This window comes from Haliotis cracherodii, unplaced genomic scaffold (assembly GCF_022045235.1).
Source record: "Haliotis cracherodii isolate W230 unplaced genomic scaffold, xgHalCrac1.p SCAF_3, whole genome shotgun sequence".
Lineage (NCBI taxonomy): Eukaryota > Metazoa > Mollusca > Gastropoda > Lepetellida > Haliotidae > Haliotis > Haliotis cracherodii.
The window spans coordinates 9994374-10066462 of NW_027266286.1; the positions used below are offsets into that span (position 1 = coordinate 9994374).

Sequence of the window (72089 nt, forward strand, 5' to 3'; positions counted from 1 at the left end):
ATACTCTGCCCACATTTGGGAGCAGCTCATTAATTAGTAGGTAAGACCAGGCAGTTACACTGGTCACACTTGACTGGTCTGTCTGACGATTGGGTCGTCTGACAAATGAGATGTCTGACAATTGAGAGTGAACCTCTTCATCGGGTGAAAGCTTCGTACGTGGATAGAGTACTATATATACACTCATGGCTGCAATCCCGTCATATGTGGGAGTACACTAGATATTCGCTGATCTATTTGGCCGTCTCTTACAACCAGCATGGGTTTCTGGAGACTAGTCAATGTACACACAACGCCATTTAGAAAGTGGTCAAATGTAACAAATGTCATATCTGGGATAACACTTTCTTAGTAAAGGACAGATTCTTGTACTTCTTGTAAGTCGAGTCCCATCCGGGATTCGAACCCACACTGCAAGAGTGAGGCACCTAATCGCCAGCACAGAAAGTCAGCGATCTAACCCACTCAGCCACCATAGCTTCCCCAAAAATGAAAGTCTGACAACTGGTAGTCTAGATCACATACTTTGTGTTCCCCTCTGACAAGTGTAAACTGGCACGGCTCCCATGGTCGAAAGCTATGAACACACAATGCCATTAGGAAAGTGGTCAAATGTAACAAATGTTAGTCTATATCACCCAGAATCGCCAGCGGGGCGCAAATACAAATAAAGTCTCACTTCCAGACACATAGACACGCACATGGAAGACTTGTTGGTCCGTTTCATGTGCAAGACATTCTTATCTCCTCAAGTTGACGTTCTGTTACAGGATAAAATGTAAAACAAAGTTTGGACAATATTTATAGTTTTATTCCAATCTGTGTAAGAGATAAATAAAAATGTTCATTGCACAACCAATCAGGGTCAAACATGTTCGATGAGGTACAAACCTATTGGCATGTCCTGTATAGAACTCCAGTGCCCCATTCCACGAAGCAGTCTCAGCGCCAGTCTTCTTTAACATTGACTTACGCCAGCGCTAGCATCACCTCGTGGAACAAGTATCAGGTTATAATTTGCACAGCATACATGTGGTGAGTGAGTTGGGTTTAACGTCGCTTTCAACAGCTTAATGTAGGAGGAAAGCCCGAAGTGATGCAGGTCTCAGACGTTTATCACTTTGGCGAAACCCACGAGCACGGGTATGGTGCTGACAAACCTAGAAACATAATCAGGGCGAACCGGGATTTGAACCCACAATCATAGGTTTCTGGCATGCCCAAGGGACGCAACTCTGCACTGTGACTCGTGGTGCCTAAGACAATTGGGCCACCCGTGCCCCTACAGCATACATGTAGGCTATGTATGAGACGTATACTCCATAAGTTGAATTCTTGTTATAAATGAGCTCAGCTCAAAGTAAAATATTGCAAAACATCAGATCATCAAAATAAAACAATCCTTTCCCCTGCCTCAACCATTCATGCAGCAGTTGTTCCTTTAAACAAATCATTTTGATTTAAGAATTGACTTCAATACATTTTGCAGTTATGGAGGAATAAACATCAGAATGCCTGTGAACACATTAAATAAATCTGCTAATGAACAAATATTGAAGTCAATTCTTAAAATTATAATCAGAAACAACACAAAAACAATACAAAATCAATGACATCATTCAATATTGCAACACAAGCACACACAAACTGCTCAGTTAGCCAATCAAATGCCACAGAATTTATATGAAATTATCTGCAGGGGGATAGTATCCTGTTTGTCAACACAATAAACTTATATCATGATCATAATTATTAGCGGTATATAATAGGGGTGAAACGATACATCGGTGCACCGATGTCAGTCAAATATTGCAAAATGTGTTGTTATTTGCGTTTCAAGTTCACTAATACAAATATCCACTACAAACACGTGTCTACAGCTAGCTTTTCCTTTTGAACCTGCTCTGAAATATTAAAAGTCAAGAAGTTACCACGTAATTTGAAGTAAATATGGGTATTGCAATACATATCGTATCGTGACAGGTTACAAATCATGACCTTCTCGTTACCTTTTCACCCCAAGTACATAACACCAGACACCTCACCAGCATGCTCAGAGGACACATTACCTGGTTAACAGATGAATGAGCATTCAGACTGTATTCTCATCTCCCTCGGGAATATACTTCAATACAAACATGTAACACTTCAGAGGGACTTTGGACTTTGAGAGCCTCAAAATGTGGGGAGATGACAGTAGTAAACATACTTCTTTTGGTTGATTTTTTTTTGTGTTTTTTTTTGTTTAACGCCGCACTCAGCAATATTCCAGCTATATGATGGTAGTCTGTAAATAATCATGTCTGGACCCGACAATCCAGTGATTGACATCCTGAACATCGATCCACGCAACTGGGATACGATATGCATCTGCCAAGTCAGCGAGCCTTACCACCCCTGATCCCGTTAGTCACCTTTAACGGCAAGCATGGGTTGCTGAAGACCTATTCTACCCTGCATAATCATGGGTCACATGCTTCTATGCTAAAGTTCGGGCACCTCATGTGATATCAGTACAATGCAATTACATTTATAAAAGTTACTACTTATTCAGCAGACGGCAGACCATGAGCTTGGTAGCACCCCAAGGCATTCCTACTGAGAAGGGTCAGTGAATGTTTTTAATGGATGGTTTGCATATGGACTTGAAGCCTTGCAAGAGTAACTGCTGTATAGATGTTATGGATCCTTATTTCATTCTTCATACAAACTTCATCCATGATGATGCTCTCACATATATTTCAATTCACAATGTACTAAGAAGTCTCGGATAGATGACACTATTTATAGACAGCAACTTCTTGGCCAATATTTCAAAGCTACCTCTTGCGCCTTCATCAGGTGACATTAATACATGACACTTTTTATGGATAGCAACTTCTTTTATTCTTTGGCAAGATGTTTCAGAGCAACTTTTGCTCCTTCATCAATATCTTTCTTGAAGTCTGTCTGCCTTCATACTGTTGTACTGTACATTACCATACTCCCCTCCTCCTTCACGCAGTGGATGGAACATGTTGGAGCATAGACATGAGTTTCATGTGACCTTCTTTCACAGTCAAGACAGCAGCCCGTTCGTCCTTCTGAAGATAAGGTGACACCGTGTCTACAAAGCAGCCTATTCCTGCTTCTGGAGATAAGGTGACACCGTGTCTACACAGCAGTCTGTTCCTGCTTCTGAAGATAAGGTGACACCGTGTCTACACAGCAGCCTGTTCCTGCTTCTGAAGATAAGGTGACACCGTGTCTACACAGCAGCTTGTTCCTGCTTCTGAAGATAAGGTGACACCGTGTCTACACAGCAGCCTGTTCCTCCTTCTGAAGATAAGGTGACACCGTGTCTACACAGCAGCTTGTTCCCACTTCTGAAGATAAGGTGACACCAAGTCTACACAGCAGCCTGTTCGTCCTTCTGAAGATAAGGTGACACCGTGTCTACACAGCAGCCTGTTCCTCCTTCTGAAGATCCTGCTTGAACTGTTCCTGGATCTGTGGGATCATGTCCGGGTTCTGGAACAGGTCAATGACGGTCATGGCCAGGGCCTTCCCCACAGACAGCGTGTAGCCCTGCGCCTCCTCTCTACCTTCAGGAACAAAACATCAGGACTATTATGTTGAACAGCAAGTATGAACCAAAACATCATTTGAATTAACCTCATGTTGGGAAGAGCACGACCTGTAATGGTGGTGAGGAGATGCATGTGAAACAATGGGAGCAGATGTTGAAACGTGGCGGGCATGTTTTGGCTTATGTGGTCCAACGCTGAGACAAAGGATCAAAGTATTAGGGGGATTTTGTTCCCGACAATTGAACATTTTGCTTATTATTGGACTTTGACTTCAGCTACTGAGGAAATGTCCCGCAACTCTCTGTGGCTGTGTGATGTCCTATTCAAGTCCTAACAAGTGCTCAAAAACACTTACTTAATATAAATAAGTTCAATGAAAACTGAGGTGACCAGTAACCAACTTGACATAGCATCACAGACCTCCAAGAATCATAATGACATATTTAGGCTACATTGGACTCGCAATGCATATTACTGACCCCCATTTCCATTGTTTATATTTATGGCTGCAATAACTTGCATCAGCTAAAACCCTAATAGACCGTGGTCTAGTGGTAGAGCATCCGCCTGGAGGGCGGAAGGTCCGGGATTCGATCCACGGCCGCGTCATACCAAAAGACGTTAAAAGATGGTACTTGTTGTTACCCTGTCTGGCACTCGGCATTAGGGGCTAAAACAAGGACTGGTCGGCTTGGAGTCAGTATACTGTGTCTGGGTAGGGTATTCATGTTAAACTGCGGCATGCTATCTCAGTGAGCTAGCACTATAAATCGGCATCAGTCCAGACTAGTACAAGCAGCAACACACACGACACACACGTCGCTATATAAGTGCAATAATCTTAGACGCGATGTTAAACCCCATTTCACCCCACCTCAACTAAAATCCTGATTGTTACATGATATTTACTATTCACCATACCTGCGGCCTTGGCGAAGTCTACTGAGTGTCCACTGGCTGTTGTCCCGAAGTGGAACTTGGGGTGTATACTGGGTACGACATGCGACACGTTGCCCATGTCCGTCGAGCCTCCCTGCTTGGCGATCTTGGCCGGGTCTTGCTCAAACTGGATTCCAACTTGACTGCCGTTTGTTTCGTACAGCGCTGCCAGGATATTGTTGCTCATCAGAGCTGAGTACGGCTTGTCATCAAACCGACACTCCACCTGGTAGAGGGAGGGAAAGAGGTTGAATGAAGTTCTCAAACTGCTTACCAAACACTGACTAATCAGGATCTCTGTCAATACGGACAAGCTGACAGATGGATAACTGACAACACATTCAAATTTAACAAAACATTAAAGCATTGATGCAGGTGAGCTAAGTATTGAAGCATTTTCTTCAAATATCTGATTATTACCCACATTATAAGGAATCATGTTTTATTTTCCTGAAACTATTTTTTTAAGGTACAGTGATCCCTCGCTTCAAAGCTACCTTCGGGTCCAAATAATTGTTGAGCATTGAAGATGATCAGCGGCTTAACAAAGGTCGAGTCGTAGGTGGTAGATGACCAACAAAACAGTATACATGCTCTGCCTACCTAACACAATCTACGTTGTAGGTTTCTGAGTTTCAAAAAAGATTAAAAAAGAAGTTACTTATGATTCATAGTGTTAAAAAAGATTTCTTCAGGTGAATAAGCAGGTAGATCTATAAAAAACTTGGTCAATAAAAGTATGAAATTTTATATAAATCATCAACAGACATTAGGATTTACCATTTAAAATGTATTTCCTGCTCCCAAAGGTCTCGTTTATATGCAGAGATTAAGATTACCGTGTGTATTTTCTCGTAACTAAAGCCGGAAATAGCAATCAGCTGTGCACACGTTTCCTCCCAATCTACCGGTGATTCAGTTAAAACGTACCTAGTGATACCACTTTAAAGACATTTGATGCAATGGTCGGAAGAAATTGTATCTGAAATTATTATTTTATTTGGAATAATATATTCCAATATCGTGTCATTTTAGTTGCAGCTTCCACCATATATACTTAAAATTCGTAAGAATTATGAGTTTATTGAAAATGTTAGTAAATTTTGGGAGCCATGCTTTACTGTGCGCTATAACCAACGTAGCGCTATATTGATGGGCGCAATAACGACGGAACACTGTATTGTATGTTAAATCAAACTCACCCTATCTTTACCAGCTCAAACAAGAACTTGTTAGAATTGACATATTGTTTCAGAAGAAAGTATCAGTTCTAAAGCTGCATCTTGTTGATGGTACTCATTAATCTTGACTCAATCTTACATTGTTTAAGTTTGTCTTGTGAGATGACATTCTGTAAAAGATGAGGTACATAGCCCAGGGGAGATAACTCATTGTTTGCTTTAATAGCTGTTACACCAAACAAACAGTAATAAGAAGTGAAAACATAAAATAATTTCATTCATTGTGCCATCATCGCAACTGGCAGTCTCCAATCACAACAAACTTTAGTCTGTCTGTTTTGCAGGGAGGGGGACGAGAACAAGATGGTCGGGCTAAAAAACATGCTAACTGTAAATAATCCTGTGTGTGAAAAAGACGACATACGCACCACAAAAAAGAACACATGCAAGTATCATGAGACTATAGGATTGTGAGCATGGTATCATGATACACAACAGATTGCACAGATGATGTATCGTCCCAGCCCCAATATGAACTATATAATAAATTGTTATTAAACCCACGTAACCTATATTTTCGTTATTGTTGTTTTCCTTTAATGACTAACATGTCAGTCAAGACTGGTTAAAGCCAAGTACCAAAATTTAGTAGCCATCACAGACATTTTCAACTATCACCAATAATTTTATGTACTTTTTTGGCGACTACCAAGACCAAGCTGATTGATTGAGAGCAGCAGGAAGTCAACAGTGAATCCAAGCTCTTACTGGAGCTCTGACTGTTTTGTTATCCAATGAAATTACATAACAGAAAGGAATGCTTTAAGGTTATCCAAGCAAATTCAGTTTGCGTATATATATTTTGTCAAAATATTCAGCTAAATACCATGTTAATTTTGAGTGACTATTTCTCCAACAATGACTCAGACAGAACAACCATGAATGCCTAACTAAAGTTGTGTAACAAGACATAAATTTGTCTGTTGTTTAACCCCGAAATCAGCAATATTCAAGCTATATCACAGCAGTCTGTAAATAATCGAGTCTGGACCAGACAATCCAGCGACTGACGTCATCAAGCATCAATCTACCAATTTGGATATGATGACATGCATCAACGAAGTCAGTGAGCCTGACCACCTGATCCCTTAGTCGCCTATCAGGACAAGCATGGGTTGCTGAAGACCAATTCTAACCCGATTAAACAAGACATGAACATCACATTTGCTGGTTTATATTACGGGAGCTTTTGTGACAATATTAAGTCTCACCGTGCAGATGTGTCATTCTAAATTCATGAACATTACATTTGCTGGTTTATATTGTGTGAGCATTTGTGACAATATTAAGTCTCATTGTGCAGAAGTGTCATTGTAAATTCATGAACTTCACATTTGCTGGTTTATATTGTGTGAGCATTTGTGACAATATTAAGTCTCATTGTGCAGAAGTGTCATTGTAAATTCGTGAACTTCATACTTGCTGGTTTATATTGCGTGATCATTTGTGACAATATCAAGTCTCATCGTGCAGATGTGTTTTTGAAAATTCATTGTGACATAGTAAAACTGAGTATTACCTGATACCTGATTTCATTACCTGAAACACATGTGGTTAAATGTATCATATCAACTGGCCATGTCGGCACAGGACTACAATACAGTGAAGACAAGCAGAGTGATCTCCCCTTACCGAGTACTTGAGTCCTCAGTAACCATGATAACAAACTCTGTAACCAACTTGGCCTAGAGTACTCAAGTTCGAAATTCACACTAGTCCTAAAGTCTGAAAATATAATATTGTGCTGTGGACAAATAAAATTCTAGTGATGGTAGTCCTCATTCAGAACTTGAAGTCTTATATTCTGAACGACTTCTCAGTGTTTTCATTTCGCTACAATTGTAACTGAAAAAAACTGACAGAAATTGTAAGCTAAGTAAACATGTAAGTGAAATTAGGTTAACACTTTGCCTCTGCACTAGTTTTAAAAAAGACAAATTCTGAACGCTGACATCAGGCATCAAGCTTTCGTAATATCAGCACAAAATTGTGTGCACACTAACAAATACCTTGTGACTCACATTTTGTAACTTTCTAGTTGTGACTCTAAGACACTCACAGTACAGCCGGTGGCTTGAGCCGCTCCGTGTACACAGGCCTCGAACTTTGCCTTCAGGACTACTAGTTCCTGGTCCGTGGGAGCCCTGATCATGTATTGCAGCTCCGTGAACTCAGGGATGATGTTTGGCTTGGCTCCCCCATTAGATATCACACCTAACATTGAAAACAGCACGTAGTTATCTGCAGCAAACTGCATTAAAAAAAGTTAAAGAATTATTTGAAACAACATTTGATTAGATATAACAAAATTTTGAATTACATTATCATAATAACATAGGCAAAGGATTGTTGTCTGAGATAAATTGATGACGTAGGCAGTATTTTGATTGCATATGAACAATTTTAACTGATTTTCTTCAGCGAGTGAATGTTTCTTTCATATTCCATCCATATTTCAGCTCTGTAAATGATCAACTCTGGGTCAGGCAAGCCAGTGATTGACCACAGATCCCCCCAGTAATGGTCCACAGTAAGATTGTTGTTACCCTGCCTGCCGTTAGGCATTAAGGAGCTAAAACAAGGACTGGTCGGCTCAGAGTCAGTATACTGTGTCTGAGTGGGGTATTCATGTTAAACTGCGACATGGTATCTCAGTAAGCTAGCACTATAAAACTGCATCAGTCCGGACTAGTACAAGCAGTCACACACACACACAACATAACACACACACATCCATATATATCATTTGATTTTTCTATCCTGCTCTTGACTATCAATCATTCTAAAATATTCTTGCATGTGTTTGCTGTATAACACCTCACCTCACCTCACCTCACCTCACCTCACCTCACCACAACCAGATCTTACAACCAGGACAGGACACTGTCAACCTCTCTGCTATGGAATCTCCACAGGGTATTGTCTTGGTAAATAAATATTCTCTGAAACAGATCATCACTTTTATTTTTTGTGTGTGTTGTCCTCACCATGGATCCTCCAGGAGGGCTTGATCTGCTGCCTCAGACAGGAGATGTTCTGGTAGCAGAGAACGGCAGCATCAAGGGCGTTCACCCCATTCCACGGGAAGCTTGCAGCGTGAGAAGCTCGGCCTTGGAACTGAATGGTAGCTCTAAATGTGCAACACGAGCGAAACTGAATAATTGTTTTGATTATTTTATGTTTACATAACACCAGTGATAAGGGTAGGAGGTGATTAAGAAGTTGTTTATGCAACGTTTCTTTGTTCATCACACCAACTTCAAAATGCGACTCAGAGAAGTTAATTGATATGGGTAGAAAGACTGAGTTGGTGAACGTCAGGGATTTATCTGGGATTCTAAATTAAGTTCCCTTGGCAGGTAAATTGAGAAAAAAATGTGATATTGTTTAAAATTGGATATTTTGACTGTTCTTTTTTTTGTCATTTGCTGTCGACTTGGGGCCAAATATCGGCTTCTCAATAAATCTCAATCTGAGCTGGTCTCAATAAATTCCTGCAGGTCTTAGAAGTTTACCACTACCATGAGACAATGAGCACTGACAAACATAGAAACATTATCAAAGCAAATCTGTGATTTCAAACCCAGAATCAAAGGTTTCAGGTATACACTAATGAAAACAAACTTAATGAACTTATAACTGTGATAACAAATATAAACTTGTATCAACCATGTGATAGAGATTCTAAACAATACTGTTTCTGCTGACTAGTGTATTGAGAAAGTGACAAGAGCTGTTCTGGTGTACATTTGTGTACAATACCCATATCCTCAGTTGGGCTGTAACAATTCCCCGATACCTACAATATCATCGATACATAGGTACACACGATACTTGAATTGTCAGTTTGTGAGAATGCAATACACTATAAATAGAACAGGAACTAATAGAGTTACTTCCCTTTGTGGCAGAAGTAGAATAGCGCCACCTGTAAGCATGGCAGAACACAACGACGTGGTAGCTGAGGGCGCGCCGACTAACTGTTACATATAATAACCATCCCTTCATTTAAAATTGTTTTGTTCTTGTGGTTTTCTTTGTTAAAGTTTCTCATAAAACAGTAAATAAATGTACAAAGAAAGGTGTTTTGGAGCTGTAATTCAGCGATTTCGGAATTTCTCACTACAGTATTTGATGTGTATCGTGATACTGGTAGTATCGTCAGTTGGTATCATGATACTAATCGTATTGCAAGATACCAGGGATACTCTAATCCGTAGTGTACTTACTGGTTCATGGCTACCATGACAGGCCTGGGAAGATTGCACTGGGAGGGGTGCGCCATCATGGCCACATCAACACCACTGAAGGCCCCTGCTCGGATCAGGTCCACCTTGCCTCCCCCTCCCTCCTCCGCCGGGGTGCCAAGCACGGTCAGCTGTGTAACACGTACCACACTTGAGTCACTCACATCGTCAACAGAGAGTTGCCTCCCCTATACCAGAAACATCATTTCTGCAATTGCGGTCAAGTGTACCAGAAGTATTGGTTTCATTAATGCATTTTGGGCCTGAAGTCAAATATTTGATTACATTTAAGCTGATAGTGCCTTAATTTAATATCCTAATTTATATTCAATTTCCTTGTATTCCTTGCCTTGCCAAGAGTTTTTCCAGAAGCCTCCATCGCTGCCTTGGCTCCTAAAGCCGTTGCCACGCCGACCTCTGCTATCAGGTTGTGTCCACAAGCATGGCCCATCCCAGGCAGGGCATCATACTCACACAGCACTGCAATATTAGGCCCTCCATTGTCAGTACTCCCATGGGTTGCCTTGAAGGCTGTAGCAACCTTGAAACTCCTCTCTACAGCAAACCCATACTTCTCAAGCAGATTTGTGAGCACCTCATGAGCATGGAATTCTTCAAAGTTTAATTCTGGATTGTCATAGATTTCTTTGCTGAGGGCTTTGAGATCTGGATATGCAGCATCAATGGCTTTGCATGCAGTGGACTTAAGATCCTCCATGACGGCAACCACTCCAGGCTATTGCAGAAAGATGTGCTGAAATAGTACACTGAAATAACAGACAATTGCGGGCAAAATATTCCTGAATGCATATCAGTATGTGACACCAATGCCATCCTATTGGTGATAGTTAAACATCATAAGGACTAGGCCTGGGACGGGTAACTCGGGTACCCGGGTTGGGTGGGTACTGAGTAGGACCCGGGTACCCACAGGACTACCCGGACCTGTGGTTAGTCACGTGATTATATTGTTTAATGGCAAAAATCATCTAGAACTCTATGGTTACACTATAAGTGATAAATATTTTCATTTCTTTCTGACTTTGCACACATTCAATCTGACTTTATATGTTTGCATAATGATAAAACATCAGTCATCGTCAGTGTATGCATGACCAGATCGGATTATATGTGTATCTAAATTATATGATGAAAATTCAATATAAGTGTATGGTTACACTACAAGTCACTAATGTTCCCATTTCTTTCTAACTATACATGCATTAGTTCTGACTTTCATGTTTGAAAGAAGATAAAGCTTCTGTGTTTGCATGAGCAGCTTGTTGCGTACATGTATCTAAATCCTTTTGGCCAGAGCTCCTGTAAAACAATTCCTAACTGGACTTTTTTAACCCAACTTTGAGATTTTCTGTTGGAACCCGGGTAGGGTCATGTAATTGGGGGTAGGGTACGCGGGTAGTAAATCTGGACTCGTCCCAGCCCAAGTATCAAAATGGCTTGAAAGTTTGTTTGTTTGTTGTTTAACGCCACACTCAGCAACATTCCACTTATATGATGGTGATCTATAAATAATCGGGTCTGGGTCAGACAATCCAGTGATTGACATCATGAGCATCGATCTATACAACTGGGACACAATGACATGAATCAAACAAGTCCATGAGCCTGACCAACAGATTCCATTAGTCGCCTCTTACTACAAGCAGAGTCACCTCTTTTGGCAAGCATGATGGGTTGCTGAAGATCTATTCTATCCTGCATCTTCACGGGTATCCAGTACGGCACAAGACAAGTCCAATTCCACAAACCCAGCTCCAATGCAAGACATGCATAGATGATAAGACTTGAGTTTGTTGACTTGTTGACGAGAGAAGCGTACAACTCCCTTTTCCTAGGGTACATTTGTGTATTCTGATTTTGGTCAGTGTATATTTCAGTATCAGCTTATATATACAGAAAGGTAGGTTGGCCTACCTGAGCAGCTCCTGGGCAACCCTGTACGACCCATTTTAGGAGGTACGACAAACACTGAGTATTTGAAAAATACTACTTCCCAGAGACAGAACAGGATGGTGAATCAACCAGTTTGGCCAATGATGAAATTTTCAAATGAATACGCACCTTGATGTTACTTGTTAGATTTAGCTCCAACTTTTAATGCGACTTAAGTTCTGAGTTAACAAGGTTACGGCCTGTAAGGTAACCTAGACGAGAACTTCCTGTAAGTCACGTTTGGCCGTGACAATCCAACACGAAGTTAAAACCTTGACTGAACGTCGTCTGCAAATGTTCAGATGTCCATGTGTTTTGAATATGACGCGTGATGTTCCTTGTGAGTAACTTGTGTTGGAGGTAATACGTATGACAATAGCAGATCCATGTATCAAATCTGATTTCAATTAAATACAGCACCAAATTTCAATTCTATGTCATGATTAACTGGACCTGCCTTTACATCTGTGGGACTAAACCGCTGTAAAATCTTACCCAGCTGTCGCTCAGGCTCCTCACAGCGATGGCCCGTTCGCGGAGCTCTCTATATTTTACCGAGAGTGTAACGAAGGTGTCACGCGCTGGGAAGGAGCTTGGCTGTCGCTGTTCAAAGGGGAGTAACTCTCAATATTATGCTATCTTGTTATCAGAACAAAATGTGTGCCAGAAGTCGGATCGAGCCCCATCAGGAAAATGGTTTGATCAGGGTGATGAATTTTTATTTAAGTTTCCATTGTAATTGATGTAAAAAATCACTTTTAGAAAAGGTACTCGTAAAATTAGAGGTAAAATTATAACAAAAACGTGGCATAAATGCAATTCGCATTTCTTTTCAAATACTCAATAAAACTCGCAAATATGAACAGGCGTGTATTGCACCCATTAGAATGTATACGCAGTTGTACTCAGTATATCATAAAAAGGGTGCAAACATTCGTGAACAACTCGTGTAATTCATGAATAAGACAAGTGATGTGACGGGGACTGGACAATCCGCACCTACGAAGATCCGTACCCAGTGTTCTTTGGCCATCTTCCCGAGGCAAGAGAGTTAACTGACTTTAAAAGTCCAGTTTCCACCCTTGCCGAACTAGGCTGCAATTCCCCGGCTCGATCGTAGCGCCACCAGTGGTTATTACCAGTTATGTCCCTTCTAAGCCTCTCATATGGACCAATCAGATTCCATTACTTGCATTTGTTTCAATCAAAATGGCGGCGCCCAGTCAAGACGATCTGATCGATAATCAAGATCTATATTGTCATAAAATTGGTCTTACATCGCGAAGTGCATCAAATCACGCGAGCACCTTGATTAAAAACATTAAAATGTTTGAAAAATATCTGTTGACAACGAGTTGGCGGTGCACATGCTTTGCAAATCCTGCAATCGACCGACACCTGCACAACAGTTTACGAACCGGATTTCGATTTCGTTGCGCGATTTTGATTGGACTATGCATAGACTCGTTAGCCCAGCCAAAATGTAACTCGGTAATACAAGCCAAGTTCGGCAAGGGTGGAAACTGGACTATTATAGTCAGTTAACTCTCTTGCCTCGGGAAGATGGAGGACACAAGCTGAACAGATTTCTTTGGGTAATATACGCACAGTATTCTGATACTTTTTTGGCCTTTTCAACAAATTCACATGCATTTGTAAGCAAATAAATCACAATGAATTGCGTTATGGTGATTCAGTTGGCGCATTTTACGTAAATGTGCAGTGAAGCTCTGGACAAAACAATATTGCAACAATGTTTGAAAGAGTCGATTCAAGAGCTCATAAAATCATCAGACCAAGGGCTATCGTCGTCATTTGAGACGCGTGGAAACGACGCTGATATTCTCTTTCGTGTACTACTCAACATTTGATAAGGATATTGTGATATCATACTGTCACGAAACTAGAGGACACCAACTGATTTAGAATGAAGCTGAGCATGTTTCATTTCCTTGAAAAAATAAAATATAGAATTATGTGCGCATGCAAATATATCTATCATCATCATCATCATCATCATAATCATCACATGGAAACTCAGCATACCCCTTGTATGATTGAATAGTATACATTTCTTACCAAATACGTCAATCGTCTTTGATAGATGTGGTTTTCAATTATAACGACAAATGTATACACAGTGAAATGGTCAAGAAAACCTCGCACAAACGTTTTAAAATAGCCAGGTGAATATGATATTAAAGACTGAAAGATGCGCTGAAGATAATCACTTATTCACACTTTTTCTTGCGTATTATTTCTTAAGTGTTATTACACCCAGTCTTCTATATTTTTGGGGTAAAATTAAGGAAACTTTGGACTAGTTCGTTAAAGGTGTACTGTATTTGCGGGATCAGCCCGGGAGGGTTGGGTTAGCGTGTAAAGGAGCGAGGTACGTTTGTTGTGCCCTTGAACCTACAATGGTCTTAAGTCTACAATATTCATGAGCGGGCGTGGCTTATGTATGCACGTGACACTATCTTCCGCAAAGCTAGTTGACGTCTAACGAACGCATCGCTGTCTCGGCTGTCATTGCGTGATACGATGTTTTACTCACAATCTGCACATCAGGTATATAAGATGTAGTTTATGTGTCTTTGAACATTGTGCTGTACCGTATTTGCGAGCCTCGACTTCGGGCAGATCGAAAGTTACGCGAATTACAGAGTCAACCCAACTCGCCTATCTCCAAAACATTCAGTGATGCACAGTAGCCTTGATCGAAACATTGACATGTCTTTGCTATTACTTTCATACCCAACACAGTAAAAACCTCTTGTCACCAAGCTCCGTCCTTATACACTACATCTTTCTCCACTTGTTATATGCAAGAGAAAAGCAATCTCTGAGTATGGCAAAAGTTGGTCAACCACAAGATACAACTATATGTTTTAATTTCAGAAACCCTGATAAGTGAGTGAGTGAGTAAGTATGGTTTTACGCCGCTTTTAGCAATATTCCAGCAATATCACGGCGGGGGACACCAGAAATGGGCTTCACACATTGTATCCATGTCGGGAATCGAACCCGGGTCTTCGGCGTGACTAGCGAACGCTTTAACCACTAGGCTACCCGACCGCCCCCTGATAAGATTCCAGGAAGTAGATTAATATGTTGTCCCAGAAAAAGAGTTATCATGCGTGTAATATAAATATATAAAATCAAATCCAAATGGCGACTAGAATAATGTTTATTAATATTATTAGAACTTGCCAAATCATTTTTTTTTATTTTTAGACTGGAGTTGGCTTTCTTTCTCCATTTATTCTTATGTTTTCTGAGAGGTTCAGGAAAGTGCAATCCTCTTTCTGGATACAAAATAACCATATGAACAGAGACTCTGAGACACTGTCATTTCTGTACTGCTTAACTATTGTCCTCATACATGTAGAATATATAACAAAAATAAAGTAAAGCGTATTACATACAATTCCAGGTATTAAAGTGACACAACTTTATCTCCAATCAATATATGATAAGATGCCCTATCTGTATAAAATCTGTCCCATGATAATCAGATCTGTCCTTCTGTCAGACAATGTTTTAATCCCGGACTCAAACTATTTTAAACGTATTCATGAACGCTGCACAAATATCCACCATCGATGTTTTTTCGAATTGTTGATGTGTGTTTTTCTTCAGTATTAGTGTATATTTCTTTGAGAACATACGTTCACTTATATTCAAGAAAGACCATTGTATCCAGAATATGACTTTTGTTTTTGGTTTTCTGGTTTAACGCCGCATTCAGCAATATTCCAACTATATGACGGCGGTCTGTAAATAATAGAGTCTGGACCAGACATTCCAGTGATTGAACTCATGAGCATCGATCTACGCAATTGGGAAACGATGACATACATCAACCAAGTCAGCGATGACATACATCAACTAATCCCGTTTGTCGCCTCTTAAAATTACGACAAGCAAAGTCGCCTCTTATGTATGATAAGCATGGGTTGGTGAAAACCTATTCTACCCCGGATCTTCACGGGACCCGACTATGATGAAACCATGTACTCACATTACCTAAGGTTTGAAATAATACCTTACGCTCTGTATTTGCTTCATAAATCATACATGTTTGACATTTCCATTGAAACGAGATTAAATGCACTGTGCTTTTTAACTGCTATAACTATGAATTGCTCAGTAGAAGTATAACGCTAAACAACTGATAGTTATATCAGTGATAATGCACGCTGCATCTGAGCTCGTATTCCGTTACGCTGTATATTGTACATATTTGATATTGATATTAGAAATTCAGGCATGTATAGTGTTGACGTCGTTGCTGTCAATGTACACGTTCCTATCAGGAGAGGATCTCGTATATTTAGCCAGTCCTATTGTGTACTGTCAATAACATATGTTGAAACTAACTGAATGTACTGATGTGCCAGCAAGATGGTACTCCATGATATAATTAAAATATTGTTCAAAGCGGCGTTAAACAAAAGTCACTATCAATTGCAAATTCCATGACATCATCAACAGAAGGCAAATGGTCATATCTCGTAGACTGTTGCTTGTAGATTTACACATAGGTTCATCCATCAAGTCCCTTTGATCTTCAAAACAACCGGTAAGTGTTAACTTAAAATGTCCACAATCACGTAACCTATTGTATCGCCCTTGTCACAATTGTCCGCTACGTATGGAGCGTCGATGGATCTACACTCAACATGTTGCTGATGGCGTTGGGATAACGACATCTGTCACAAATAACGCACAACTATCAGAAGAACAGCTCGCACGTGTAAACAAATCCGTAGAAATCGGCACCTTTTTTGTGCAAACTGAAATCCCCCAAAGATCGTGGGCGTTGTTCGAACAAAGCGCCCGCGCCTCCCGGTGTGATAATTCCACGTTTCTCGTGGTTCGCTTCAGCGCTCAAAGAGATAATCATGGGTAAGTAACCGGCGCCATTCCAGAATGGGCTTATTTACACATTAACTTGCGGTAGGTGTGTTTTGAGAGGAAATACTTAGGGATATTCTCACATATTCCCAGTCTGCCTGCTCCCCATTATTCAATACTAAATTAATGTGGTTTGAAATTGATTTACAAGAGTATAAAATCTTGTTACATATACACATTTGAACAGCTGTATGTATTTAGTGTGATTTGATGTATCTGCGTATCTTATGGATGGTTCAGAACTTAAGTCCAATCTATTTTGTTTTTTTGACAAAATATTATAAAAATAGAAGACAGCTATTTATTTTAATTGATATGGCACAGTAATATTATTCGATATAATACAGTAAAGTACGAGTTTTGAGTGTAATAATCTGATTCCGTTTCATTCTTGAATAAATTAATGTTAAAGTAGTGTTTTTTAAGTGTTTTTTACTTCGTGTTTTTGACCACGACACACCACCCCCACCCCCATCCCACCCTCCCTTGGCTTTCAATGGTTAAACAGACCATGGTGATGTATGCATTCTGTGCGACCCAACTGACTGAAGGATGGATCTTTATAACTCATTATATTTACACCATGAGCACCCGATCTGTGCTTCAGCATAATTGAAAACGTCCCGGTGGCATTAAAGTGGATTAGCGTGACTGGAACGCGTAATGAATACACGTGTAAATCAACATAATGTTTGATAATTTCATGGTTATATTATTAATATTTTGTGAATTCTACTCGATATGTCAACTAATTATGCGTTAAAATACCATTGTCTGGTTTTGCACCGTGCATAGTTTTCCTATCTCTAATATGAAACTGTATTTAAATGTCTAGACCACGTGGAATTACTAGGTATGAGTTAGTTCACCAAGTGTCGATTATGTCATGTTACTCTGTTAGACTCTGCCTGTAATAATCTCCCGATTAGACAAGCACATTGCGCCGCTTGAAATGTACATAAGCATGATTGGATAAACCTTTGAAGTGGCCGGCTTATCGGACCCCCCGCGAAGCTTGAAATTGCCAATGATAATTCTCATGTTCCTGGTTAAATGAGTACAAATAGACACGGCCATTAATTTACCGAGTCCACACTTTTCCACGTTACACGTACTTATTATCGTTATCACTCGCGCGAGGGGGAGGGGGAGTGGGGTCATTATCGCTGCCATAAAAAGATCTGAAAACAAATACTGCTGGTATAGACATAAAGCTATCTTTGAAGAAATTAAGTAAACGCGATCCTCGAGATCAACAGGAGAAAAATAAATCTCGATGATCCTACAGAATGCAAAATATGTGACTGAAAGCGTTATGTCAAACAGTGTCTGTTTGACACATGCAGGCAATCGGGCACTCTTAGCTTACAGGGCATTGGTACAACATTTTGTATGTAATTAGTTGTACGAGTTTGTATAAAACTGGTAGTTCCGTGTGAAATCCCCTTGAATAACGTAACAAATTGAAATATCTGTGACCTAGCAAAGATATCCTTTACAATGTCAATCTCACATTGTTTCGTTATGATTTTGTTTGGAGTAAATATTTAACAGTATATTTCTGAAATCCCTATTTGACGACAAACACGTGTATCTTTTAGTTCTGTTGTATTTGTATCAGTACTGCCTCACGAGATGCAATATCGTTTCTATGCATCAAGGATCCTAACAAAATTTCTTTTGTAAAACCCGATGCAAAAATATTTTCCCAGTACTTTTTTTAACATTTATATACTCCAATGACAAATACGGCCCAGACTGATACCCCATATAGGTACAATGTATGAGGCCCATTTCTTGTGTCCCCTGCCATGATTTTGCGCGAATGTCGGTAAAAACGGCGTAAAACCACACTCACTCGCTCCAAAGAAAACCATTAAATTGTCTAAAGCACCACTTCATAGGGAAACAATTTCTCAATCCAAGAAACGAATTACATTTGCCAAACCATTCTTCAAAATTGTTTTTTTAACAAGACTAATTTCAAAGAAGAGTTCAGATACGCTTGTCTGATATCTTAGCAGGAGGAAAGTTTTTACCTAATTCTATCTCTTTACGAGATACATAAGTTACTGCAGTGCAATTATTTGGTGACGAATGATGAAGTCGGTCCTTTTCGTTTAGCCATGAACACCTTTAAAATGGCTATTTTGTTAAATAATACCCCGTTCACATTCACAACATTTACTAACGTAAGTAATTTTACACATGTGAACATGTAACTATACATACGTGTGTATATGTAAATTTACTATGAGTTCACATGAAAAGTATCTTAGGTGTTTAAAATAAAGTATGTACATTGTTTAGGCACATATATTCGTCAGTCTGTTCACGACTTTGAACACAGAACAGGTTGTTTTCCAATTAAATGCGAAGAGCGTTACTTCACCGAAAGTTTTCGCATGAAGCAACATGTGTTTGATTTATTTTGTACACAAAGTTTTGACTCCTTGAAACCAAAAGAAGACACCGTCAGCTCAACTCTGTATATACGCCTAAAAGTTGGCAGCTGTTGACAATTTGTTTGGTGTTGGCTAAAGAACAGATATTAATCAGATCATCCTCTTACGTTGACATAAACCTTCACATTGCAACATATACACACAGTACAAATTTACATTTACATTTGCACCTGCTCCAGACATGATGCAAATTTGCTCCTGGTGTAAATATGCACACATGAGTAAACGCGTTCACATGACACGTATGTATTTCTACACACGTAGGCACATACATATACGCACATGTGTATTGAGGCGCATGTGAACGGGGTATTAGACAACCAGGCTCGTTATAACTAAAAAGTGACTGTTGTCTGTGATATAATAATTGTAGGATAAATCTACAATTTCCGCAAGTCTAAAAATTGGCAGTATTCATTTTTTTGTGGGTTTCCTTTCTCTGTTTCTACGATCAGTTCAGCCTGTTAACTTTTCTGCAGTATTTAAAATTCGTAGAATTTATTTAGAATATATATATTTTATGAAAACAAAACCAGATATAAATACAAAAGCAAGTCTAGCCAGCTCTAGCTGCTCTATTATCAGCACCAGGGAAATTATTTGTTTTTTATTTCAGAGGAGAGAAGTGTATTGTGGAATATAAGATTTCATAGACATTATGTTAGTATAAGGTGGGTTGGAAGAAGACCTTTACTTTCAACATGTTACAAACCCGTCTTAACGGAGGACAAACATAAAGCATTTGAATTTTTTTTTTAAACATAGGCATACCAACAACAAAATATTGTCTGTTATGTGGTATTCAACCCTTCAGTCCTCTTTGTTCGAATTTACAGCAACATTCATTCCTTAACATTGTTTTTAAAGCTTCCGGAGAAACTGCATACAAGTAGATCTACTCGTATCTGTTATATTGTGGACGTTAAACTGTTTTTCTGCCTCTGAACCATTCGTGACCAACTCGTGTTATTCATCTTGCAGGTTACGGAAAGATGCGAGCGGTGGCGAATGGATCCGCACCTACATTGTATTAGGCTGTTTAACTGTTCTTGCACAACAGCCGACGGATGACAGTTTAATTACTGTGGACGCGTGGAGATACACTCGAAGTGATGACTAGGTTACTAGGTTGACCGTGTGGAACTCTGGGTAAGAGAGTGGCGTGGTGACTCACGCTGATTGGCTGTTTCTCATGACGTCACACTATTGTCCCGGCGAGTTGCAGAAGCGGGACGTTCGATTACATCGACTCTGATTGCAACGCTGTCAAATATATTTGAGACAATGGCGAGTAAGATCCACATTCCCCAGTCGTACTTCCGGAGACTCAGGAAGTGGTGTTCTCGACAGGTCCGGAGATTCTGCTGCACATCTCGAGTAGCGGTAGGTTTAATTATTTTGTTCGTGAACAAATTTTGGAAAGTCCTTGATTTTACTCATCTCAGTACAGTACGCATGCTACGACGACTTTACGAATTTGTGACGTGTTATTGCTGTCTGAGCGTAGCCTCTGATGAGTTTGGCCTCTCGAGTAACAGTGACTTTGACAGCTTCCGTATTGCTTTCCGTTGGTCTTTGTATTAAATCGAGTTGAATGTTTCTCGAAATTCGACAATGAAAGTCCAGAGTGCGATGCACCAATGTCTTACATTTGTATACAAATGATTTAATAGTATCAATTGCTTTGTGATCTGTGATGGGGAAAATGGTGATGCATTATGGTGTTTGCAACATACAGATGGCTTTCAAACCGTGAGGCGGTGGGGTAGCCTAGTGGTAAAGCGTTCGCTCGTTGCGCCAAGGACCCGGGTTCGATTCCCCATTTGGGTGCAATGTGTGAAGCCTGGCGTGATGTTGCTGGAATATTGCTAAAGGCGTGAAATCATGCTGACACTTATCTTCTTTTGTTTCAACCCACTTGTCGTTTTTATATGATCAAAATATAATGAATATGGGCGTAACACCACAATTTTGAATCAGTTAAAATATAACCTTCGCCTTTATTTTGCACTGGTTGAAACGGGTAAGAATACTGCTAATGAATGCTTGTCGTAAGAGGCGACTTACGAGATCAGGTGGTTAGGCTCGCTGACTTGGTTGATGCATGTTATCGTATCCCAATTACGGGGATCGATGCTCATGTCAGTCACTGCATTGTCTGGTCCAGACTCGATTATTTACAGACTGCCGTCATATATAGCTGGAATATTGCTGAGTGCGGCGTTAAACAACAACCAAACAACACTAATATTGACTTTCAAAAGCCGAACATTGTTTTGTTTCCATTGGTAGTTGGGACAGTTTCAGTTGTATAAGCAACGCAATTCGTAGTTGTAGTAGCAAGAGCAACCGCAAGAAGAAGCCGGAGATGATGCAAACATTTGATTTTTTTACGATGTATAAGAATTTACTTAGAATTGTTAATTGATCTTTCTGGAAACTTCCTTCAATTGCATTTTAAATATATAAATATATATATATATGACAGTTGTGTTATTTTCTTTAAAGATTTGATAGCAAATACTTTCTTGTCGCATGACATTTTTTGAAAAAATCGTCTTATCGTTTGACCTGAATTCACATTGATGAACAAAGTAGAAAAAAACAAAAGAATGAAATCAAATACTAGAATAGAATATGCCGTGTAAGAAACTAAATGTTTTAGCCTGAATTAACATGGATGAACAAAGTAGAAAATTAAACAAAGAATGAAATCAAATACAAGAATAGAATATGCAGTGTTAGAAACTAACAGTTTTAGTCCACTGGTCCTTATAATGATAATATATAGCAAAACTAGCCCTTATGATGCCTTTACTATTGGGCAGTTTGGCAAGGACCATAGGACTAGTGCCAATTTCTAACGCTGATATGTATATGTTATGATTTCTGAAATGGTCAGATTTGTGATAAGTGCTTCTGGCACCGTTAACTACTGCATTGTCGCTGCATGGAGTATGTACGCCTCTCGGTGACAAACTCTGATTGGCTGTTTCTCATGACGTCACACGATTGTTGCCTTGGGTTGTAAGAGCGGGACGTTCGATTGCAAAGCAGCTCGAGTTGATACCGACGCTGGCAAACTTGTCTCAGGACAATGGCGTGTAAGATCCACATTCCCCAGTCGTACTTTCGAAGACTCAGGAAGTGGTGTTCTCGGCAGGTCCGGAGATTCTGCTGTACATCTCGAGTAGCGGTAGGTTTCAGAGTAATGTTCAGGAACAAAATTTATTTGGCACGCATGCTACTACAACTTTGCGACAGGGGACTGTGACGTGTTTTGTGAACGTCATAGTGCTAAAGGTAGACCAATTTCTGAATAAAGTAACAGCCATACAAGGAGCATCATTTTGTAAAAGGCTTAATAGCTGAATTAGATGTAGCAGTAGCAACGTAAGGCTCCGACCGTGCACAAACTTCGATAGCCTCGAAGCATTCAAGGATGATAACCTTGTCTAGTAGCAGCGGTGGTTGAAACTGTAGCAGCAGAGGGAGTTGTTACGAGGGCGGCTGAACAAAAAACAACATTCGATCGTAAGAGGCGACTAATGGGATCGGGTGGTCAGGCTCGCTGGCTTGGTTGATGCATGTCGTCGTATCCCAATTACGGTGATCGATGCTCATGATGTCAGTCACTGGACTGTCTGGTCCAGACTCGATTATTTACAGACCCCTAGCTGGACTATTGCTGAGTGCGGCATTAAACAAAAGCCAAACATTGTTTTGTTTTGTTTCCATTGGTATTTGGAACATTTTCAGTTGTATAAGCAACACATCAAACAAACAAACAAAACACCCCAATGGGTGAGCGAGTGTGGCGCGCCACTGTTTTCAGCAAAAGAACAATAAGGTTATACTGCGAACATCACAATATTGATCACAATTGTTTCCATGTGGAGAATCGACACCGGGTATTCAGCCACATTTTCTGTGTGACTAGCGAAGGCATCTACTTGGCTACCATCCATACATCAACAATAAGAAGTGGTAGTTTCAGCAGTATAAGTACTTGTAGGCCTATTACAAGTACAAGTAGTGGTACAGATAGCGGTAGCACTAACAGCAAGCAGTAGAAATATAGTAATAACAGTAGTACTACAAATGGTAAGACAAGCAACGGAAGTAATAGTAATAGTAGAAGTAATGGTATTAGCAGTAGATCTAGTACGTAGTATTTTAGGAGTAGTAGTAGTAGAAGTGAAAGATGTAGTACTACAAGTAGTAAGACAAGCACAGTAACTGTATTATTATTATAAAAGTACTAGTTGAAATTGTAGCAGTAGTATAATTGTAGTAGCTGGAGACATAGTAGCAGTAGTAGTTTAGTAGTAGTAGAAGTAGAAGTGAAAGTTGCAGTACTACAAGTAGTAAAACAAGCACATAAATAGTAGTAGTAGTAGAAGTAGGAGCAGTGGTTCAAGTAGCAGCAGCAGCAGTCGTACTTACACAGTGGGAAAGGAGGTTGTTGTCGTCATTTCCTGAAAACTGATACTATGATATTTGCATTACAGGATCATAAGGACTACCTTTACAAGGAGACACAGGAGGCAGATCTTCCTGCAAGCTCACAGAATGGGTAAGCCGTTTAAATATGTTGTCCTCCCAACTCCCAACTGGCTCAGCATTCGTGCTGTCATTCCCTTGGTATATCAGAGTAAGGGCGTCTTCCTCAAGTCCGTAGTTAACTTTTTTTGGACAGGAGGGGCGGGGGGGGGGGGGGGGGGGGGGGGAAGATTCAAATAAAACTGTTTCTATATAAAAAAAACCTAGGCTGGCTACGACACTGTTCCTTCCAGTACGTGTAAAACTTCTTTTTGTTTTGATGTTAAGTCACATTACAGTGACACAGGAACATGTTTTTACTCCACGCCTCGTACGTGACATGTTGATGTTTCAACATAACTAAACTGTAGTTCTTGAACTTAAGCTGTGCCTCATATTTAAGTTCTTAGTGTGGACCTTCATATTTCTCTCTTTATTTTGAAGGTCACAGAAGCCTATCCTTGACTTAAAGGGCTTCCTTACCCCCACCCAAGGGGATTACAGCTCACACCCTCGGGCTACTCTTTGTGGGTGTGGTACCCCGACCGGGGAACACCCTCTCCTCCCATCAAGATCTGCGCACACAGCCCAGACCGCCAGGGAACTCCCACCCACGTCCAGCCAGTCAGCTACAGAGGTCAAGGACACGGTGGAAGTGTCCGGTCAGCCTGAATGCAGACACACCATCCTCGGACACTTCCACCAAGGCCACATTCCAGAAGTGTGGAGCCCGTAAGTGAAGTGTATAAACTAAATATTTGTAATTTTGGAGAATTATGTACTACTCAAACATTGCAGTCAACCATTTAGGCATATTTCGATGAAGGAATTTAAACAATCCTTTTTTTATTTGAGAACAACTTCGAAATTCCACTTTTTAAAAGTTACTTCTGTGAGTAAAAGTTCTTGTTTCTTTTCTTTCAGATCTCGACATCCAGGAACCCAGTGCACCTCGGTGGCATTCACCGCCATTGTTGCCAGTGCAGTTGTTCCTGCTGGTCTGTGGACTCCAGCTACACTGGACGGGGTCCTCGTCATGGGGGACCGTCTTCATGACGCCATCCTCGACACCATGGGAAGCTGGGCTCCTCTCAGCAAACATCTGGCAGCAGACGAAATGTTGGAGGAGCCTGAAGACTCCCAGTCGAGATGGCCTGTCCGGTGCGGCCGAGTCTGCGAGATGCAGGGACTTCTGTACCCTGGCAGCATGGACTCGAACTCCCTAACAAGTCAGTTGACCTGGGAGTGGATGCCAGGCCAGCCCCTCAGGGAGTTTGGGGATGCTGTGGGGAGGGTGTTTAAGGCCCAGGACTGTCAGGGAGCCATTATCACCTTTGATGGCAGAAGCTCGGCCTTGCTGCAGAACCCAGCTGGTGGCTGGATGGTTGTTGACAGCCATGCCAAGGATGTTTTAGGCGCCACTGACATTGATGGGAAGTCGAGCCTTCTGAGGTTTCCTTCCCTGAGTCAAGTGGTGGCTTATTACAGTGGCATGGCAGTAGGACCCACTCAGTATTCGCTGACAGGGTTCAAGGTTGAGTCGATGTCAGAAGGGGGATAACTTCCCTGGCAGTACCCTTCCCCAGCTTTCGGTATGACTGCCACCTTGAGGTGCATCTGTCCCTGTGAGGAAAGGGCCGTCTGATGGCGCACGTTCTGAACACTGTTGGGGTAGTGATAGCATGCATGGTATTGTCAGGCTACACTAACAGGATGACAGCGTTCCAACAAGACAAGAGGGCACGAGTGACAGCCCTGAACGCTCCTACAATATTGACATCATGCACAGATCACTCATTCTTCCCTCTTTATCGGACTGAAAAGAGAGACAAAAATGATCCGACCAAGAGGAAATATATACTGGCACTGTTTGAACACTGTTGTGAGAGTGACATCATGCAAGGATACAAGCTGTCAGACTCAGTGTTCACGCTGTAGTGATGGGATGAGAAACACAAAGTACTGTCTGAACACTGATGTCAAGTTGACAGTATGCAAGGTCTAGTGGGGATGAGGAGACCGTCACTGTAACCTCCAATTACACCGATCTAAAAAGAATTTAAAAAAGAAATTAAGTTTTGCATTTATTCCAAGGTTCAAGTTAGTGGCATCATTTGTTATTATTAAGATTTAAAGTTAACACGTTAATATTTATCATATAACAAAAAATATTGTATGTTCATTGATGGTATACAAGTAAAATATCTGCTTGTTAGTTTGATACACAATGTATGCAGATATATGAAGCTGTGTGATTAAAATATTATTACAGATTATACATAAATGACTCTTTGTGGTTTTTTTTATGTATTGTAGGATTGTTGGTCCCCAGTAACCTATGCTGGTCTGCCTGTGGAGATTCCGGGTTAAAGTTGGTCCCAGCAACCTATGCAGGCCTCCCTGTGGAGATTCCGGGTTAGAGTTGGTCCCAGCAACCTATGCTGGTCTGCCTGTGGGGATTCCGGGTTAGATTTGTCCCAGCAACTATGCTGCCTGCCTGTGGAGATTCCGGGTTGGAGTTGGTCCCAGCAACCTATGCTGGTCTGCATGTGGAGATTTCGGGTTGGAGTTGGTCCCCAGTAACCTATACTGGTCTGCCTGTGGAGATTCCAGGTTAGAGTTGGTCCCAGCAACCTGTGCTGGTCTCCCTGTGGACATTCTGAGTTCGAGTTGGTCCCAGCAACCTTTGTTGATCTGCCTGTGGCGATTCAGGATTAGAGTTGGTCCCAGCAACCTATGCTGGTTTGCCTGTGGAAATTCTATAAGAGTTGGTGCCAGCAACGTATGCAGGACTGCCTGTGGGGATTCCGGGTTGGAGTTGGTCCCAGCAACCTATGCTGGTCTCCATGTGGAGATACTGGGATAGAGTTAGTTCCCAGCACCCTATGCTGGCCTGTCTGTGGAGATTCCATTAGAGTTGGTCCCAGCAACCTATGCTGGTCTGCCTGCGTCGAAACCGGGTTAGAGTTGGTCCCAGCAACCTATGCTGGTCTGCCTGTAGAGATTCCGGGTTAAAGTTGGTCCCAGCAACCTATGCAGGCCTCCCTGTGGAGATTCCGGGTTAGAGTTGGTCCCAGCAACCTATGCTGGTCTGCCTGTGGGGATTCCGGGTTAGATTTGTCCCAGCAACTATGCTGGCCTGCCTGTGGAGATTCCGGGTTAGAGTTGGTCCCAGCAACCTATGCTGGCCTGCCTGTAGAGATTCCGGGTTAGAGTTGGTCCCAGCAACCTATGCTGGCCTGCTTGTGGAGATTCCGGGTTAAAGTTGGTCCCAGCAACCTACGCTGGTCTGCCTGCGTCGAAATCGGGTTAGAGTTGGTCCCAACAACCTATGCTGGTCTGCCTGTGGAGATTCCGTGTTAGAGTTAGTCCCAGCAACCTATGCTGGTCTGCCTGTAGAGATTCCGGGTTAGAGTTGGTCCCAGCAACCTATGCTGGCCTGCCTGTGGAGATTCCGGGTTAGAATTGGTCCCAGCAACCTATGCTGGCCTGCCTGTGGAGATTCCGGGTTAGAGTTGGCCCCAGCAACCTATGCTGGCCTGCCTGTAGAGATTCCGGGTTAGAGTTGGTCCCAGCAACCTATGCTGGCCTGCCTGTGGAGATTCCGGGTTAGAGTTGGTCCCAGCAACCTATGCTGGCCTGCCTGTGGAGATTCCGGGTTAGAGTTGGTCCCAGCAACCTATGCTGGTCTGCCTGTGGAGATTCCGGGTTAGAATTGGTCCCAGCAACCTATGCTGGCCTGCCTGTAGAGATTCCGGGTTAGAGTTGGTCCCAGCAACCTATGCTGGCCGTAAGTGGAAACAAATGACCATACCCCAAAGGTGTGCATCGTTACGCATGATAAGCCTCACTCACTTACTCACAATATCAATCACTGGATCGTTTGCTTAGGATTATTATTTACAGGCGTGTATAACTGGAGTGTGCGTTAAAAGTCAAACTTGAATAAACAGGCTCTCCCCATAAGCTCCAAGTGCATGTAATCAAGCAAACTTGTGCGTTGACATATCTTTCACGCGTGCGCGCGCAAGAGAGGTGGTGGGGTGGGGTGGGGTGGGGTTATGTGTTAGTGAAAGATGAGTGTGACAATATCCGATTTTTACTGTATTGAAAGTATGATATTGACATGAATATGTTATGCTATATAACAAGAAATAGCACGGATGACAATAGAAAAACTGTCGAGGAAACTCTAGCCGACTCGGTCAGTTCCCAGTGACGTCAACTGGTAGTACCTTACTTATTCAATATATGTGTGCTTGATGTGGCCCTGTACACCCATTAGCCATATTTACACATGCTGTTGTGACATTTCATTTTTTTAAAATCATTATCTGAACATTTTTCCACGTGAGTTAGACTTAACAAACTTGTCTCGTCCATTGGTTTAACCTCACAGTGTTGTTATATGGATTTAAGAGCTACAGTTCACTGCATATTTGGTTATAGTCAGTCTGACTAAAGTGGACATGTGCAGGTGAGCTCTTCACAGAGTGAACACTGCTCAGTGAATGCCTTAAATGCGCATATACGTGGATTGCAGCCAACGACCCAAGAGTAAATCCACGTGCGTCTGCCTTTCCCCTTCATCCTAATCCGTGACCCTGGAGTTGGCAAAGTCCTGAAAGTCGGTGACTCTGCTGCTGAACAGTGGATAGAATCTGATTGGCGTATTGCGTGGAACCACTTTGGCACCGTGGGTTCAGCGACCACCAACCACCGGGAAGAGTGGCTCCCCAAGCCTACTGGAACCTATTGTATCCACGTCTATTTTGGCGAAGACATATAGGTTTTGCATCTGCGAAACATAACAAAACGGTGCTTCTTGATATTATTCTTCCTTATATTCCCTGGTCGGAATCCGGAAACCAATTTAAAAACTGTTCCGCCCAAGATGAGGAAATTCCGAAAACTAATTAATCTGTTTATGGCCTTAATGAACAATATTTCAACGTTAAATGTTGCAGAGGAGGTCGCTTGTTATCTAGATAAAGGTTTATAAGCTGCATGCAAATAGTTGACGTTTTCCGTCAATCCCGACGTACATGTTCTGCACCAGTATGTATATACGGCAAACTAGCCTTGAACCTTCCCCAGAGCATTAACTATGATCAAATATGTGCTAAAACAAACAATATACACAGAGTAATGAACGCACTATATGTCATATGCGTGTCAGATAACATTGTAATAAAAGTGTCAATGTCATGCACTATTGTCATATTTATTGCACTTTAACCTGGTATTGAAATACCCCTAGGCGTCCCTGTGATCAAGATGATCTATCATTGACGGAGCTGAGCACATGCAAAGAAAGGCGCAATGAAAGTTCCTAGGCCGAGTGTTTTATTGTGTGTTTGAAGCCAAGGGCGGTGTTGTAAGGTACAAGTGTTGGGGTTTGTGTATCATGCCCAAATTATGCATTTATTTAATATGGAATTTATATGAAATTAATTTACAAGTTACCTTTTTTTAACTTTAAAACCTCGACTTATGTCATGTTAATCAAGTAATGTATAAAATTGGCTCCATTAATGACGTAGCAATGAAACTGTATAAACCCTTTGGGAGAGTCAAACCATTCACCGTTTGAGCACTTTCTATAATCCAAACAAATGATGATATTGTTTTCTATTTTATCTATAACAGTTAATTTATCTTAATTATGTTTGTAATTATTATATTAAATAAAAGATATAATTTGTTTAATGAAGACATTTTATGGGACTGAGCGATTTTTCTGCAGATTGTATAAATCTAAACTTATGTAGATGTGTGTGGTCTTTATACTCTCGCTGGTTCTATTCAACGTGTTAAATAATGTGCTAGTTTCGTTACGAACTTTATATTGGAGTTGGGGGGGGGGGGGGGGGGGGGGGGGCTAATATGTATTTAACATATCTCCATGATTCATTCATCCATGCCCAACACTTCTTTCAAACCCCCAACCAAGAAGGTTCAGTCGCTGTCTGTGTCTCGCTGGAGAGGTCAATTTACAATATGCATCATGGAATGTTAAGCCTGAAAATGGCATGTAATAGTGCATTTAAGTTCTCTTTTGAAAGATGAAACGCTTTAACGTTCAAAGTCGAATGTCAAACCTCGTTATTTGCAAGAAAGATTCGTTTCTTATTTTATAATGTTGAAAATCTAGAAAAATAAAAGCATTTTCAAAATGTCATCGCCCGGAGTCGAGTTCTGTTACTGCCATTCCTACGACATTCATTCACATTGTGGCATGAAGGAATATGTCATCCTAGATTATAGTATAAGTATAGATTTCAGATTAACATCTGAGCCAAACAAAGGGTGAGGTGGATACCCTTCATCCAATGCGTGGGCTTTCGAGCTCATCATTATTGGTGATTAAGATGGAACGCTAAGTCAAAAACACATGGACCGCGTTTATTGTTTAACGCCGCACTCGGCAATATTCCAGCTATATGACGGCGGTCTGTAAATAATCGGGTCTGGACCAGATAATCCAGTGATTAATATTATGAGCATCGATCCACGCAAGGTGAATGTATTATGTTCCATTTTGAAATGAAGTATACTGAGTAGTTTAAAATCAGTTAAATAAGAATGGCCACAATGGTTCTGTAAACGTAACTAAAAATACGAAAAATGAGAAAGAATGTAATCTCATGTGTATGGAAATATTCCTTAGACCACAGAAACCACAGCAAAGTTCAGTATGGCATAAATATCAAAGTAATTGCACAAAATGCCGACCCACTAAAGCATTAAATTAATTTAAAAAGTGAATGAGTATGGTTTCACACCGCTTTCATGCAGCAATATTCCAGCAATATCACGGACACAAGTAATGGGCTTCACACACTGTATAAAAGAAAGAAAACCATTCACTACTAGTATGATCAAGCACATTGTATGTATATTAGAGTGCATTGTATTGGACAATTGAAAACGGACCATATCTCAAAATGACTTCATTGTGGCTTGATTTGGCGTGAAGTCAAGGTATTCAAATATAAAAATGCACTTATTGTGACAATTCTCAATTCAAACATTATCCAATTATACATATTAACACGACAGAACCAATACGCTATCACAAAAGAACTTTTTCCATACCTATTTAACATGATGTTGCCTTGTCCATTGTCCAAATGTATAAGATACACGACCTTAAGGTGGCAAAAATTCAATTTCGTAAAGACCTGCAGATTACAACTTTAATCCAGATTTAAAATACAATACCACAGTGGTTGCTCTTTAATTCCGTTAAAGTATCCCGCCTCTACTCATCCCTCTAACTTTAGATTAGTAATGAACTCGCATGGAAGGGGTCGTAATCTGCTCCAATGCATGGGTATCACATTCGGCCAGCCCCGCCAACAATGGGCTACCGTATTGAGTCTCTGACAGTCTCCTGGTGATAAAAAGGCCACAAATTGCAGTCATGGTGATACAAGTGTTTAAATATTGACAGCTGAGTGACATTTGCATGCTTAAAATTACTGAAGGGCAGTCAAAATCCAAATTGTTTTACTATTCGAACCCTTTTCTAGTTCTCCTTTAGAGCCGAAAGGATTTTGTGGCCGAAGGGCTGACGCTTGCTGACATTCGTTCTTCAACACGCCTTTTTCAGAAACTGATGTGGAGCGTTTGTTGTAACTCAGTATCCAAGGAACCCTCGTTAACTCAAACTCCAATTATTCGATACCTCGTTTAAGACGATGTTACTTTATAGTTCAAGAAAGGTAGGTACCCCGCTTGTCTCGAACTCCAATTACTCGATACATCGTTTAAGACGATGTTACTTTAGTCAAGGCATTTTGGTGTAAGATAATCTAAAAACGGGTTAACTCTTTATAGCGCCGGTCACGTGACTTCGAGATAGCGCGGTTATCTGCTTGTGTTTGTAGATATTTCTGAAATGAATAAATAAAATAAAAACACAATGTAAAGTATTTATTGATTCCATTCTCATGGATTATTTTACGCGTAATACTGCTACCTTTATTAACTAAAGTAGTCTCGACACTTCTTTTACCTGTTAATTTTCTCATATAATTCGGCCGTCTATATAGAATATTAGGATTATTTCCAGTACCTGTTTGCGGTACTGAGAATAGCATTAGCCTTTTGTCCGGCACAGCCCCAGTCAGGAGGACTCTTTTGTAGAGCCATAACCTTGGTTTCTTTCTGCCTCTAAAGAAAGTCGCCGGCTTTTCAGAAAGTTAAAATGGACCCCACGCTAGTGCAATGGCCAACAGTATCCGACCACCTGTGTCTCTCACAACAAAGCACTTCGGTACAAGCTGTGGTCACTGTGGGAATTTATGGCCACTTCGAAAGAGGCTGTTAAAAAAGCGAATTGTTAACTTCTAGGACAAACCTGAGCAACATATGGCGCCATGTTTCACCTACTCAACACATTTCAAACTTGGAACAAACCTCAAAGTAAATTTGTTATGAATATTGCCTTCAACGTCTTGTCTATTAAGTCAGTATTCCTGCCGAAAAACTATCTTCAGAGTCCAGAGAGTAGAATTAGGCCATCCTTAAATGAACGCATGTTCTTTTATGCCATTTTATTCTGAGAAAACACGAGAGGAAAATAATTCATATTATTTATTCGAAATGTAACATATATGACGTCATTAAGGCAGTACATGACATATCGCACGAAGGGTAGTTTACAGATTGTTTCCACACTGAGAATCATTCGTTCTTAAGACTTCGAGTCTTACTGCAGTAGTCCCGTGACGCTCTTCAAAACTAAAACTTTAATCACTGAGTGCCAATAAGTCCTTGACAAATGGTACACGACTCATGGATCAAATGATTTAGTGCTTCCATTAAACAATCGCGATTATTCAACCTTTTAGTAAATCTAAATCCCACAATTATTCCAGCCCTTAGAGAATGTTTAAACGCACTTCAAAACAGCCTCTTGTTCATCCGTTTAACATTGCATAATGACAAAACAATAACTGTAAATCCGAAAAAACTGTTAAAGCTTTATTCCCACCTTTTTTCAACAGAGGCGGTAAACCTCTCAAGTAAATCCGATTTACAAGTCCACTCAGCAATAACGGAGTTCATTCCGTAAGCAACAGTCCATCTGTCTTTTCATACAATAGAGGTATTCCATCACCTGCTGAACCTTCGCGTCCTCATCGTCACTGTTGTTCAATTAGCATGATCACAGAGAGAACCCAGCGTTCTATGTGTACCCCCAAGGCAGACTTTGAGTAAGCCGATAGCCGCTGGCGGTCGTAACCTTTGTAAGATGCTGATATATGATTACTGGTCAGTTTGGTCCGTTGTCCGAGAACGAGTCCGGCTTGTTATAGATGATATCACACAGAACATGGTCAACATTTGATGGTCACATACTGTTGAAATGAGCGCCTGTCGTCTGGTGTTACGTCACGTGCACCACGCGCCACTCTGCACGAGCGGGATGCAACAATACTATGATATAATAAACAGACTGTCGCGTGGTCAGCTTGTCCATCAATGGGTAGTTAAGTTTTCGTGAAATTAATTATAGGGGTTGACGTGAAAAGACTGGTAAACAGGTGGAGTATTTGATAAATCGTTATGAGCAACCGTGTGATTGGAGCAAATAAATCCTAGTTCTCTAACAAAAAGTCAGATTTGACATTATAACAAATTCAAACTTTAAAATTCAAAATATTTCCAAGTTTCCAACTTTTAATACCAAATGAATGGGATATGCTGAAATGTGTTGGAAAGTTTTATTTTTCAGTTTTTTTCAGGAAGCTTTCTTCAAATATTTGAAAATACTAAGTCCTTGACCCAAGCTTAGATGTTGATAAAAGCAGAAAAAAATATGGTAATATATTCACCTTGAGTGACAAAATTGCTTATAATTGGATTTTCTCTTGAAAAATGTCATTTTCACATGTCAGCTATATATTTGATTTTGGTAAATCCAAAACTTGTCAAATGTAAGAAAGTGGTTGGTTGTCAGCCATTTGAATGTCTCATAAATTTCGACCCAGTATTTAAAAAGTTTTCCTGAGCATTTAAGTTTGATATTTCCAGTGGATCAAAAGCGTCATTATTCTATCTCGTCCTTTCAGTAATTGCTACAAGTCCAATAACACACTAATCATTGAGGATATATTTTTCAGACTGCAAGAAAAGTGCCAGTTTCTAAGTTATGAATGATGCATTAAAATGACTTTTTAAAAATAATATCCAGTTAAAAATAACAATCGTATAGTCAATGAAGTCATCTATATCCCCCGCCCATTTTAACATGTTATGTTGCCAAACCAGGTAACTGACCCAACATTTCTCTAAGCCCATGTCAAAAAAGCTGCAGTGGAAATTTAAAAATAAAAATATCTAAAAGTGCTAAATATCAAAAGGCTCCAGTTCAGTTTGTGTCTGGTAAACATGCAAAGTTTTGTTAGGGTTTTGAATGGGTTTTGAGTTATGCTCCGGAAACAAACTCTACCCTGTAGAACCTAAGTCCAACTTGTTACCATGGAAACAAAAAATAAAAATTTATAAAATTCCTAAATAGCAAAAGGCACCAGTTCAATATGTGCCTGGTAGACATGCAAAGTTTTGTAAGAAAGTATTTAACAGTTTTTGAGTTACGCTCCGAAAATGAACACCACACTTATAGAACCTAAGTCCAACTTGTTGCCATGGAAATGTAAAAACTATGAATTTCTAGAATTCCTAAATAGTGAGTGAGTGAGTGAGTGAGTGAGTTTGGTTTTACGCCGCTTTTAGCAATATTCCAGCAATATCATGGCCGGGGACACCAGAAATGGGCTTCACACATTGTACCCATGTAGGGATTCGAACCCGGGTCTTCGGCGTGACGAGCAAACGCTTTAACCACTAGGCTACCCGACCGCCCCAATTCCTAAATAGAAAAGGCACCAGTTCAGCATGAGTCTGATAGACATGCAAAGTTTTGTAGAGAAATATTTAACGGTTTCTGAGTTTTGCTCAAGAAACGATTTCGGGACACACGCACACACAGATTGACAGAACCCATTCAATATCCCCCGCCAACTTTGTTGGAGCGGGGGATAATTATTCTGATAACATCTTCTGGTATCAACAGTTTACCAGCATGTGTCTATCAGAACATACTGAAGCATGGCTATTCAATGCCTGGTTGTGAAGGTGCTTCTGAAAATGGCATTAAATGGGTTCCTCCTCACAATCCTAATGTTAAAAGTTATATAGTAAGCAGTCCCCAGATTAAAATACCACAGGTCTCAAGCAAACGTCACCCCACCAAAATATTAACCCAGTAAAACAAGCTGGTTTCTGAATATTGTTTACATGGAATCTGATATTGTTGATTCAATATTACTCCAATCCAAAGAATATCACCATTACCTTACTGGAACCATCCTGATAGTCTTTGATAGGCATTTAGAAGTCACCAGGATGAAGTTGCAAGAAGTAGCCTTGAAACGTTACAAACAATAAAGTTGTTATCCATAAAACCTTCATACATGTCCTCACATCCTGAAATACACAACCGTTGACCAAAATGACAGACCAGCTTATGAACCCCCAATCTCTAATACAGGTATAGTCCTAAAAAAATTTTTGAAGGCAAGGATCTACTTAAGTCATATTTTTACAAAACACCAAAGAAAACTGACATCAGAAAAATAAAATAAAATGGCTATTGACAAAGAATTGGTGTCAACACTGTTTCCCAATTAGGTATTGTCCCAGGAATGTATCAGTGTTATGATTAATAGCTGATAATGGTGACCAGTAAAGAATATTTGAAGTCCAGGTTTCTTTGTGTATGATATCCCATTCTCAGCGTTTTAGAAACTAGTCCTTATAATGAATAACATATACCAAAACCCTTAAAAAGGGCTCATCTCTACTAGTCATGATACCTTATCTATTGGGCGGATTGGCAAGGACTACAGGACCAGTGCCAATTTCTAATGCCGCATGATCCTGATGTATAAATAACAAAATCACTTCATTGCATATTTGATTATTGTATTTTATTATACAATCCGTCTTGTAGTATATATACAATTGACTCTATACACAACAAACTCTCGTTACAACCAAGTTCCATGTGGCACACAACGGAGAAAAATAAAATTTAACAATTGGTAACAACAGTACGCCATGTACTATTATGACAATGTCACAATGAAGAGTATTGTTGTATATGAAATTGACACATTGAGCAAGCCATGTTTGCCTTAGCAAAAGGCATTGCAATGAACATAAATATGAAATGGACATGAAAATATTTCACCAATATATTATAATCTGGAAATGGCACGACTAGCATAATGTAACACTGACTTGCTTGGGGCCAAGCACAAAGCTTGGAATAACGACCATGGATAAAGCAGAAAAAAGAGTTTATGGTTCATATTAAACTACCCAATTTTCTTTGTGCCAGCCTGAATAATATTATTGATCTTAAAAAATGAATAAATAAATAAAATAAATATTTTTTTTAAGTCTATGGTTTAGTAAGAGTAGAGTTTGAAATTGCCATATATCATCTCTTATATCTATGAATAAACCAATAATATTTGTCATGAAAACCACAACACTTGCCAAATTGCCATTTCACACTACTGTGAGGTGTGAAGTCAAGGTGACAGTAGCTTGAGAACTCTGATATGCTGCACTAGGTTCATTTTCTCATAAAAATATATTCGGGTTGATTCATCTACAATGTGCTGCCCATTTGGTGGTTACATGTTGATATCAATGTTAAATGAGTCCTGAATAACTACATTATTATGTAAAATAACAATAAAATCAGCTGTCTCTAATACCTGATAGAAGTAAGAAAACCCTAAAAAAACCATTTGTTTCAAAATCCCCTACACAAATTATGCAGTTGCCCTTGTCGATTCATTCAAAATTCATACTACTAAACACATTGCAATGTTTACTTTCTTTTCTTTTATGATCTGCAAAAGAATGTTCATTGCATTATGTATTGCAAATATGGAATTATTTGCTTGCCTTCTCCATTAATTGTCCGTTAGCACACTTGTAAGCAGAATCTCAGCTATTTTACTAACAGCGGAATGGCTTGGTAATGTACATGAGATCAAAGTAACAGTAACCATGGCAACAAAACAACTGTAAACACACAAGTACAGGTATCCCAAACAACATACATTTTATGTCATTCATTCTGATAACAAAACTGGGTAATGGATTGACAACGCAACGAACACATGTTAAAGATTAATGTCAAATGAAATTAACCAAAGAAATGAGATGATTAAGAAATGGAAACTAAAATAAACTTATGATTGATTAAAAAAAAATAAAGTATGAAATTAAAAAAATAAATCACATCTTTGGAATACTGCAGGATGGATTAAAAGAAAATTCAATACTTAGAAAATTGGTAAAAGTAAGGTGTAACTTAACAATGTGGAATGATATGTAAAACATTGATTTGTAATGTAGGAAAACTACAAATACTGTAATGCATTTACACACTGACATGTTTTGCTGTGCACCCAGGTTTGAACAATATATGTGCCCACTGATTTATCACAGTACAATCTAGCGACTAAATGATCAGCATTTGATTAAATAACTGGAATAATTTACTAAACTACATTTCATCTAAAAATAAATGCATCTATATCTGCACCAGATTAATATCAAAGCATCTTCCATGCCAAAACTAGAACTACAGCTTGCACTTTCACTGTCTAAAATACTATAGGGATAAATACTATTTCATCAATACAAATTCCAAGAAGTAAATACTTCATGTCTGTACAAATTCATTCACAAAATTCCATTGACAATTTGTTAGCACAAATCAGACAGAGACAGCTTTCGTACTGCAGTTTTAGTGTCCTGAGCAAATGCTATTGGGGTAAAAAGAGATCCGTCTTTGTGGATGAAAGTTCCTGCTGAGGTGGTTATTGGTTGTTCTGGGGGTATGATCATACGGACTTGTGGTGACTGAATGGATGAAAATGTTTGTAGTGGCGAGGATATTACAGAAGATGGAATGGAAGCCGATGTGACCTTGACCTGAGGTTGCATAACATGTACAGAGGTGAAGGTCATATTCTGTTGAGCTTGTGGGGTGGGCATGGTGAACATTGTGGGACTAGATGGGGTCAAGGGCGGGCTAAAGGTCACGGGTACCATGAAACCCATTGGCTGACCATTTGGTGTTACTGGTATCCCTCCAACAATCTGCAATGGTTGGGTTGGAGCAAAGCCCTGAAGGGGTGGGGATTGTGGCAAGGATTTGGGGGAGACTTTGGGCATCTTGTCCTGACCGTTCACGGGGACATGAAACACGGACATTGGTTGCTGATTGGGTAGTTGGATTGTTACACGTTGCATTGTGGGTAAAACAGTCTGAGCGGGTATATGACATTTACTGTTTTCCCTTGGGGATAGCTTTCCACACGGAGAATCTTCATCATCAGCTAAAGGAGCAGCCAGCTCCAGTTCTGATGCTGTGATTCGATTGAATGTATCTGGCGTTGGTTTCCTCTGAACATTGCACATGGGAGGTGAGTTACGGAATTCAGGAGCAAGATGAAGCGCCCTCCTATCTGTTGCGACCTTGCGTTTGGCACATCTTTGATTTATTGCATCCACTTCTCCATCAGGAGTATGGGAGAAGCTGTCCGATGAACTGGCTCCGGACTCCTCCTCTGTTGATGGTGGTGTTGGAATGGCTAATCGAATCCTTTTATCAACAGTATTAACGTTCCTTACGGCCACATATGTCCGCTTGATGCCACGGCGATCCGGTTGAGCCTGAGGGGTAGTTTCATTCATGGCTGCAAGGGTGCAATCTGGAGACGATGACCGTTGCTCTAAGATTGTCGTCTGTTGAGATTTACCTGTAGATGGTGTATTAGGGGATGACTGAGTTGAAGCATCTTTAAGACTAGAAGTATCCTTCTCCATGGGCACTGGAACTTTGAGAGAGCGTAACACAGCATCAATCTGATCTCTTGTCAGTGGAATCATTGTTGGCTGTTTCATATTCTCTGACGGATTCAAAGGCTTTGTCCTGAATATAAAAGCATTAGCCTTGCCGGAACTTTTGGCTAGGCTTATTGTTTGTGAAGTGAGTGGAGTCCCTGGATTGGATTTATTCTTTTCTGAAGAATCCTGGACAATGGTCAGCTGTCCATCTTTCATTATGAGCAATGGTTTCTTTACCGTTAATGGCATGCTCTGACTCTTTTTCAACTCTGGTTTAGGCAATGGATCTTCAAATGTTTCTGAAAATGGGTTACAAAAATACATTATCATCCTCACAAATGCATATATGATATGTGCTACATCATCATTAAACTATTGTTAGTTAAAAATAAAAGGAATTTCAGGTCCTATTTTCTTAAAGCTATTGAAAAAAAAACACCCAAAAATCTCTATTGATTTAAAAAATGACTATTTCAAAGTTAAAGCTTCCACTGTTCTGAATCAAAATATGTGACCAACCATGAGAAAAGGGACCTTATGGGAGAAAAATCACATTTTGACTTCTTACTTCTTAAAAGTACAGTATCTTTGGACAACAAAAATAATGTTCATCAACTATAATTCTTACTTATTACAGAGATTACTACCAAATATTTGGATTCATTTTCTGCAAAGTCCCATTTTCAGACTTATAACTGTTTATGTAATGATTGCAGTGTATGTAATGATGTCTGATTAATTGAAAGTAGACATGTATGCCGAAATGCTTTGAAATAATGTTTATATAACATGACAAACCAATGACAGAAAAAATAAGATATTCTTGTACAGTCAGCCCACATGGTGATTAAATGGAAGTAAGTTGATGTCAAACATCTTTCTTTATGACATAACAGTACAATTGTATCCTAGCACCCACAAGGTCCCTTTTTTCCCTGGTGGGTCACACAGTGGTTGTCCATAAGGATTATCTCCCCTTGACCAGATACCATTATTCAGACTGTATGAGTAAACAAATTGGTTCTAAGACACTCTTGCAGGATAATTATTCTGCACAAAACAAAAGATGCCTAAGAACCAGGAAGCAAGCAGTTACACACTAAAATGATTTATTTTTGGACAAGTCATTGACAGCTTTTTCTCAGCCTCATAAAAAAGAAATCTGAAATACCTACCATCAAAGTTGAGTTTTTTAACAGGACTAGAGGGTTCAGAGGAACATCCATATAATTTGGATCTTTCCTTCTCAGCAACTTGGCAGATTTGTTCGAAAGATGCATGGCGAGAAAAGCGACGGGGAGCATTGTCAGCCTCCTGCTTCAATTTGCTGACTTTGGTTTTAGCTTCTGGAAATAAAATAACACACATAATGCAATTTTCTGACATTGGTTTGTGCACAATAGGTTTCTTAAAAATGTGTTTATTTGTTGTTGTTTTTTTAAAAATTGTTGTTTAATGCCGCACTCAGCAATATTCCAGCTATATGATGGCGGTCTGTAAATAATCAAGTCTGGACCAGACATTCCAGTGATTGACATCATGAGCATCGATCCATGCAATTGGGATACGATGACATGCATCAACCAAGTCAGAGAACCTGACTGGCGGATCCTGTTTGTCGCCTCTTACAAGCATAATAGTTCATATTCATCCGGCTGTAGAGAGGGCTAGATCAGGCATCTAGAGAATTTTTTTGCCTGAGACTGGCTGTAGAGTTTTATTTCAATTATGTGTTCCTCTAATGAACATCTTCATCTCAATAGTTACTGTTTAACACATATTTTTAAGGACCCGTGAAGATCCGGGATTTAGGTCTTCAGCAACCCATGCTTGCCATAACAGGCAATTTTTTAAGTGGTAGTGATACTTTTACGGTTTTCATTTAAAAAATGTGTCCAACCACTTTATGGGATGACTAAATGAAGTTCAGATATATATTGAACAGATAGTAATATCATCAATATCTAACATATTTGAAAATTATATCCTCGTGTTATGAGTTTTTGAGCTCCTGAGAAGTACTTCTGATTATGTGTCTTGTATTGTTCTGTATATGAACTCTTTAATTTATACATTGATGTTTCTGATTGTTTTAGAATTAAAATGTAGAATTATACAACATATCATGATATGTATTGCAATTATAGTAATATTGTGATACACTAAACCTCCAATACCCATCCTAATCCTATTGCACTGTCCAAATAAAGCATAAATGTCTGCTGGGACCCTTGTCATAACCCTAATGTTGAATATCTGAGATAGAGGGGTCCCAACATTCAAATATTACAGGAGCAAACCTCAAGCACAACCCAACCCCCCCTCCCTCTAATATTTTCATGCACTGCATCAAAATGTGACTACCCACAGGCCATCAGGGGCAAGTGTCTACTGTTGTGGCAATTCCTACCTGCTAATGTTGCAACCACAGATGGATTCTGTACAGGAACACATGGATGAATGGGTCTGTACATATTTACAAGGTTGGCAACTGTAAAACAGAAAGGAGTTAAGATAAGAAAACATGTCCAACTCAAAACATTATAATGCAACATTATTGTTTTTATGTTCATTAAAAAAATTCTTTTAAAAATCTTTTAATCAGGAAAAAATCCAAACATTTTAGCATTGCACAAATATTAACATACATGAATTTTAAAACTGTAATATCTGGCATGAAGGAAGAAAGCACTTTGATTTTAGTCAAAATTCAACTCATAGACATCTGTGTGTACTTACCATTGGCATTTTTAACACAGTCAAGCATTGAGTGGCGAGAACTGGGCCGATGACATCCATCAGTGCAGCAAACTGAAAGTATGAAATTGACAAGCGTCAAGTACAATGCCAAGTTTTCATGGTTTTTTAAAATGAAGACACAAGAATTCACATTGTTTTTAGTTTGTAGTAAATATGTAACTGTGATTTCTAAATGCAATACAAAATAATACTTACAACCAACATCATTGACGTTATCAACATCGGGGCCGATGTATTTGAATGCTGGTTTACGACCTCTGATCTCCGTGACATGGACCTTACGAATAAGGTCAAGACTAGTGAGGATATTGGCAATGTCATACAGACGCCGGATCTTAGCTGGAAACAAGAAACAATGTTCAAATAAATGCATTGTATAAAAATCTACTCACAGATAATCTTGAAAGAAAAACAAAAGAAAGTTAATGTGACAAACATATATGCTAATGTAGCTGTTTGACTTAATACTTGATATTTAAAACATACTAAGATCTTCCCTGTACATATATAGCCGCGAATAGCTGGAATATTGCTGATGCGGCTTAAAGCAACACTTACTCATCACTCACTCCCTGTACATATAAGTTCCAAAACATTGACATGATAAATATCATAGTTGTGTTTTCAGTGATGCTTGAGTGCCCATACATACATCAGTGTTAATCCTGTGCCTTCAAAACACTACAGGGTATTTTTACCAGAACAGGTAAAACACAAATTCTATTTTAGGCCACAATAAAGTTTAAGATTTTCATCCACTTCCTTTTCAATATTGTGAGGCGAGAGGCATTGTATTTTATGCATACTCTTCAAAGCATCTGTGTGCATTAACTGATGACTGATGAGATTAATATGAATCATAAATGGTTGGACTCTGTATATTTTTCATCAAGGAAAGAAAGAAGGGTATACACATAGCAATGTTTTCATCGGTAGATACTTGAAAACAATAAAATGATGTGAGGCGACTGGGGATCAAATCTAATAATTATTTACAATGGCCTAACAGATGACGACCCACAATAACCTCAAAGTCTGAACAGACCCAAAACTTAACAGGTCCAGAATGAAACACTATATTCCTAAGCACTCGTTTGATGAACCTCAGGAGATTTCTTACTTTTGAATTTGGCACTCTCAGTCCTGTCAATGAGAGGGTCACCAATGAGTATTTTAGCCGAGAGATCCAGGTTGACGGTCTTTGGTTTGGAGACGAGGAACAGCATGAGAAACTTCTGACTCATGATGCCAAGGGATTTGTCTTTCCGGACTGCTGAAACAGGCATGATATATGACACTACAGATTTATCACTTACAGCAGGAATAGATCTCCACACAGACACATTCTCTTTCAGGTAATCTTTTGGCAAGTCGTGGAGTTCCAATTAAGGGAAATAATCGAAGATCTGTCAAGGAGTTGGATCATGCAATCAGAAACAATTTTGCACATCACATCCAAATACAGCAGATTGAAAAGATCAATTAAGTTTTCATATTTGGAACTTCATCATATAAAATAATTTGTGAGTGATAAAATTGAAGGGACCCGTGTTTAAGTTTCCAATCTTTGGTGTTTCAGTATTAAGGAACCTTGAGGTTACTTTGAAATAAGCATAATTTCCAGATGATCATGTTGAAATTATAGATAACCAGTTTCAAAACAAATACATCGCTCACTTGGAGTTGACTAAACTATTGTGTTATTTGGTGCAAAACTTTGTAAATCTGTTGATATATATCAGATCTTTTAAACAGACAAAAATGATTGCTGGGAATAGATATTTAAAATTAAACTAGCAATGATTCCAACCTACCCTTGTCACCCATTTCAACTGGCAGTTTTACTGTGCAAGTCTCCCCATCTTGAAGTTCTCGGTTTAATTCAAGTTCCTTCAGTTTGTCCATCTGTTCTGCAAAACCTTCAGTCTCAGCCAGAGCCTAAAGAAATATGAAAATATAATGTACATTATTGTGATGTCAAGCTTTTTTTCACGCTCTGATTATATTGAATCATGTAAGTAGACATTTTTTGTTTGAACTACACCCGTAGCCATTTTCACAATAACACTTACCCTAAGTTTTGCAAGTGTCGTGACAAGGTTGGTCTTTCCATGCCATGCATATCTATTCTTTGCCACTCTGCTGACAATTTCGACACTCTCCAGCACATTGACGATGTCATAGATTCTCCTTCTCTCGACGCCTGAAATACACATAACATGGACATTGATAAATATTTTATTGACTGAAAGTTCAAAAGGAGAGTCAAGATGACTTTGGCATTATCCAAATGTCAATTCAAATTAAAAATAACATAATTCTGTACACTTGACACATTTTGATTGTCAACTAAGAATATATAAAAATAATCATATTCCTTGTCCTTGTTTTTTTCAGCACCTACGAAGATAGTACTTACTGAGTTCTTTGGCAACTTCATCGAGGCAGATTTCAAAGTTCTGTGATGGATCTGGATATTCCGGATACTTTTGTAAAAACCTGAAAATTCAGAAAGCATTGTAAAAATAACACAGATACAAGTCTAAGACAAGTGATTATTTTTGTTTGTTGGTCAAACACTTGACTCAGCAATATTCCAGCCATGTGACAGGGTTCTAGGATGGGTGAAAAAGCTATAAGAATTTGCAGTTTTCTTTAAATATCTGATGTTCCATTCTCAGATCTATGATCTGGATGGACTCATGTCTACACTTGTAATCCTATAGGCTATTTGCCATGACATGAAATCTGAAACTTATCAAGCATCATTTAAGTTTGGTTAATGTACTTTCTCCATAGTAAGTAAACCGTTTTATCTCTTCATATTGATTTGTATAAATATTTATCATCACAAAACTCCAACCATAAATGACAATTCGAATCCACAAATTAAGGCTTCTTTGTCGAATGTTATAGTGTTAATTTATACATAATGAAAGACGTATCGCAATAAAATATTTCTTGTTTATCTATCAGTTAAAAGGCATGACATCTTACTTTTGACACAAAAGTCCAAGAGATTTTTCTTTTCTTGATCCTGTAGTTGGTTTGCCTGAGTCACTCTCTTGAGACGAACATAATATTTCATTGTCAAAGTCATTTGCATCTTGATTTGATTCTTCGGCTACTTGTTGAGCATTAGCCTCTTCTTTCAATTTACTCTGCATTTTTCTAATCTCTGGACTAACAGCACTAAAAAGCATCTTTAGATTTGCTGTTGGGGTCAAGGGAGCCTCAGCGTCTTCTTTGGGTTTGGTAGGTGTCACTGGCTGACTGTTATTGTTTTGATCAGTGTCAATATTGTCCATGGCATTATCCACAGTGACATCGGAATCTTCGAGTGGAATACGAATCTTTGATCTTGGGGAAGATACTCTCTTGGGACTGTTTTCATTTTCTTTGTTAATGATAGATGTTCGACTTTTATTGTGATCACAATACTTGATATCACTGCTGTGTGATTTCTGACTAAAAGGCACGTTGGATGATGCCATTTCTTCGTCACTTTCATCTTCTTCTGTTATTGATGCCCTTAATTTTGCGGACAGCAACTGTTTGGTTAATCCTGCCATTCCTGAAACAGAAACATACAATGTTTAATTTCATAGTTCTTTTACGAAAACTTTCACAGTTGTATAATTTTTGGTCATTGATCATATGATATGGGATGTTTGAATGAACTGAAAAGTATAGGAAAGAGTTCTTTAAGGTACGGTAATGAAGTTTATATTTATAATAAGAAACTCATTAGATTATTAAGGTGATTAGTGTGGGCTATATGGATTTAGTGTTCAAAGTTAATGGGGTTCTGGATGTTTCTCAGTATTTGAATCATGGGACTCACTTAAATTTAACTTTGAACATTAGAGCTATGATAATGACCCCTTGATTTTCATACTCAATTTTGAACAGTGTTAAAAAACAGTGTTTTGAGTATTTTCCTTTAGCTATTACAGCAGCCATCTTTTTACAAATATTGAAATTCCCATGTTATAAACAATATGACAATCTTCTAGATTCAATCTCTAACAAAACATTAAATTGCATTTTGTATTTTTCTTCAAAGACATGTTCCAAAGACTCAATATTTTCAGGTGATTTTATTTACAAATAAAATTCATGAAAATCGTCAGACTGCTCTGACATCGGAAGAGCTGTAGAAGAAAAATGCCATGACGAGTGCAACAGAGTGTGAAATCCGTGATTAATTATTGTGGGTCGTCTACACTTGGACTGAGGTCATAAATCTAATTATGCAATCTGTGCCAGTCATTTGCTATCAAGAATACATATTGATAGGACTGTGACTTGAAAATTAATGTAAGAATGTTTGAACAAAGCAGGTTGTCAACAGGTGGTGAAGTGATCAAGCCGATGTTGACAACTGAACTGGCGCGCCCATTCTCCCGCTAAAATTCAAGGGGTTAAAATATTCGAAATAATTTTTCCACCTGATTTTAATTAAATCAAACAGACACTCACGAGTGCTATTAAACATCTGAATAGCAAAATATGATTTGGCAAACCGTTATAATATCTAATTTACATAGGAAGCTGGGACCAAGAGAAATCGGAGATCAAAACATTGCCCCAGTTACCGGCGTCCTCGTCTAACTGTAAATAAATCCTGAAATCGACAACCGTTTGAGAATTTCCAAAGTTAACATAGATATTAGACCTACCCGGACACTCAATATGCACCTAAACGTCAAAATCTAACCTAACTTACCGAGTGAAACCCCATACGACACCGGTGAGTGCACCCAGACTCCGCGTTATTTTGGCTCGTCTGTACGATTTCTGCACGTTCGAAATTGGCGCGTGATAGTAACCCACGACGGGCCCTATCGGCCCGGAACGTGGATACGTAAAATGGCGGGGGTGTGCCCGGTTACATTTTGGAGTAAAAATTATTTGAAAATAGTTGTAAATCATCGCGACACGGGATAATTTCGAAAGATATAGATTATATATGCATTGAAACGATAAAAAAATGATATAGCAGTCCTGAATTTCCTAAAATTAGGTCACACGGTGTTTGAACATGTCAATACCGGTCGCGAGCCAACTGGTGCAATATGAACTGTGGCTATTTTTGTACAAGTGTCAAAATTTGAAATCATAACAATTAACTAATTACAAATACGTATCGTTGCACATAAGGCATATCGATTGGTAATAACTTATATTACATAAAATACAAGTACGCTTCTCTGTATGATCACTCTAAAAAATGGTTTTGTACATTGACAGTTATGACATCAGCCATGTCTAAACATAATGATTACTCGATCTAAAACGATTGAAAGGACATGGTTGCATATGACGGTGCTAATAATACATGTTTGTCAATTTTGAGAAATTATGAAAACAACATGGAAAACTGAAAATGAATCACCAACACACCTTTGTTTTTGCAGTGAAATATCTCACTTGCCTGTACACGAACTCGAACTAAACTGTCATATGCATTTGCAATTGTTGACAACAGTTACTGTGTAGGATGGAATAGGATAATCCCGGTGTGTAGATCCGTTCCAAATTATTTCCTGCTTTGCTGAGGTATCCTTGGGTGGAGGGGCTCGATGTGTCTTGTCACCCTCCGTGGATAAATAATTTTTGTGCGAAATCGATTCGAGCCACTACAAATATTTGGCGCGAGATAGTGCGTTTTTAGAAACTATAAACCCGCCTACTTTTCATTAACCAATCAGAGAATGGCACCCTACTTTGATTGACAGCTAGCGATACAGTTATCCAATCACACAGTCTGACACGGTAGGTCATAGGTCAAGTTATGAAAACATGTCCATGCGGAACATGTGAGTGAATAGCGTTATGTGTGTCGCGAGGGAAAACATGTCTACACTAGCATTGTCACATGATCGTATGTATTTACGACTGTCAATAAGCGGCTGATTAGCATCTAAGACGTAGCATACGCTCAGGCAAGTGTTTCGCGCACAAAATATTGCGGGAAAAGCATTGTCGTGAAGAAAACACCCGCCAAATTGTGCAGTGGCCAAATATAAACACAGAATTCCGTGACGTAGGGCTCAGTGTTATTTTTGGTTTTGTGGTTAGATCGTAAACGTATTGTGACGATACAGGTGTTGCTGTAAAGAAGTACAATAAATGTCACAGATGTGTGAAATTTGCCACAGGACAGTTCAATTACAGGGCAATAATCAAAATCATTTGCACAAGGGTGACAATAGAAGTTACTGTTACTGTAAAACCCAAGTATATATTCTTCGCAAACAACACACCTTCCTATTTATTTTTTTGTGTGTTATTTAATCCACACAAATGCGCGGTTAAGGCCTATATAATAATTTCGATCACATGTACAGAAATAATATTAATTAACTAATGTATTCACAAAAAAATGCAATAAACCCAACACGTATGTAATTGAATATTTAAAAAACCCCACACATATACTAATCACTAATGAACACACTGGCAATGAATTCAGAATTGTTTAGGTTTACCGATCAAGCAAAACACGCCTTCGTTGAGAAAATCAATTTTCATAATTTATGCGAGATCGCACTCAATGACTCAGACGCCTCTACTACATGTGGGTTAGCAAGAGCCTAACGTGAATGTTGTGAATTTAGGATGTAGAGCGATCGAGGGATTTCCCTACTGTGAGAAGCATCGCCAGCATCGTTTAGGGGGCGAATATACCAGATGTGCATTTAGAGTCTATCGTTTGCTCTTTTTCTATTCAAGATTTGGATGTATGTGTCTCTATCCTGTGTTTATAGCGAAAACCTGCATTTGTGAGGTACCTGTTGTTTGTGCTGATTGGCGATCGGAGTTATGAAAACGCAAGTGGAAAATCGTCACCATGGCTCATTGTAAGCAAAGCCAGTCCTCGGGGGGTCACCCCCAGAAAACCCCCAGTTACAGTGTGGAGGAAACAATTAGGGTAAGTACCCCTTTGTTCATTGTTTACACCCGTACAATCACAGGTTTTCAAGCGCCATGCGCTGTCATGCGTCACGGTAGCTGTCCGTGTTGCCGGAATTTCGATGCAACAGTTGTAAACACAGCGTGGCAAGATCCTTTCAAAACAGACAGTTGGTTGAGAAAACTGTGACATTCGTTGTTTTTTCTTTCAGGGGTATTTGTGTGACAATGTGACGTTTGTTATCAACGTCAGAAACGGTCAGAGTGACACTGGAATAAATGTCAACACATTATTGATTGCGATGTACAGTCATTTAAAGACGGGATCTGACTGACAGCAGACTGTTTTAGCGGTTGCTGTTTGTGTTGAACAACAGCGACACGTTTATTTTTTTATTTGTTGTAAATAAAACTTGTATACATTTTTGGTAAGTGAAATAGTGAGATATACCAAATATGTTTTTTTTTACAAAGTTATATTATAATCAGTTTTTTTTACTAATTTACACCTGATGAAATCAAGTGAAGTCATTGAATAAAAAAAACATAAAGAAAATGTATTTTTTAAAATCCACAATAAGTCCATACAAAGAAACACACAAATCACACAGGAATCAGGAATGTGCACTTCAACTAAAAAATATGATCAGTGCTATTTAGTATGACCTGTCTTGATACAGGATCAGTGTCATATTTTTCATAAATGCAATTATCCTATTTCATATTATGATAAAGCAGCGATATGTAAATGATGATACATCATATATCACAATTGAATTATAGATGAAAGTATCATTGATAACCCCCTTCCTGCATTTACACTTAATGATACCAATGACATTTCCAACAGATCAAGGTTACAGAATACAACTTTAAAGTTCACCTGAATGATTTTGATATCTGTACAGTTTGAGAATATTCTCTGTTCATAATGTGTGTGTGGTTGGTTAGTTTCTGTGGGGGTGGGATTTAGTGGGGGAATGTGATCATTCTTTTGTTTATAAGGTACAGTAAACAACGTTTATAATGAACACGCTTATAACGACCTGGCAGATATAACAAACTTTTTTTTGTCCCAGTCATTTGCTGTATATATGTTTATAACGAACTACGTTTATAACGAACCAATATGGGTCGTCCCTTTGAGTTCGTTATAACCGTAGTTTACTGTATATGAGTGGTTGATTTTTATTGTTGCGACGTATGGGAATGTTTCACTTTTCATTTGTCTTATCAAATATAATTATTGTCGAATAAGTGTCCGTCAAGGTCTTAATCTTATAGAGATGTATTATACGATTATAAGATACAAGTGGTGTAAAATGTTTAATTGAGTTATGTAAGTTTAGTATTTTGATAACTTTTAAAAAAATAAAAAAACACCTTCACCCACAAACAGATCTCAGATACTTGCATGCAATGAAACCATGTTAGTATGGACAGAAACATTCCAAGTGAAATCATGTTCTATATTATCAACTTTCTGGATAAACAAATCATTGGTACATAGTAACATAACTGGATAAACAAATGATGGGTACATAGTAACATCTCTGGATAAACAAATCCATGGCACATAGCAGTTCCTCTGGGTATAGTATTTTCTGGCAGCAGCTGTCAGGAGGACAGGATTCTGGATTAACAGGGTCTTGGAAAATAGGGTTTCACTGTATTTAATTAAAGCAGTGGGACATTATTTCATTACATCAAACTCTGATGTCTGTCTCACACCTGTGACTTGTATTGGGGCGGTCGGGTAGCCCAGCGTTCGCTCGTCTCGCCGAAGACCCGGGTTCGATTCCCGACATGGGTACAATGTGTGAAGCCCATTTCTGGTGTGCCCTGCTGTGATATTGCTGGAATATTGATAAAAGCGGCGTAAAATCATACTCACTCACTCTCTCTGACTTGTATTACTTGCCTTATGCCACAACAAGACTTCACTCCCAATAGATAGATGACCAGAGTATCTATTCAGCTTATTTAGGTTTGCAAGCCATACTATAGATTGACATCTACTCTCTGAAATGAACATATTGTACAGAAAAAAACAGTTGTTAAATTTTCTTAAAAAAAATATAATAAAATGGAGCCCAGAGATTCTCTTCATTTGCCTGATACTGAAGTAATCTAGACTTGCCAAACATTATAGACTTGCATGGGCTATATTTGATATATTTGTATCAGGGTCTGTAAGACAGACAATCCATACTTATGTACTGATGGTATGCGAATTATTAGACAAAATATAAGACTATGAGGAAATACATAAAAATGATAAACTGATTTTGTTAATGTAGCAATTTTATTGTATTAAGACAACTCTTCAGTAATTATACAACAAGAATATTACACTCTATTGATGTTTCACTATAATTATTGATCACTTTAAAAGCAACAAAATACACACTTTTTACCAAATTACATATATTGAGGCCTTATCTGCATATTCTTTTGAGAAACAATTTTAATGATCTTTTTTATTATTAAATCATGAAATAAAGTTAAATGACAGAGACAGTTTCATGTTTTAGCAAATAATATGTATTTTGAGAACTCTGCAGCATGTTTTATCAAAAACAGCATTTTTGATTGTCTGTGAAGCATAAGTCTTTCTGGGTTTAGGCATAACAATACTATACTGTTTTGGGGCCCCATTACTGAAGTCATAAGCCCTAACTATGTGATTGTAGTGTCGGATTGGTTAAAGGTTACTTTACTCCAGAGATTAGTGATTTAATGAACTTGCCAATGTGTATTCCTAGGTATACAAATAGGAGTCGAAAGTGAAGTAGTCTTTTAACCAATCAGACACTACAATCACATGATAATACCATCATAGAGTGTGTTGTTTTAACTAATTATCAAGTCAAAGTTGTAAAGTAATTAAAGTCATTCAAATGAGATTCTTTGTTTTTACATGAGGACAATATTGTCTATACTTGATGTTAAGTCTCCAAGGATTGGTCCTGTAATTCTTAGTTTAATGAGAACAATCAGGCTTTTAATTAGCAGCCAGTTATTTGGAAAGTCCCTATGATGTATACAAATACAGTACTAATTACCATAGTCTTGTTTCCTTGACTACAAGAGTTTGGCGATTTTAGTAACTTTTATCTCAAACTTATCTTCTATCAGAAAAAAGCATAAATTTGTTTTAGTTTCAAAAATGTTTTGTACAAAGTACTCATTTTTAAGATGAGCTATGTTAATCGTTTATAACATTTTTCCTTTTATCAGTAATAATATGTGTACTTGCTTTTTTTCAATGATTTGTTTAAATTTCAAATAATTAATCGTTGAGATTTGAAAGATTCCATCACGAGGTTTGTATATTCTGTGTATTTGTTTTGCCAATTTCATGGTTAAAATTGTCATGGCATGGTCCCGGTGCCTGATGGGCACACAGAGAAACCATATTATTTAGCTCTACTTTGTAACATTGTTTATCATATGAAATGACAAACAAACGTGACAAAATATGAACATACTTAATGCACAGTATGATTCCTAAATAAATTTCAGGATTCAAAAATGGAAAAGGGTAGCAAAGGAAGGGAACAAACTTTAAAAATTACAACTTCTTATTATCTAGTCTTGGTAAAATGACATTGACAAAATTCGAATCTGGACCGTAGTTATCGTGCTTTAATTCCACTGGGCACATCTAAACTTGTCTAAAAGTGCCTTGTGTCACACTCGAAATAAAATACTTTTCTATCTATGTTTTCTGTGTGTATTGTAGTACAGTGACACAATAATGTAAAAGAAATCTTCTTCTTCTTCTTCTCCTTTTCCTCCTTCTCCTTCTCTGCCGTCTCCTTCTTCTCCTCCTTCTGTGCCTTCTCCCCACCCTCTTCCTTCTACTTCATCTCCTCCTCCTCCTTCTTATCCTCCTTGGGGGCACGGGTGGCCCAGTCGTCTAAGGCGCCGCGATTCGCTGTGCAGAGTTGAGTCCCTTTGCCACGCCAGAAACCTATGATTGTGGGTCCGAATCCTGGTTCATCCCGATTATGTTTCTAGGTTTGTCAGCACAATACCCGTGCTCGTGGGTTTCACCGATGTGGTAAACGTCTGAGACCTGCATCACTTTGGGCTTTCCTCCCACATTAAGCTGACACACCGCAATATAACTGGAATACTGTTAAAAGCAGCATTAAACCCAACTCACTCACTCACTCACTCTTATCCTCCTTCTGTGCCTTCTCCTCCATCTCTGCCTTCTCCTCATCATCTTCCTTCTACTTCACCTCATTTCTGGTGTCCCCCGCCGTGATATTGCTGGAATATTGCTAAAAGCGGCGTAAAACCATACTCACTCACTCACTCTACTTCTTCTCATCCTTCTGTGCCTTCTAATGTGCCTTCTCTTCCTTCTACTCCTCCTTCTTCTTCTCTGTCTTCTACTTCTCAGCCTTCTCCTTCTCCTCCTCCTTGCCGTCCTTCCCTGCCTTCTACTTCTTCTTCTCTATCTTCTACTTCTGCTTCTTTGCTGTCTTCTTCTGCTACTTCTTCTTATTGTCCTCATCCATCTTTTTCTCCTTCTCCCCCTCCTACTTCCTCTTCTCCTTCTTCTTCATCCCAGCCTCTACACATCCTTGTGTATTCTCACTCTCAGCATGCTGAAATGTGCGATACCTTTCTCTGTGAATGTTACTACTGAAAGGGGATTACAATCCCTCATGACTCAAGATCCCCATCATACAGTTGACAATGTATGTTCCAGGTAATGGGGATTAGGCCGTGAAAGGGCATGTCTGTCTTTAAAATTGGGAAATCCATCACCAGAGTGCTTTCAAAAACATTTTCCCCATTTTCAGGAAGACGTAGATTTCTAGGTAGAGAAAGTGTCAGCCTGAATTAAAAAACATTTCCTGAGTTCTGTCTGTGATGTTTGTGTTGTCCATTTCACAAGGAAACCTAATTCAGACACAGATAAAAGTATTGGCAGTCAGACAGATTCTCTATCCCATGATTCATTGGGGCTTAGCCCGATGGTCAAGAAATAGACGCCTGTCGGCTACGACGGACATGTCATCATTACGTACAGTGATGGAGATATTTGCGCCTTTTGTAACGGTCTATTTCAGGGCTTTTAGTTTCATCTATCACTGTGCTGTATTTAATTATCTAAGCTGTATGCAGCCTAACGTGACAGTAATTTGATGATAAAGTGAAGGGTTTAACTTTACATCAGGATCAGAGAACAATATTTAGAGTTTCATGGAATATAAACAACTGATGTGTACACAAGTTGAGATATATATCTGAGATATTATTCTAAGGTCAACCTTAATCAGTTTTTCTGGATTAAAATCTTCAATTAAGTATTTATCAATATTTATGACAATATTCTGTTCATCCATGAATTGGTACAGAAATTAAATATGACCATTTCTGTGAGGTGCTTTTATCCCTTTTTAAGCACATGTTTGTACAAATTCTTCAAAATGGAATCAACAATTTGAGTTAAAATGATTAAATTTGACCATGGCAAGTATGAATACTTTTTCATGGACATGAAGGAAGCAAGAATGACTTCCCTGAGCTGGTGTTACACTGACTTGGTTCAACTCATGCATCTTTTGGCTAATGGACAGTTACATCACTGGCGTAGATTAATTGATCCATATTCCTTAATTAAATCAGCAACAAACAGCAGCTGGGGTATTCAATTATTTATCATTTTCATAAATTTATTTTAATTAATTGTTGGAATATTGGATTAAACTGGAAGTGTCCCAACACTGAAATTTAACAAACACAAATTGTGAGTCCTTTCGATGCACAGACATTTTAAGATTTCATCATTGCTTAAGAATTTCCATTTTTACACTGAAAGGGAAAAAAATATCCGTATTTCTCAACTTTTGCTCAAGGATTTATTTTGATTTCTCCTAGTTCAGACTAATTACCGCCCTTTTAAGTAAAATTTTCAATGTTTGACATGCTTTCAACTGAAACCTGTGATGTTTGTTTTTGAAAGAACGTTGAAATAACATTTTCAAGCCCAATTCAAAACAAATGGTGTTTTCAGTCTAAATCATAACAAGCATGTATTTGATCATAAATTTTTTTCTGATGGTTGGAGGAAATTGACGCCCTTCTCTGAGTGACATTGACTTCCTTGCTAGACTGACAAGTGTCAATGTAGGACACAGGAAAACATGTTCCTGGCAACCGATTCTGGTGTACATGGAACTCTTTGATGTGTTCTGCCAGACAATGATGATGTTGTGACGTCTTGCCCAGTGCACCATGCAAGGAACACAGTGAATCGGATGCCATTATTATTGTTTATGAAGGATATTCTTCTGTGATATAATCATATTGATGTTGCACGATGATATTCTTTTTAAATGAGTCATAGGTTGATAGGGCATTATTGATTCTGTAATGTAGAAAAAAATAGCTGTTACATATTTTTCTGTTGATCAAATTACATCCTCTGAAGGATCTTGTGTATTTATGATGAAAACTTTCCAATTTTCAGGCTTGAAGGAGTTGTAATCTTCAATTGGAAACATTGAGACTCAAAAAATGTCAGAATCATATTGAATTTTTAAATTGTTCATGATAGTTTAGTGGTGAATGAATCGTTCAGTGGATCGAGTTCTGGTTTGTCTCAAAGACAGTCTGTTTCAATTTTTTTGCCAAAAGCCAACATCAAGCTTTCCTTGTCTTTTTGTTCTTTGTATTTTTTGTCTGTTTAATGTTTTGTGTATCTAGTTCTTGAGGCATTTTGAAGATCATGTTCTCAACAAAAGCTAAAAGCGATGTAGAACCATACTCACTCACTCACTTAAATCTGAACAATAACAGCAGCATGTCAGTTTTATTGATTGGTTGGTCTGACAGTTGATTAGGGTTTAACATTTATATTTGACTTGTAATGATGACTCATATTGTTTAGTCAAAAAAATGTACTCAGGATTATTTTGTTTTTTAATGTGATCTTTCCCATCAGAAGCATAAAAAACCTTGTCATTCAGATTTTTTTTTTTTTCTGAATTCTTTATTTTTAAATTCGGCAAATCAGTTGACCAAGTAAAAAAGTACAAAGTCTAAGTTGTTGTTCTGCTTCATGACCAAAAATGTTAAATCTTGACTCCGAAAGATTTCACATTTGTCAACACAAAAAAAGGTTGCACATGTACATTTTCAGTTTTTATTAATTATTCTAGCTTGGCTAAGGTTTCTTTTAAGGAATAGGAATTAGTATCTGTGTAATTAAAACTTCTTTCAGTGGCATTTTAGAAGTTGGTGTGATGAAGAAAGACAAGTTCTATGGATGAACAACTTCTTTATTACAATTAGTGCGACGTTTCGGTGTAGATCCTAACACCTTTATCAAGCAAGGGATGGATAATGCTGAACAACATAGGTATATATACTTATTAACATCAATGTTTATACAGTAAATTGATTGATGGACACAGAGAACTGATTGAGATGATGAAGCCAGTGAATGACTAATGGGACAGAGTAAACACCAAAACGTCGCACTAATTGTAATAAAGAAATTGTGTAATTAAAGTTTTAAGGTCTTTACTTGAATTTCATACCAAAGAGTTAATTTCGTATCACAATATTTTCATTCAAATAACTGTTAATTTCCAAACCCTATTAATTGATACCATTTTAATTATTTCATCAACTAACCACATTTTAAATAACCTTCACGCACACAAAGGAATAGTTTATTTCAACCCTTATATATCTATCCTCATTCCACATCAGGTCAGTAGAGCATCTCGATTCACTTCAATGTACTTCATCAATCAGCTGTGAAATCAACACCCTTCAATCTATTGTCATCAGCAGTAACAGTAACTATCAACATTGTACTCACACAAAACCAACCCTTTGAAGTTATGGGGATGATCCTTATTAACTGTCTAACACTTCATTTTTGAGGGTCCCTTGATTTGACCCCAACACCTTTTTATTGACCCCTTATTGTCCCCTTGGGCAGTGATAGCTGGTGTATTACATTGTGTGACAATTTCAGAGAAGGCCAATGTACTTACTTCTCTCAGCTTACATAACATGCTGTTCTCTCTCTATTCATTAAGTCTGTTTATCTTTAGATGTCTATTTAGTGGACAGTACTTAATCTTCAAGATTTGAGTTGGTCTATCATAGGGATGGGTTTAGCTGGGGAATTGTCACAACTAAATACGTTGACGCAAAACCATGTTCTGTAATCAATTGTTTGATAAAATGGTTTTGGTAATTCTGATATTTAACTTTTATATAACTTATTTATTGTTGTAAAGTATTAAATTCAAAGACTTTGATAAAAAGAAATTTAATCAGTTTCAATATTTGTGGAGAAAGGCTTTAAAATATAATAAACATGCGATAAAATTACAATAATTTGTCCAAATTGACAATGTCCAATAAGGTTTTTTGTTTATTTTTCATAAAATGAACACTTGGAGGCAAACTTGTGTTTGAAGTTATGTGAAATAAGGTTACAGTTGGCAAGATGGACTTGATTTTAGTGGTAGCAAGAAAACGGTTTCCCTTAGATTAAAACCAATTATGTCATTTTAAATCAATAAAACCCATTCTGATCAAAGAATGTGGTATAAAAGTAGTTTTAGATCAAATACATATTTTTGAGGAACTTGAAACAAAATTGAAGTCTTCGCTAATGAACATGACGAAATTGACGAGATGGTTGTTAAATGGGCATCTCATTGCTGATGTCACAGTCACACTTTTGGTTAGTTCCATAACTACAGAAATGATCCATTTCTGCAACAACCTTTGATGTATATAAGTACATAATTGTCTTTGCATTAAGGAACCAAAGCTGAGTTAATGAGGCATTCTTAATTAGGGGATAATCCCTCGTTAAGACAGTTATGTTTGAATAACAGCAGCAAGGGTTCAGGAAGGGGGTAAGGATTTCGACCCCACCCTAGGGCTGAGATGGACCCCTGGGGGAGAGTCTGCCAAGAAGGGAGGACATAAAGAATTTCATAGCCCCTGGGAGAGAGGCTGGTTGCCTATTGCAGTTTATTGTGTCATATTACAGCAGATGATTGACAGTTATGTAATGTAGACAAGGGTGGCCATGCTGGCGAAATGAACGATGATAAGAAATAGACAAACCAGATTGAGCGGAGACACGCTTCCAAGCGAGATGATAAGGTTAAACCAGGAAGTGAGAGATCGTGATCTTTGTCCACATTTGGCATGAAGACGGGATATGGAATTGCCATAATTACATTAAGATATGTAAAGAAATTGGGTGTGAAATGTCAAAGATTTATCGTGATAATTGTGTAGGTATTTATTTCGACAGCTAGGATTGACAATATGGGCACTATGGATGTCATGGTTAGATTGCATCTGTTATTTGCAGCCTATTTCTATAATTAGTGACCCATGGTTGCCTAACAATATTCTGTCAACTAATTACTTTTTTTTTCTTAAGAAGTGGGATATATTGGTGAAGGTATTTGAAAAAATAGTCCAAATGTTTCACTGGAATTTTGATTCAAATATATGGTTTAACATCTGAGAATATCTATGAGAAATAACAGTAAATATTTCAAGCAAATGAAATATTGGATCAGTCTCAGTTTTATTTTTCTAATTTGTAATTAATGTCTCACATTACTTAAAAAATCAAACAAAGTTCAACAACAACTAAAATACATAATTTAACCAGTGTTGCCAAAATGATAAGAAATCGAGACAACAGTGACTTTGAAAACTTTAGTGATGAAACAAAATTAGTAGTACCGTACATTTTGTTTTAGAGACAGGATCTGTTTCCTGTGTTTATAACCTTTGATTGAGGAATTACATTTTTACATGAGTGGTATGATCTTCTGTCATAAGTTTCAAGTATTGTTTCTATTTTAATATTTTTGTATGTTTGTTATTTAATGCAACTCTCAGAAAAATTCCAGCGATATGACAGTGGCTTGTAAATAATGGAGTCAGAGCAAGACAAACCATTAATTGATACTATAGGCATGGGCCTATGCCACAGGGGAGAATGACACGCAATCAGCCAAGTGATTGGGCGTGACCGTCTGATCCACTGGTGGCCTCGTGTGGCCAGCATAGGTTGTTAGGGAGCTATTTTAACCTGGTTGTTTGTTGGTTGGTTGGTTTGTTGTTTAACGCCGCACTCAGCAATATTCCAGCTATATGACGGCGGTCTGTAAATATTCGAGTCTGGACCAGACAATCCAGTGATTAATATCATGAGCATCGATCCACGCAATTGGGATTGATGACATGCATCAACCAAGTCAGCAAGCCTGACCACCTGATCCTGTTAGTCACCTTTTACGACAAGCACAGTCACCCTTTACGGCAAGCATGGGTTGCTGAAGACCTATTATACCCGGAATCTTCAGGGGTCTTTTAACCTTGAATCAGGGTAGTCATCACATGACCAACTGTCATTTTGGAAATGCATAGAAGTCGCTATGTCTTCACTATGGACCGCCTCCGTGGTCTAGTGGTAGAGCGTCCGCTCGGGGAGCGGAAGGTCCGGGGTTCGATCCCCGACCGCGTCATACCAATAGACGTTAAAAGATGGTACTTGTTGTTACCCTGTCTGGCGCTCAGCATTAAAACAAGGACTGGTCGGCTCGGAGTCAGTATACTGTGTCTGAGTGGGGTATTCATGTTAAACTGTGGCATGGTATCTCAGTGAGCTAGCACTATTAATCAGCATCATTTCGGACTAGTACAAGCAGCCACACAACCACACATACGTACATGCACGTCGCTATATAAGTGCAATAATCATGGACGCGACGTTAAACCCCATTTCACCTCTTCACTATGGCTGACCTATCGTTCTGATTTTATGTTGTAATACTTTCCTAAATGCTCACAAGATGTCATGTTGCCTCTCGTTTCTTATAGAAGAGTTAAAAATCCTTCAGTTGCCTGAGGAGCGGCCTGGTAGCCTTGTCAAGCTGAAGACCCGGATTCGATTCCCGATATGGGTACAATGTGTGAAGCCCATTTCTGGTGTCCCGTGATATTGCTGGAATATTGCTAAAAGCGGCGTAAAACCTTACTCACTCACTCGCTTCAGCTGCCTGATCAAATCTTGGTAATTGCTATACCACACAGACAAATATCATAAAGCTTAGAAAGCTATATCTCATCTTTCAATTGTTATATATTCAATTATATTGCCGATAAGACCATGAAAGTATTACCTTCATGGGAAAGTGTGTTAACATATTATGGTGTTTTTGATAGTGTATTATTTAAATTCTAAAATTGCTAAATTGTATTTTTAAATCACTGAATAAAGCAGTATATTAAATTTATATTTCTTACTTTTTACATTTCAAATGCTGGAAGATATTTAGACGACATATCTTAGTTACCAAAGGTCAAATTGACATCTTGCCGAAGGATTGAAATCTTTTCTGATTTTGATAAATTCCTGAAAATAATTGCATTGAACACATCACTTTGTCCTTGAAATTCCATTCTTTCGTCAGCCATCATCACACAGGTGAGAAATGCATCAGGTGTAATTGACGAGAGGCAGCAGGTGCTTGTAACTCCCGGGGTGAGTGACAGGTCATCATTACTAGTGAAATGTGCGCCTGTTCTGGTCATTTCCCTTCCAGGTGATTGTGGCCAATTGGGGAAAGCAGCTGCTGTGGTCATCAGTGGTGGAGCACAGACACTGGCCGGACACTGGCTGCATGTGTGAGATACATTGTGGTCAGTTTAACACTGATAACAAGGTCTCATGGCAGTCTCTCATGTGTGTAACAGTGTTGTGGCATTGTTCTCAACAGAACTGCCTGTGACAAAAATGTACTCCTGATCATGTAAATGTACAATAATGAGATGATGGTGATGATGATGATGATGATGGTGATGATGATGGTGGTGATGATGATGATGATGATGATGGTGGTGATGATGATGGTGATGATGATGATAATGATGGTGGTGATGATGGTGGTGATGATGATGATGATGGTGGTGATGATGATGATGATGATGATGATGATGATGGTGGTGATGATGGTGATGATGATGATGGTGGTGATGATGATGGTGATGACGATTATGATGATGGTGGTGATGATGATGGTGATGATGATGATGGTGGTGAAGATGATGATGATGATGATGATGGTGGTGATGATGATGGTGATGATGATGATGATGATGGTGGTGATGATGGTGATGATGATGATGGTGGTGATGATGGTGATGACGATTATGATGGTGGTGGTGATGATGATGGTGATGATGATGATGGTGGTGAAGATGATGATGATGATGATGATGGTGATGATGATGGTGGTGATGATGATGATGATGATGATGGTGGTGATGATGATGGTGATGATGATGATAATGATGGTGGTGATGATGGTGGTGATGATGATGATGATGGTGGTGATGATGATGATGATGATGATGATGATGATGATGGTGGTGATGATGGTGATGATGATGATGGTGGTGATGATGATGGTGATGACGATTATGATGATGGTGGTGATGATGATGGTGATGATGATGATGGTGGTGAAGATGATGATGATGATGATGATGATGATGGTGGTGATGATGATGGTGATGATGATGATGGTGGTGGTGATGATGATGATGGTGGTGATGATGGTGATGACGATTATGATGGTGGTGGTGATGATGATGGTGATGATGATGATGGTGGTGAAGATGATGATGATGGTGATGATGGTGATGATGATGATGGTGATGATGACGATTATGATGATGATGATGGTGGTGATGATGATGGTGGTGATGATGATGGTGGTGATGATGGTGACGACGATGACGATGATGATGATGATGATGGTGGTGATGATGGTGATGATTATGATGATGATTATGATGATGATGGTGGTGATGATGGTGACGACTACGACGATGATGATGATGATGATGATGATGATGATGATGATGATGATATACCACAGGGACCCTTCTGTACACTGATATGCACCCTCATCAAAATCTACATATACAAAGGCACCTAGCTGACATGTCTTTTCCATTTGAACATTACCAGCTCTTTTGACACACTTGTACTACTGTGTGAGGATTGAACTCGTCTTTGGCTTGTCAGCTGATGTTAATGTTGTGAATAAATAAGTTATTGATTAGTCATTTCAATTCAACCGCTAAATAAGGATGTATAATTTATCGAACCTCCAGATTTTAAGGTCAACAATTATTATATGCTAAATCATTACTTCATTCAGTATTGAAGTGTGTTGTTTTCACAATTAATTTATCTGTGTTGTCTCAGCATAACGTGAGTATCATTCAGGAGATAATGAATTTTTAAATAACAGCAACTTCTTTGTTATATGAACATTGGAATGTGTTCATGCGTTGCTGTTCTTGGAATAGTATATTGGTAATTATCATGCTTACCATGATATTCATGATAAGAGATTCCTATATTGTACTTGGTGCACTATTTCAGCTTTCAGCCTCATACAAATATGAGAGATCGTTAAGCAACTGTAACTCAAATCCAACAGAAAGAAAATATTGTTTGATGAAAAAAAATGGGTTCATGAGAAGACTGTCTTGAAATACTAACAGGAATACCGTAATTGACATAATAAGCCCCCAGGGCGCTCTAAAAAATAGAAATAGGGGGCTCTTATTAGAATATTATTTTGGTGAAAAACAACAGAGTTGAAAGATCGTAAATTTGGTGGTTTATGCTGACAGCCTGAACTGTTTATATACCACAGATATATTTTTCCTAAATTTAATTTCCCATAACTAAAGATGCATATAACACACGTATTATACATGAATAAATATGTCTAGTGTACAATGATCAATCGGAAGGGGTGCTGATTAGGATTGTTCACAAGCCAATATCTTAGCAAATATCGCCGTGGGCGCTTATTAGAGTGGGGCGCTTATTACATCGAATACGGTATGTAATACTTGAATTTCTTAAACTGGTATTTTCAAATTCCGATATTCAGGACATTAGCAATAAACAAGGTAAATAATACATTTATGTTGGAAATGTACATGTGTCAGCTGTGAGGTGGGGTGTTGTTTATTGCAGACCGCCTGTCACAGGTGTAGGTAACATTGCACTGTGTCAGTCGAGGCTCATCCCAAGCAGTCTTTACTGAGTCATACATAACAGTATTGGTTTTTAATGAGGCCATATCGTTATACTGTTAATACAAGATTGTAATGAGAAGTCAATCTGTTGCCTCAATCATGATACACTGTGCTGTGAGATTAATGACTGTTCAGGCCTTGCCAAATTCATACAGAATTCATCATCCCTAAATGAGGAAATGTTGTTAAAAATTGAAAGATATTTTTTCTTGGCACGTATTAATATCCCAATATTGTGTGTCAGTGTTCAGGCACTATTAATGTTTTTTTCATTTTTGCTTTGTTATTTAACTCAAATTCTGTCCACTCTGACCAAGTTTAAGTTTAATTTAAATTACAATTAAGTTGTTCTGATAATGGCAAACGTAGCACAAACTGTTTTCACCAAAACCCTTTCCTGGTTTTCCTGATTGTTGACAATGACACATCAAAATAATGTTTTGACAAATGCACATTTCTTGTATTTTTGATGTTGACCACACCCATATCATCTCCAGGACGTAAGGGAGTTTACTGACTGTAAAAGTCCAGTTTCCACCCTTGCCGAACTAGGCGGATATTCTGGGCTCGAACGTAGCTCAACCAGTGGCTATTATGAGTTATGTCCCTTCTATGTCCCTCCTATTGACCAATCAGATTCCACCTCTCTTATCACTTGCATTTGCTTCAAACAAAATGGCAGCACCCAGCCAAGACAATCTAATCGATAACCAAAACCTTTAAAACGGGTCTTACTTTGCAAAGTCATCAAATCACGTGAGCACCTTGATTAAGAGCATGCAAATATCTGTTGATGCCGACTTAGCGGTACACATACTTTGCAAATCCTGAAATTGACTGAAATCTGCACTGCAGTTTACGAACTGGATTTTGATTTCATTACGTAATTTTGATTAGTCCTGCCAAATTATAACTCCATAATTCCAGCCTGGTTCCACAAGGGTGGAAACTAGACTTTTATTGTCAGTTAATTCCCTTGCCTCAGGAAGATGCACACACATGTCATGGCTGTGTTCAGACTAACATTTAGTCCCAGAAATAAAAATTTATCTTCAAAACACAAAAAAACCACCCAAATTGAGCACAAAACAATACTTTATTGTTGCGATTTGTATTTTCATGTATTCTCTCGGGTTCCAGGAGATAGACTAGGCTGTCTTGACCACATACATATATCATGACTGTTATGACCACAAGTGGACGACTCTATGGTCCACTGTTTGTTCTGAAGAGGACAACTGGAACACCAGCCAAATCAATGCTGCTTTCCCTTCCAATATTCCAACTGTTGCTGAACCATCACTTTGTTGACCTCCGTCCATTCCTTGTCTCGGACCTCTGTTGTTTATGCTAATATCCCAATTAATGCCTCTTCCTGTGTCCGGAATGGCTAAGGGGAAGTTTATGACTTGTGACCTACAGTGCTTCCCCTCATGGATCAGAGAGGTTGACAGGAGAACATGGCATCCCTCTTGAAGGATTCCTGCAGATGTGCGGGTCTCACTTTAATGTAAGGAAGCCTTTAAGGGCCATTCGTTTTTTTCTTTTGTTCTTGAAATTTCAAGATTCTAAGTTGATATTTCAAGACACATACGTTGAAATTTCTAGTTAAAATCTTGAAATTTAATGTATTATTTAATTTAATGTATTATCTTGAAATTTCAAGGTATTTATCTTGAAATTTCAAGATATTTATCTTGAAATTTCAACTTAGTATATATCTTGATTTTTATTTCTTGGTTCATGGATGCAATGCTCTTTCAAAATCCAAATGTTAAAAAAATAAATAAATGAAAATTACCCTTATTTTATTACCACCGATCTAATTGTCCAAAAGATTTCGTAAAGCAAAGGGAAGTCACTCTGATATTCCTTGCTGGGATCCTTTTCAATACCATCAAAGCTTGTCAACGGAAAGCGCAGTGGTGACCAGTTTAACTCTTTCAACACTGTTGGCTGATACACCAGCCAAGAAGCCACGAGTCACCAGACACTGCAGGGTAGACCGGCAAAGTCAGGTCAAAATAGTTTATAATATTATTAACCTACATGTCATATCATTCATTTATTAAATCTATCACATTTCACAATGTCTGAAATACGTGTTCCATTTGATTTTATCATTTTTTATCAATAGGTTAAAAAAATTATTCACAAGATCTATTTCCCGCAATGTTATTGAAAATATAATTCTCGGACATAGTTCGACAACGGGTCCTCATCTCACATGTCAAACAGCAAAATAAAGACGTTTCAAGCAAATCTTTAAATATCTTATACAAAGTAATAAGATCAACAAAAATATATCTTAAAGTTGCCAAACTGGCATCTAAGTTATTATTTCCATCTTTGCGTGCGATCGTGTGAAATGTAATTCAAATGACATCTCGGCCTTCGTTGCCACGATTTCTCGGCTCAGACACAATGTGTTTAATGCCAAAATATATGCATACGAAATCTTTGTCACAGCTCATAACCTAGCACTATGCATCCATGAAGTTCCATTTTTTTAATATAGATCGCGATTTCATACTATAAACGCTCAGATTCATCGCGATATGGCTGATATATTGCTGATGTGACGTAAAGCATTAACTCACTCACTCACTAAAACGTTCAGAATAACATGATTTAACCCAAACCTTTCATCAAAGTCTGAAAATGATCATACACAAGGACAGTACCGTTGCTGTAATTTGATTAGCTGCCTTAGATCACATGCTTAAATTTGACCAATCACGAACCTTGTTGCAGATTATGTTGCTGAAACAATATTAGTTTTTTTAATGTATACTGACATGGCAGGCTTTGACGTATGTGTTATTCATGCGAAGCTTCGAAAACAGAGGTATTTCCTCATGTTAGTGAGCAGACAGCCACCATCATCGGGAAATGGGTGATGACATATATTATTTGTAATTCTTTTTAAAATAATGTTCCGACTACGTAAACAAATGAAAATAAAAAAAGAAATAGGTTAGTGGATTTTATGAAATCTTATATTTGCCGAAAATTGTTAAATTTTTATCTTCATTGGTCTTCATCTTTGATATTTCATCTAAGAATGGGCTTTACACATTGTACCCATGTGGGGACTGAACCCGAGTCCTCACTGGAATACGCTTTACTACTACATTAACTCAGCACCCCTATACTAACAGTTGCTTTGTTTTGTTAATAGTGAGTTGTGTTACCGCCACTTTGAGCAATATTTCAGTTATATCACAGTATGGCAGATGATTGGGTCTTTTTGAGGGCCCAGAGCATATATTCTATTACAGACCCCAGGGCGTATATTCTCTTACAGAGCCCAGGGCGTATATTCTCTTACAGAGCCCAGAGCATATACTCTCTTACAGACCCCAGAGCATATATTCTCTTACAGACCCCAAAGCATATATTCTCTTACAGACCCCAGAGCATATATTCTCTTACAGACCCCAGAGCATATACTCTCTTACAGACCCCAGAGCATATATTCTCCTACAGAGCCCAGAGCATATACTCTCTTACAGACCCCAGGGTGTATATTCTCTTACAGACCCCAGAGCATATACTCTCTTACAGACCCCAGGGTGTATATTCTCTTACAGACCCCATAGCATATATTCTCTTACAGACCCCAGAGCATATACTCTCTTACAGACCCCAAAGCATATACTCTCTGACAGACCCCAGAGCATATATTCTCTTACAGACCCCAGAGCATATACTCTCTTACAGACCCCAGAGCATATACTCTCTTACAGACCCCAGAGCATATACTCTCTTACAGACCCCAGAGCATATACTCTCTTACAGACCCCAGAGCATATATTCTCTTACAGAGCCCAGAGCATATACTCTCTTACAGACCCCAAAGCATATATTCTCTTACAGACCCCAGAGCATATATTCTCTTACAGACCCCAAAGCATATATTCTCTTACAGACCTCAAAGCATAGGAATGTGTTTTTATTAACTGACACATGTACAGTTGAAGTATACCATTAGAAAAGAAAAACAAGAAGAATGTCTTATTATAGTGTCACATGTTGTACTAGATATTAACTAGATATTAGAACTGTGTTCTTTACTGCAAAGTATCTTATTAAATTCAGCTGATGTAATGTTGTGATAGTGTGTTGCTTCTTGAGATGTATATGACTGGTTGTTCCCAAGGGTCCAGCCATTAGTTGAGGGTCTTGACGGGCGGCCATTAGTCAGTAGGCAGTAAGATCAATAGGGCCTTCAGCCAGTTGGCAGAACAAATTTTACTTGGCGTGTTAGAACATTTTTCTGATGTTTTTTTCCATAGCATTTGTCTTTTACCAAACAGCTTGAACCAATTTTAACCACTTTTACAATGCAGTATAAAAAAGTGGTCAACGAATGAGATAATTATTGGCTGTTTGTTCTTTAACTTTAAAGATAGGAAGTAAATTAGGTATTAACTGTAAAATGTAGACCTAGGATTGTTTTTGAGTTGTTTTGTGCTAAAATATACTTGTAGCAATGTTTGATTGATATGACTATCCATATTTTTCACAACACTCAAATTGCGTTCTTTTACGACCTACAACCGAACTTGTGTTTTATTAGTTGCCCCTCCCCAAGAAGCTGTGTACGATGAATGATGGGTAAAAGTTACCAATATGGCACTGTCAACCTCTTGACCAGATGACCGAGTTTGCGTGGGGGTAGTGTGTCGTGCGTAATGATTGGCTGCCATGTCTGATGACAAGCACGTATGTGTGTGAATGTCATTACTGACTCCTTCACCAACACTGTTGGCCAATTATGTCTCGACTGTCATACATGACAGATTTATGAAATTATGGAGCGATATGAGAAAAATGTCCACAAGAATTGTGGGTTTGTACACAATGTCATCACTTTTGACTTCCTCCCTGCTTGTCGTAAGATGCGACTAACGGGTTGTCAGGCTTGCTGATTTGGTTGATGCATGTCATCGCCTCCCAATTGCATAGATTGATGATCATGATATCAATCACTTGATTATCTGATCCAGACTTGATTATTTACAGACTGCCGTCATATAGCTGGAATATTGCTGAGTGCTGTGTTAAACAACAAACAAACAAATTTCCTCCCACTTTTATCAGATCTACAGTGATAAAACTGAAAAATGGTTGAACGTGGTATTACACTCATTCATTCAACCATTCTCTCACTTAAACACATAACCCACCCACCTACTTCCCATTCATCCTAAAATCACTGTCACTCAACATCAACAAATTTCATCACAAATCACAATGCATCGATACTTCTACAAACACACAGGTATTCCTGGTAAGAGTATAGGTCCCCAGCAACCTATGCTTGCCATAAGAGGTAACTAAATGGATTAGCTGATCAGGTGAATGCATGTCATTGTTTCCCAAGTGGTGGTTCAAAGCTCTTGATGTCAATCACTGGACTGTCTGGTCCAGACTTGATTATTTACAGACCACGATCGTACAGCTGGTATATTGCTGAGTGTAGCGTTACATAACAAACATTCAATACGTCTACAAATAGTCACGTATGTAACCAAAGAACTTAAACCGCTCTGTTAACAATAATGTGAATATTTGCTTCTGCGGAATCCCTGAACCCATTAATTTGTTATATCCATAAAAAACAGAATTTGTCTTCATGCAGAAAAGTATATCTAAAAAAAGAGCTGTCATTTTATAATGCATAGAAGCCCATATATTCAGATCAAAAGCTCGAGGTGCAAAACTCTGAAACCTCAATCTAAAACAATATTGATATTTTATTTCCTTAACATTTAACCTCAAGACATAAATTGCCAGCCCAAAAGACAAGCTGTTTAATTATTGTCCCAATGGACTATAGCGAAATGGCTTGATTAGTTCCCTAGGCTAGAGAAGGAATATGCCGATCTGGTTTTATTGCCTTGCAAAAGTGACATGTTAGCGCCTGTGACCATTCTGGATTGAAATGCAATGGAATCATCCACGACTGTTTAGTTCAGCGGAGGCTTGTTTTTGACACTTTTGATCTTGCCTTTGGAAAATATTTAAAAGGAGATTATTAACCCAAGAAAAACATAACGATTGACAAGAATAATCCTTGAATGATTAATCATGATGAGATGATATAAAAGACTTAATTTGACAGAATGATGTGTTATTTAAGGAAAAGTTGGGTTTAAATGGATGATTTACAAAGTTAAAATAACTCTGATCTGGAAGAAACGTGGCTCTGCGTTTGATTTGTGTGTGTTTGCAGAAATATGTACAAGCTGATTCTTGGGTGACCTTGAAGGAATTAATTTGGTTTGAATAAATGTGCAGAATTTGTGTGATGGAGAGGTTGAGATATAAATCTGACCCACCAGGAGAAAAGGAACCTTATGTGTCCTAGGATACAATTGTGCTGTGACGTCATAAGACGTTTGACGTCAACTATTTCAGTGAAGATCGCCATGTGTGCGGACTGTACGAAAATATCTCATTAGTTTGTAATGTAATAAAAGCATTATTTCAAAACTTTTCAGCAGACATGTCTACTTTCAATTCATCAGACATTATGTCTAAAAACTGCAATTATTACAAAAACAGTTACAAGTGGGAAAAATGAGTCAACTGTTTGACGCCATGTATCTCTATGATAAATATAAATTGAAGCTTGCGAATTGTATTTCTGTGTTCCGAAGATACTGTAGTTTTAAAATATAATAAAAAGTCAAAATGTGTTTTTTCACCCACAAGGTCCCGTATCTCATGGTTGGTCACAAATATTGATCTGGTGAATAATGAAAAAATTATTATATGTGGATCCATAATTATGATGGTAATATCTTATATGTGCCATAATCAGCGTAATTAGTGTCTCAGGCGTTTTCACGAAATCAGAGCCAAAACAGGTGCCGAGGATAATGTTGGACCTGTTGATGCTTAATCAACAAGACATTGCGTCAATACAGGGTTCATTACATCCTGGTATCCCAGTGAAGATCCGGGTTAGAATAGATCTTCGGCAACCCATGCTAACGGGATCGGGTGGTCAGGCTTGCTGACATGGTCCATGCATGTCATCGTATCCCAAATGCGTGGATCGATGCTCATGATGTCAATCACTGGATTATCTGGTCCAGACTTGATTACTTTCAGACCGCCGTCATATAGCTGGAATATTGCTGAGTGCGTCTTTAAACAATAAATAAACAAACAAAAACAGTCTGGTAAATAAATGTTTCACTCTCGTATTGTTCAGTTTTACTGTTTAGCACATATCATTTATGTTCCTTTTTGGTAATATCTCACAAACTATTTGACTGACTTGTATGGCGAAATTGCAAGAATATGGCCGGGGGTTCATAGTATAGTATTGCAGTAGTTAAAAACACAATTTGGAAAAGTAAATGATCAACATCTGTACAGAGACAACACAATGGGCTGCTGTGTCAAGATGGAGGACAGACAGAAACGCTTCATCCCGATGAGCCGAGGTTAAATGTAGAACAGTCATTTGTTAAAAAGGAAATATATTTAAAAAAGTGTTTTATGATTCTGGTACTTGTGTCATTCTAACAACTATATCACTTGTATATGTAAGTTACTAAGATGAGTTTTCAAGAAAGTATGTTGAATTTGCAAGATACTAAGATAAGTTTCAAGAAAGTATGTTGAATTTGCAAGATACAAGATAAGTTTTCAAGAAAGTATGTTGAATTTGCAAGATACAAAGTTGAGTTTTCAAGATAACTTGTTATTTTTTCAAGGCACTATGACAATATTTTGAAATTTCAAGATGCGTATGTATATTTATGAAAGGCTTTATGTCTGGTATCTGTGATCTGTATGTTTGAGGTGGGTAGGTTCAAGTCAGCAGGAAGAAAACATTTCCCTAACCACTGCTGTGATTTGTGTATGTGTTAATCAATGAACATGATATATGGCATTATCACAGCAAGAACTCCAGTAGTATCTACCAATCTGGATCACTGAGAACTCCAGAAGTACCTACCAATCTGGGTTTGATCTGTCTGATTTCTGATACCCTTGTCTCCAGGGCTCCTTCCAAGGGGGATCTTAGCAGAACTACAAGCATGGTGGTTCTTGCGCAAAGATCACTTTGTGAAACAGGCCTCTTTGTTAATTGAATTGGTGAAACTAATAAACGAAACTTGATCATACCTGGACCTCTAGCGAAAGTGAGGTAATTTTGAAAGAGAAAGTATATCAAATTTTCTGACATCATTTGTCAAACCAGCGACACGGTAGATTTCCCAAGACACTGCTTGTCACTGCAGCAAAAAGTAAAGCAAATATAATTACCGAATGTCAGCCCTAAAACTTCAGAAGCATTCTGACACCCTGCAAGCAGATAGAAAATGTTAAGTGCTCCATTACTAGCATCACTGGAATCCAGGAGGACTCTTGGGTAATATAGAATGTTGATTGGTTGGTCACAATGGCTTGTATGGATAGTAGATGGTGACTAGAATGTTGATTGGTTGGTCACAATGGCTTGTGTGGACAGTAGATGGTGACTAGAGTGTTGATTGATTGGTCACAATGGCTTGTATGGACAGTAGATGGTGACTGGAGTGTTGATTGATTGGTCACAATGGCTTGTATGGATAGTAGATGGTGTCTAGAGTGTTGATTGGTTGGTCACAATGGCTTGTGTAGACAGTAGATGGTGACTGGAGTGTTGATTGATTGGTCACAATGGCTTGTATGGATAGTAGATGGTGACTAGAATGTTGATTGGTTGGTCACAATGGCTTGTGTGGATAGTAGATGGTGACTAGAGTGTTGATTGGTTGGTCACAATGGCTTGTGTGGACAGTAGATGGTGACTATAGTGTTGATTGATTGGTCACAATGGCTTGTATGGACAGTAGATGGTGACTGGAGTGTTGATTGATTGGTCACAATGGCTTGTATGGATAGTAGATGGTGACTAGAGTGTTGATTGGTTGGTCACAATGGCTTGTGTGGACAGTAGATGGTGACTAGAGTGTTGATTGGTTGGTCACAATGGCTTGTATGGACAGTAGATGGTGACTGGAGTGTTGATTGATTGGTCACAATGGCTTGTATGGATAGTAGATGGTGTCTAGAGTGTTGATTGGTTGGTCACAATGGCTTGTGTAGACAGTAGATGGTGACTGGAGTGTTGATTGATTGGTCACAATGGCTTGTATGGATAGTAGATGGTGACTAGAATGTTGATTGGTTGGTCACAATGGCTTGTGTGGATAGTAGATGGTGACTTGAATGTTGATTGGATGTCACAATTGGCAGATGGTGTGGACAGTAGATTGTGACTTGAATGTTGATTGGATGTCACAATTGCCAAATGGTGTGGACAGTAGATTGTGACTAGCTGGTCGGTCACAATAGCTTGTGTGGACAGTAGATGTTGATAATGGTCACAATGGGAAGTTTCTAGCTGTGAGCTGGCTGCTTTAGTGTGTC

General features: G+C 38.7%; 4 protein-coding genes across 6 annotated transcripts in view; 2 read left to right on the plus strand and 2 right to left on the minus strand.

Moving 5' to 3' along the window:
* Nucleotides 1–2419: 2419 nt before the first annotated feature.
* On the minus strand, nucleotides 2420–10744 carry LOC139474346 (xaa-Arg dipeptidase-like). The gene is made up of 6 exons (XM_071257328.1): nucleotides 10346–10744; nucleotides 9979–10127; nucleotides 8737–8879; nucleotides 7809–7963; nucleotides 4491–4734; nucleotides 2420–3584 (listed from the first exon to the last, which is right to left on the minus strand). The coding sequence occupies exons 1-6, from the start codon at nucleotides 10712–10714 to the stop codon at nucleotides 3436–3438; spliced, it is 1209 nt and encodes a 402-aa protein (XP_071113429.1). The 5' UTR covers nucleotides 10715–10744; the 3' UTR covers nucleotides 2420–3435.
* A 9874-nt stretch (nucleotides 10745–20618) lies between these two features.
* LOC139473598 (uncharacterized) lies at nucleotides 20619–25437 on the plus strand. Its single transcript, XM_071256271.1, has 4 exons — nucleotides 20619–20717; nucleotides 23846–23910; nucleotides 24321–24608; nucleotides 24801–25437. Exons 1-4 carry the CDS (start codon nucleotides 20619–20621, stop codon nucleotides 25435–25437), a joined length of 1089 nt encoding a protein of 362 aa, XP_071112372.1.
* A 10458-nt stretch (nucleotides 25438–35895) lies between these two features.
* LOC139473867 (transcription factor E2F8-like) lies at nucleotides 35896–47244 on the minus strand. 3 transcript variants are annotated; one of them, XM_071256650.1, is made up of 11 exons: nucleotides 46992–47244; nucleotides 44583–45159; nucleotides 44005–44084; nucleotides 43658–43788; nucleotides 43400–43523; nucleotides 42706–42855; nucleotides 41781–41924; nucleotides 41565–41636; nucleotides 41236–41316; nucleotides 40001–40171; nucleotides 35896–39124 (listed from the first exon to the last, which is right to left on the minus strand). In XM_071256650.1, the coding sequence occupies exons 2-11, from the start codon at nucleotides 45155–45157 to the stop codon at nucleotides 37680–37682; spliced, it is 2973 nt and encodes a 990-aa protein (XP_071112751.1). In that variant the 5' UTR covers nucleotides 45158–45159; nucleotides 46992–47244; the 3' UTR covers nucleotides 35896–37679. The 3 variants fall into 3 exon arrangements, with proteins under 3 accessions (XP_071112751.1, XP_071112749.1, XP_071112750.1); XM_071256648.1 differs by having other exon boundaries at nucleotides 42706–42858; XM_071256649.1 differs by lacking the exon at nucleotides 46992–47244 and adding an exon at nucleotides 46315–46389 and having other exon boundaries at nucleotides 42706–42858.
* Nucleotides 47245–48189: 945 nt separating this feature from the next.
* Nucleotides 48190–72089, plus strand: part of LOC139473941 (neuron navigator 2-like) — a 733750-nt gene continuing 709850 nt past the window's right edge. Inside the window, exon 1 of the mRNA XM_071256769.1 lies at nucleotides 48190–48522. Within this exon, the coding sequence (XP_071112870.1) occupies nucleotides 48442–48522 (81 nt within the window). The 5' untranslated portion in view covers nucleotides 48190–48441. The remainder of the gene's footprint in view (nucleotides 48523–72089) is intronic.

Bases quoted from the DNA above. Each gene is read 5' to 3' on its own strand.
- LOC139473598 (XM_071256271.1), top strand. From the start codon at position 20,619: ATGGCGAGTAAGATCCACATTCCCCAGTCGTACTTCCGGAGACTCAGG. The intron at 20,718-23,845 runs GTAGGTTTAATT...TTTGCATTACAG, and splicing joins GCTGCACATCTCGAGTAGCG to GATCATAAGGACTACCTTTA. The intron at 24,609-24,800 runs GTAAGTGAAGTG...CTTTTCTTTCAG, and splicing joins ATTCCAGAAGTGTGGAGCCC to ATCTCGACATCCAGGAACCC.
- LOC139473867 (XM_071256648.1), bottom strand. From the start codon at position 45,157: ATGGCAGGATTAACCAAACAGTTGCTGTCCGCAAAATTAAGGGCATCA. The intron at 43,789-44,004 runs GTAAGTACTATC...TGTGTATTTCAG, and splicing joins TGAAGTTGCCAAAGAACTCA to GCGTCGAGAGAAGGAGAATC. The intron at 41,925-42,705 runs GTAAGAAATCTC...TCTTGTTTCCAG, and splicing joins TGAGAGTGCCAAATTCAAAA to CTAAGATCCGGCGTCTGTAT.
- LOC139474346 (XM_071257328.1), bottom strand. From the start codon at position 10,714: ATGGAGGATCTTAAGTCCACTGCATGCAAAGCCATTGATGCTGCATAT. The intron at 4,735-7,808 runs GTGAGTGTCTTA...TCCCTCTACCAG, and splicing joins CTCAAGCCACCGGCTGTACT to GTGGAGTGTCGGTTTGATGA. The intron at 3,585-4,490 runs GTATGGTGAATA...TTGTTCCTGAAG, and splicing joins AGACTTCGCCAAGGCCGCAG to GTAGAGAGGAGGCGCAGGGC.